General features: G+C 46.0%; 1 protein-coding gene and 1 long non-coding RNA gene across 3 annotated transcripts; one reads left to right on the top strand and one right to left on the bottom strand.

Moving 5' to 3' along the window:
- Positions 1 to 26,683: 26,683 nt before the first annotated feature.
- SPRY2 (sprouty RTK signaling antagonist 2) lies at positions 26,684 to 34,059 on the bottom strand. 2 transcript variants are annotated; one of them, XM_035115939.3, is made up of 2 exons: positions 33,074 to 34,059; positions 26,684 to 28,530 (listed from the first exon to the last, which is right to left on the bottom strand). In XM_035115939.3, the coding sequence occupies exon 2, from the start codon at positions 28,477 to 28,479 to the stop codon at positions 27,544 to 27,546; it is 936 nt and encodes a 311-aa protein (XP_034971830.3). In that variant the 5' UTR covers positions 28,480 to 28,530; positions 33,074 to 34,059; the 3' UTR covers positions 26,684 to 27,543. The 2 variants fall into 2 exon arrangements, with proteins under 2 accessions (XP_034971830.3, XP_088523651.1); XM_088667525.1 differs by lacking the exon at positions 33,074 to 34,059 and adding an exon at positions 30,453 to 31,238.
- An 11-nt stretch (positions 34,060 to 34,070) lies between these two features.
- Positions 34,071 to 64,165, top strand: LOC148685851 (uncharacterized). The gene is made up of 3 exons (XR_015949459.1): positions 34,071 to 34,208; positions 61,436 to 61,534; positions 63,947 to 64,165. It is a non-coding gene; the product is annotated as an uncharacterized LOC148685851 (long non-coding RNA).
- The last annotated feature ends 7,670 nt before the right edge of the window (positions 64,166 to 71,835 follow it).

The raw sequence follows: 71,835 nt of genomic DNA, 5'->3' as shown, positions 1-71,835 counted from the left end.
GACTACTCAGAGCCACTTATCAATCAGAACCACCTGGTCAAGAACCTGTAAAAGTTTGATGTTGCCAACATTATCTGATCCCTCAACATCCACCTGATCATCAAGGATGCTATGTCACTCACGAGGAAACCATAAACCTGTGTGTGTGTGTTTGTGTTGGCCTAGGATAGATAGACCTGAAATGCTTATTTTCTTTCCCACACTGTTCTACCCTTTTCCATTTTTGCTCTCCTAAACTTTATTCTTATTAAACTTTGTGCACCTAGATTCTCTTTGGCCCATGCTTTGCAGGAAGAAAAGAAGCTACTCTGCTCGCTGCAAATTGATGGGTGTGTGATGGATGCTCCCTCATCTTCATCACCAATATTCATTGCTGATAGCCTTGAGGATTGCTCTTGTCTCAAGGTCAGAAAAAAAGCAAGGGCTGGTGGAAGCATATCTCATATTTAGAGATGTGAACGATGGAGCCTGGTCCATTAGGGTGAATGGAGCAGTGCCCTTCCAATGTCAGCCAGGCCCCACCTTCTTCTAGGTACATTCTGTCTAAGTCATGGGTAGGCAACCTAAGGCCTGGGGGCTGGATGCGGCCCAATCGCCTTCTAAATCTGGCCCGCAGACGGTCCAGGAATCAGCATATTTTTACATGAGTAGAATGTGTCCTTTTATTTAAAATGCATCTCTGGGTTATTTGTAGGGCATCGGAATTCCTTCATTTCCCCCCCCCCTTCAAAATATAGTCCAGCCCTTACCTTCCAAGTTCCGGACTGCAGAATCCGGGACCGGCAGCCATTTGACACCGGAAGTTGCGTCGATGTATCTTCCGGTGTCGCTTTGCCCTTCTATGGGCACCCAAAATGGCTGCCGCTGGCTTCAAAAATCGCTTGTGTGCATGTCAGGAAGTGCTCCGACGCAACTTCCGGTGACGCTCCGCCCATCTATGGGCACCAAAATGGCCGTCGCCAACACCGGAAGTGACGTCTATGCACTTCCGGACATGCGTACATGCGGCTTTTGAAGCTGGCGGCGGCAATTTTTGGTGCCCATAGAAGGGCAAATCGGAAAGGAAAAAATGGCCGCCGACAGGAGAAAATAATGGAGAAAAACGGCAGACGAAGTGATACGGGGGACCACCGGGAAAAGGTAAGTAAAAAAGGGGTTTTCCCGGGGAAAACGGGAGACTTGGCAGCTATGGTCCAGCCCCCCACAAGGTCTGAGGGATGGTGGAGCGGCCCACAGCTGAAAAAAAGTTGCTGACCCCTCGTCTAAGGGATGGTCCTGGCTGTTAGCTTCCTCTTCTTCAGACTGGGTGTTGCCATTATAGAACTCTGTAGGGAGACAGAGGAGGGCAAAAATAGAATTTGTTGGCCCTGTCTGTCATTGGCTCTGACTCCACCTACTGTTGGTGCCTCTGCCTACTGCCCTACAAGTCCCAATGGGACCAATCCACTGCTGGATGTCCCCAGGCAGGGTGTGAGAGAGCTCTCCGGCTCTCCACTGCACAAACAACCAGAAAAGAAAAGCCAACACAAATAGTAGCATTTAATGCTGCAGAATAGCAACCTCAGACTTGTTTAAAGCAAAGTGAAACCCCAAACTTCTGAAAGGGCTGGCGAGTGAAATGCTATTTCCCTGGTGCCAAAAGTTCACCCATCAGCAGCCATTGTGCCTTCATTGAAGGGGGTTCCAGGAAGAGGGTACCATCACCGTTTCAAGGTACTTTATGGGCTGCCTTTCTGATGATAAGTGGTCTGCGGAAGCTCACCTAATTTTTCCCACTTCACCTCTGAAAGCAACCAGCCCAGAAGGATATCATGGCTGATAACATCAACAGCCACTGAGACATCTAGAAGCAGCTATGAGTCCCATCCTTCTCCCAGCATAGGTCATTCATCAGGGCAGCCAATCTGTTTCAGTGCCAAAACAAGGCAGAAACCAGATAAGAAGATAAGAAAAACCAGATGAACCATATTGCCCAAGAGAATCTGAAAAAAAAATCACATCTACCACCCACTGAAGATCCTTGTGGAAAGAAGGTATTTTCGCCCCAAGGGGAAATGGTACTTCAGGCAGGGTGAGAACTTACCAGCCACCAGCAATTGCCCCAAACACTCACGCATGGGCCATTGTGAGTCCAAAGCAGCTCATCAGGACTCAAATATTTGGGGTGAGGTCTGCCTGCCTTCAGAATGCAGGGCCGGCTCTAGGTAGACCCCTGGTGGCGTAGGGCACCACGGCGCTGGCCCGCCAGGAGGGCGCCGCGAGCTGCGCCCGCCCGCTGGGCAGCCCGCTGGTTCGACGCGCAGCTGCGCCCGCCCGCCCACCCACCGCGCTGGGAAACGGGGCGGGGGAGGGCGCCGGAGGGATCCGTCGCTCCACGGCGCCAGGGGCGCTTAAGACGGCCCTGTCAGAATGGTACCTCTGGCATCTAGGGTTGCCATTGAATGCCTCACCAAAAGAGAGGGAAAGCTTCGCCCAAGAAGACACAAATTAGCCCCACAGTTTAGAAACAATGACTATCATCATGACCAGTTTTCCTGCTCAGTCTGCAGTTCACGTGCTGCTACCTGTTGATGGGCAATTTCAAGGTCCACCATCTCCCCTCTTATTATTCTTTACACCAAACTCGGGCAGGAGGCCCACGGCCACTCTCCAATCCTCTCTGCACAGGAGATGCTCACAGGATCCATTGACGTAACCCCACTGTACTTTTGATATCGTGTGTGCAGTTATAATTTCCGTTTCCTCGAAATGAAACGAATTCAGCTTGGAAGATTCCACTTTCTGCTGCATGCTAAATGGCAACTGTTAAGAAACGAAGGGCTTTGGAGAGAGTAGGGCCTCGTCTGCTTCCACCCGGACCAGTTCTGCTCTGCTTCATCTCTCTGACTTCCTGCCTGCCTGCCTGCGTTCCCTGTTTAACACATACATTTTCATAGTTTTCCACCAGTCCCTCAAAGGAGTGGATCGGCACTATCCAGAGATGTGCTTTCTCTTTCTTTCCCTCTCACACCCCTTGTTTCTTTGGGCAAAGTCTTTTCAATGGAGAGCGGGGGAATGCAAAGAGGGGTGGGTGGTGTGTGTGTGTGTGTGTGTGTGTGTGTGTGTGTGTGTGTGTTAGGGGGAGAGAAGGCTACCTGAGGCTGCAAGCCATGAAAAGATGTCGTTGGAGTGTATCAAAGACAAAGCAGGGACCCGTTCCCCCCCCCCACCTCCTGCCTCCCCACCTCTGCACATCCCTCCCCTTCTCCAGCAAGGCAGGACAGCAGGCATTGCGGTTCAGGCCACAGAGCTGTTTGATTGCTTAAGCCTGGTGGTCACACAATAGGACCAGAAAGAATGGCTGTTTCCTTCCTTCCTGTTGAGTGTTCTGCCTGAGTGAAGAAATTGAATAGCCCTTCGCTTCACAGCAACACTGGGCTCTAGCGCAGGCAAAACCCAACAAAGAGCCATTCTAGGGCATTTCCAACTGTACCTAAGCCAAGCCACTGAGCTGTGGAATCATCCGGGCAGGGGGAGGAAAGCAGCCAAACGCACAGACATTGCTGGAGAGCGGGAGGGGAGGGAGAAAGACACACACACACAAGCACAGTAAACATCCAGGTTATTGTTTTTGATGTCTGATGCTTGGCTTCTCTGCTGCTCCCTTCACCCACCACCCACAATTCTTGACTATTATTTTTTTAAAATCATTTTGGTTAGTGCAATCTTAACCCAAAGGAAGTCTTGTTCAATGCACTACGGATTGCTCTCAAGTAAAGGAGGCTAGAGGTGCGGTAGATAAGTTTGCACACTGGTCCGCTTTGATCTTATATAATTGTTATTTACCTAAAAATGGGGGGCAAAGAAAATACAACCCAATATGGTTTGAGCTAGAACTCCTGAATACGTGTTGCTGAGGGCCCAGATCCCAGGATTTCTTGTACAGGTTCAATGGACTCTTGAAGGCCAAAAACACAAAACAGGAAAAGACTTGAATGCATGTGATCCATGCGACGATCACCTCCAGGCTTGACTATTGTAACTCGCTCTACGCAGGGTTGCCCTTAAGGCTGACCCAGAAACTCCAGCGGGTGCAGAATGCCGCGGCGAGGCTCCTTACGGGGTCCCGGCCGCGGGATCACATTCATCCAGTGCTTTACCAGCTGCACTGGCTCCCGGTGGAGTACAGGATCAGGTTTAAGGTGCTGGTTTTGACCTTTAAAGCCCTATGCGACTTGGGACCCTTGTACCTACGGGACCGCCTCTCCTGGTATGCCCCACGGAGGACCTTAAGGTCCACAAATAATAATATTCTGGAGATCCCGAGTCATAAGATGGCTAGATTGGCCTCTACTAGAGCCAGGGCCTTTTCAGTACTGGCCCCAACCTGGTGGAACGCTCTTTCCCAGGAGACCAGAGCCGTGCGGGATTTGTCATCTTTCCGCAGGGCCTGCAAGACAGAGCTGTTCCGCCTGGCTTTTGGGTTAGACTCAGCCTGACCCCTGTGTTTTCCTCCCTCATGGCTTGGATTTATGGCCTACTTGAAATGAGGCTGCATTTTAAATTTTAATACTGTATTTTAATCTGTATTTTAATTAATTGTTTTTATGTTTTATTGTAATTCTGTTGGTGTCAGCCGCCCTGAGCCCGGTTTTTGACTGGGGAGGGCAGGGTATAAATAAAAATTTATTATTATTATTATTATTATTATTATTATTATTATTATTATTATGTATAATGGGACAGCTACACCTGATATTTCCTTTCTCATACAAGTGATTTTTTTTAAAAAAAATGAAATAAACCTAGTATTACAAGGGGGGGGGGGGTCTGCTGTGCATTAAGTCACCAGGGTTGCACTGGGGGGTCTAAGGGCCAAAGCCAAGTTCAGCACTTTTTAAGCTCCTTTTATTTCAATCAGGGAGTTATACATGGCTTAGGCTGCAATCCAGCAAAAGATTAGCATGGAATAAGCCCCACGGAAACCTAGTAGGATTGATTTACTTTCAAATCAAGCAGCATAGGATTGTGCTGTAAATTTCTTTCACTGAAATGAATAGGAATTAAACATACTTCACATTGGCAGAGTCACACTTTTAGTATGCTAGTGGAGGATTGCATGTACTGTAGATGTTGTGTTTCAAAATCTTTAGTAGGGATGGGGACATATGGTCTTCTAAATGTTGCTGGGCTACAAATCTCATCAGTCCTAGCCAGAAGTGTGGGAATGTTAGGGATGTGGATTAGGATATATTATTAGATAGATCCTATCCAAGCTTGTGTTATCAAGCTTCCAATATCAGCAGAGTGACATTCCCCTTTTGTGCGCAGCAAAACGTGAGCGTTTAGGTTTGTTAAAACCTCTACAACATTATTATACTTCCTGGAAAATCCCCTTTATCCCTTGTAAAAGAAAAGACACAACACAGTGCTCTTTAAAAAGTAAAAAGAGTTTACTTACAGTACATCCTGAGTTAACAGCATAATCTCGGAAAGGCAGGCTTGCTTAGAAAAAGTAATATATACATGTGAAGTTCACTCATAAGGGGTGAGACTCCATTTTCTCTCTCTTGGCTGGAAGCCGAGAGAGACTCTAACGCTAAGATGTTGCTTCTCTGAAGTGTGTGGTCCAAGAGAGGGAAATGGCTACTGGCCAGTGAATTTATCTGCCACCTTTCCCATCTCATTTGCATGTGTGGAGGAACAGGAAACTGACCTGGTTAGGTGTTCCTCCATGTGGTCCTCCATGTGGACACTCTGGGAACTGTTGTGACTTGTCTGCCCCAGTATTCCATCCCACAAGAAGACTAGAGATTATCAGAGCTGTAGTTCAACAACTTCTGGAGCACCACGGGTTTCCCATCCCTGATGCTAGCAGTTGAGCTGATGTGTTTGTTTTTTAATTATAACTTATGCTTCAAACAAGAGAGTGTCTTGCTTCAGACTTATTTCCAAAACCTGGGCTTGGACGTTTCTTCCTCCCTATTCTGTCTTTTTCCTTCCTCCTCCCTTAGCAGGATGTTCCTGCTGCAGTTTGAGAAAAAATACAAAGAGAGAGCAAGAGTTTGGTGGTTTAAATGGGCTCAGGACATGATCTCATACTTATTTGCTTGGGAGTAAGTCCAACTGAAGCGTCTAGGGCTGCACTGACACACTTACTTTAGAGAGGTGCATCTGATAGCCATATTTTTACATTTTCAGTGGGTCTGCTCTGAGCATTGGCACCAACTCTATAGGGCCAAGGTGTCTTCGACCCCCTCAGTATCTGTGGGGTAGGGGCCAGGCCCCTTCAATGCTGAGGGGGCGGAGGAGGCAGGGCGAGGCATGGCTCCAGTGGCCAACTCCTCGAGTGTGAGAGAGGAGGAGCCGCCAGTCATTGAAGCCACACTGTGATGGGCTTCTCACTCGGCCTCCTCCCAACAATGTGACACTATGTTTGTGTCTGGCACATGACATCACAAACGCCTAACATGCAATAGGCCCCCCCTCAATCTTGGGCACAAGTCGGCACCTCTGACTCTGAGGAAGTCTACTAGTGCATACAACCCATAGTTATTCTTGAGTTTAATTATTTGCATGCCCTCCAACATTTCTCCGATGAAAATAGGGATGTCCTATTCCAGTGATGGCGAACCTATGACACGCGTGTCAGCACTGACATGCATAGCCATTTTCAGTGACACGCGGGTGCATGCCGAGACCTCACTTCCGGCCGGCAGCAGAATGCCGCAGGCGCTGCATCTCTGGGGGCCTTGTGGACTTCCGGCGAGGCAAGATGGCGGTTGGCACGGAGCCGCGGAGCTCCTGAGCCACCCAAACCACCACCGCCCGGACACTGGGGGCCACCAGTGCAGCAACCAGGGAGCTGCTGGACCCCACCCTCACCCCGTGAACCTGACGGACAGCCTCAAGGCACTCCGGAGGCCGGAGGAGGAAAAAGGAAGCCCCGGCACAGGCCCAACCCGAGCCCACCTCCCCAACGGCAGACCTGTTGGAGGAAGGCCTGAGCCCAGACTCCCACTGGGAAAGACCTCTGGGTTTTGCCTTATTTCCCCCCCCCCTTTTTAAATATTTTTTTTATTTTTTTAAAAAAACTTTAATAATTTTTTCCTCCCCTTTTTCCTTTTTTAAAAGGGGAAACAATTATACATTTTTGTTATTTAAACTATAACTATCACGAAATTATGGTTTTTTTCTTAAGTGACACACCACCCGAGTTATGCTCGGTTTTTTGGCGAATTTTGACACACCAGGCTCAAAAGGTCGCCCATCATTGTCCTATTCAATACTAGTACTACCCTATTAATACTACTGCTGCTGCTACTACTAAGTTTATTATTTATACACCAACCATCTGACTGGGTTGCCCCAGCCATTCTGAACAGCTTCCAACGTATATAAAAAACATAATAAAACATTATGCACAGAAAAACCTTCACTGTACAGGGCTGCCTTCAGATGTCTTCTAAAGGTATTATAGTTACTTGTCTCCTTGACTCAGGGGTCGCATAACTCCATGCCCTCCAACATTTCTCCAAGGAAAATAGGGATTTCTTAAGGAAAAGTGGGACATTCTGGGATCCGATCAGAAACTGGGATGGCTTCTCTAAATCCCGGACTGTCCCTGGAAAATAGGGACACTTGGAGGGTCTCGATCTGGGTCAGGAGTAGGAGAGATATCTGAGACAGGAAGTTTCATTTACTTATCAAAACAAAGCAAGGGATTTGCTTAAAATATCTCAGGACTGTCAGTTCATTGACACCAGCCTTACTGATATGGCTGTAACTCTCTCATAGAGTTCAGTAATCAAATCTTATCTAGCTCCTCAAACATTACATGAAAATTTCATAGATGTTCCTGTTTTTAGCAGTATGACCACCCAGTCAAAGATGCAGTCACATGGTGGCGACGGCTATAGATTATCTCTCCTCTCCTCTCCTCTCCTCTTCTCTTGGCAATCACTCGTAGCCAAGTAAGATTGTCTTCCATAAACACAGTTTTAACAGTGAGTGAGTCCAATAAGTGACTGTGGAGGCCAATTCTGGATCCACACGTCCTTCCACAGTTGGGATATTGGTTTCCAGGCTGATCACGGTGAGGGTTTGCTAAGCATGCCTTCCTCTTCTTAGCACGTTTCTCCCTTTCGTCCTGAGTTCAAGCATCTTCAAAGCCCATGACACCTTCAGTAAAGGCTGTTCTCCGATTGGAGCGATTGCAGGCCAGTGTTTCCCAGTTGTCGGTGTTTTTACTACATTTTTAAAGATTTGCCTTGAGAGAGTCTTTAAACCTCTTTTGTTGACCACCAGCATGGTGCTTTCCATTTTTAAGTTCGGAATAGAGTGGTTGCTTTGGAAGACGATAATCAGTAACGTATCATCTGCAGGGTAATTAAATTGACATGGATATAAATAAACATGGTTAGCATAAGAAGCATTTAGATGCCTAATGTTTGCAAACAAATTAATAACGCTGCCCCATTTAGTCTAATAAATTGTATTTATATATTTAGATTATTCTTTCATCCACCCTTTTGCTATAGGCTCAAAGGTGTGGGTGTAAGTATATCGACTTTAGCCACTTTGGTTTTATAACCTGAATGATTGCAGTGAATTCATTTTCAATAATACTTCATCTGTATTTTCTGTTTCAGCTTTGTATATAATTCTACTATGGGGGCTTCAGCCCAGAAAGGCGGCCTAGAAATATTGGACAGGCACACAAACAAATGACTACAATTCATGCTTTAAAAATAAAAATAAAAAGAGGCACCTAGAAAACTATGCAAGTATTATGAAAGCGCAGCATTTTCTAAACAGATCAGCATAATTTATTCTTCTTTTGCTAGTCATAGGGAGGCGAAATGCATTTTGAACCTCTACTCCATCATTCTGCCTCAGGTCCCAGGGTGGGTTACAACAACTTAATATTAAAAACATTTTCAAACAAACTATACACACAGAAATAGAATGGCTCCTGAAAAAATTGTGTCTCAGATGTTAAAGGTAGGGAGGTGTGCCATTTATTCCACAGCCTAGAATGCCCTCTCCTAAGCTTTTTTTTTTTTTTGCCAAAGTTGTTGAGTTTTGGGGTTGTTTTTTTAAAGGGGAGGGGAGATTGGCCAAAGTTGTTGAGCTTTGAAGTTTTAGAGCTATTTTTAAAGGAAATTTGCCAGAAAATCACTTTACTGATTTTCGGAAACTATGCCTGGACGCTATTTTCAAAGGACAAATCCTGGATATGTCTGGGAAATTCTGGACGTATGACAGCCCTTCCCAAGAGAGCCCAAGGGAAGAGTCTTTCAGCTATTCTGGGCCTAAGTCATCTAAGCCCTTTAGCACTACAGTGGCACCTCGGTTTACAAACACAATTGGTTCCGGAAGTCTGTACTTAACCTGAAGCGTACTTAACCTGAAGTGAGCTTTCCCATTGAAAGTAATGGAAAGTGGATTAATCCGTTCCAGATGGTCCGCGGAGTACTTAAACTGAAGCGTACTTAACTTGAAGCGAATTGTTCCATTGAAAGTAATGGAAAGTGGATTAATCCATTCCAGACGGCTCCGCGGAGTACTCAACCTGAAGCGTACTTAACCCGAAATATGAGTGTTATTGGTTCTGGAAGTCCGTACTTAAGCTGAAGCATACTTAACCTGAAGCGAACTTTCCCATTGAAAGTAATGGAAAGTGGATTAATCCGTTCCAGATGGTCCGTGGAGTACTTAAACTGAAGCGTACTTAACCTGAAGCAAGCTTTCCCATTGAAAGTAATGGAAAGTGGATTAATCTGTTCCAGACGGGTCCACGGAGTACTCAACCTGAAGCGTACTTAACCCGAAATATGAGTGTAATTGGTTCTGGAAGTCGTACTTAACCTGAAGCATACTTAACCTGAAGCGAACTTTCCCATTGAAAGTGATGGAAAGTGGATTAATCCGTTCCAGACAGGTCCGCGGAGTACTTAAACTGAAAATACTCAAACCGAGGCATACTTAAAGCGAGGTAATGTGAACACCTTAAATTGGGCCCAGAAACCAACTGGCAACCCCCATTTTGTAGGTTCTTCCCTTCTTCGTGCTTTCCCCTGCCCCCATCCGAAGCAAGACAGCTCTTCTCCTCCACCGCCACATAAATGCAAACGAACCGAAGCCCAAGCCTCTTTCCAGGAATACAAATTAGGGGCAGGTAGCCTAAGGAGGCTTAAAAAGCTAAAACGGCCAAGTTCACAATGAAGAGGATGAATGGATGAGAGACGGAAAGTGGGGTAAAGTGTTCAGCTTTTGTCATTTAAAATGACGTCTTCAACTCTTTGCCATTGCTGGTTTGTCCTGCTCCAAAAAATAATGACGAATTTCAATTAAAACATGAAGTAGGGAAAAGAGAGAGCGAGGGAGGGAGGGTAGGAGGGATAGATAATAATAATGTATTTTTGGGGTGGGTGAGAGACAGATGAGGGAAAGTTCAATAGAGCAGCACTGAAAATAAATATGAGGATAACAAGATGATTTTGTTAACTTTCTGCTCATAATAAGAATATCAGGCTGGGAAAAACAGAGGGTGGCTTTAGGGCTGTCATTGTAAAATATGACAATGGCTCCTCTGTAAATAGCAAAATGAATGATGTCATCAAAGCAGCTGGAGAAAAGTTTCTAGGATGATCACATCTCCTGCAGTTATATCCATCTAGCTGATTCATATCCCATTGCATTAGCCACCGATCTCCGTGACCAAATTATCAATGTGCTTCTACTGTATGTTATTAACTTGGTGGCCATTTTGAACACAAAAGCTGAGGGGGGGGGGCTGAATCATACAATGATTCAGACTTGGAAGGGCACCCTGAGGGTCATCTAATCCAATCCCCTCCTGTACAGGAACCAAGCTTCATAGACACGCCACGGCCCTCTGTACTTCTATGTGAACTGAAACAACCCTCGCCTATTCTCTGCTTCTCTCGTCATCGTGCCAGGGATAGGGTGCTGATGCTGGATTATTATATCATATTATTATTATTATTATTATTATTATTATTATTATTATTATTACACTTGTATCTCACCTTTCCTCCAAAGAGCTCAATGTAGTTCTCTCCCATCCCAATTGTATCCTTGCAACAGCCCTAGGTGCTAGATTTAGGCTGAGAGGCAGTGACTGGCGCAAGGTCACCCACTGAGCTACATGGCTAAGTGGGGATTTGAGACACTGGTTGCCCAAGCCAAGGAGATAAGTAACTATACCACCTTTAGAAGACATCTGAAGCATGGGCGTACCCAGGATCAAAACTAGGGGGGGGCAAGGGGAGGGGCCAAGGCACGGAAGGGGAGGGGCCACAAAGTGGGCGGGAACGGCGAACTCACGCTCCGCCGGGCTGTGCCCCTCCCTAGAAGCAGGGCTGGTGGCCGGAGGCGGAGCCCAGCCCAGCGGAGCGCGAGTTCAGCGTTCCCGCCCGCCCGCCGCGCCGCGCTCTCTGGTTCCCCGCCGCGCTTGGCCTTGCCAGAGGGCGCGACGGGGAGCTGGAGGGAGGGCGCAGCGCGGCGGGCGGGAACGGCGAACTCGCGCTCCGCCGGGCTGTGCCCCTCCCTAGAAGCAGGGCTGGTGGGCGGAGGCGGAGCCCAGCCCAGTGGAGCGCGAGTTCGGCGTTCCTGCCCACCGCGCCGCGCTCCCTGGTTCCCCGCCGCGCTTGGCCTTGCCTGAGGGCGCGGCGGGGAGCTGGAGGGAGGGTGCAGCGCGGCGCGGCGGGAATGGCGAACTCGCGCTCCGCCGGGCTGTGCTCCGCCTCTGCCCACCAGCCCTGCTTCTAGAGTAGGGCAGCTGCCCTAACTTGCCCCGTGGTGGGTACGCCCTTGATCTGAAGGCAGCCCTTTATAGGGAAGTTTTTTTAATGGGGTGTGTGTGTGTGTGTGTGTGTGTTGGAAGCTGCCCAGAGTGGCTGGGGCAACCCAATCAGCTGGGCAGCGTATAAATAATAACATTATGGAATAGGACATTCCTATTTTCATTGGAGAATGTTGGAGAGTATGCATAGCTGCCAAGTTCCGAATTGAAAAATCCAGGACCAGCAGCAGCGCGGCACCGGAAGTCGCTACTTCGCAACTTCTGGACATGTGTAGAAGCGACTTCCGGTGCTGGCGCCGCCCGATTTCCAGTGCCCATACATGGGCAGAGCGGCACCAGAAATATGGCCGCCGGCAGGAGCTGCTATCCAGGGGATTTACGGGATATAAATCCATTCAGGAGACCAGTGGGAAGAAACGGGGGTTTCCCGGGAAAAACGGGATACTTGGCAGCTATGAGAGTATGTTCTCTGCAATGCAAAATGTCACCTTCTAGGAAAAGAGAAGCTGTCTTATGGTCCATTGGTCTATTCTATTAGTTCAGTATTATCTACAGAGACTAGCAGTGATTCTCCAGGATTTCAGGAGCCTTTCACGGTTTTTTCCCTTCTTCTTCTTGTCTTTTCCACAGCAAATAGGTCTGCTCTCAGAATGTAGCTGTCTCTCATTTATCTAGAACAGCAGTTATCAAAAGCTGTAAGCCATGTGTTTGCCTTTGCAAAGAATGTAATCTCTAAATTTCCCCAATCCACACACTCCTTGCACATATGCTTTAACCAGCCACCTCCATAATCTGCACGTCACCTACTTTCGTCTTCTCTCTGCCTCCTAATGGAGAAATCCTGTACGTATAAACTAGCCTTAAGAATCACTGTTTCTCCAAGAGCAGTTGAAGATTCTCCCACACAGTTGGCAGAGCCAGCCAGCTGGTGGCTATCTGGCTAGTTCACCAACAGCCCTGCCATCTCCCTGTTATGACTATAAATTCTGGAGGAACTCCTTGGCAAATGCCTAGGACAGTGTTTTCCAAACTTGGATCTCCAGTTATTTCTGGACTACAGCTCCTATCATCCCTAGCTAGCATACCCTCCAACATTTCTCTGATGAAAATAGGAACACCCCATTCCATATTGATAAGTTTACTAGTTATGCCCCTCACCTCTTACTGAGTTGCCCCAGCCACTCTGGGCAGCTTCCAACATATATAAAAACATAATAAAGCATTAAACATTAATAAAAAAACTCTTCACTATACAGGATTGCCTTCAGACAGCTTGGAGGTTTGATAACTCCATACCCTCCAACATTTCTCTGATGAAAATAGGGGTGTCCTAAGGAAAAGTGAGACATTCTGGAATCAAATCAGAAACCGGGTCGGCTTCTCTAAATCAGGGACATCCCTGGAAAATAAGGATACTTGGAGGGTCTGAACTAGCAGGACCAGTGGTCAGGGATGATAGGAACTGTAGTCCAAAAACAGCTGGAGACCCAAGTTTGGGAAACACTGGCCTAGGATAATGTTTTCTCTCCATGTCTGGTGGTGATTTTCCTCAAGAGCTGACATAAAGAGTCTCCAACATTTGCCCGCATATAAGAAGTAGGCACTGCAATTGGTGTGTGTCAAACTCTGCTCCCCTTTAAATGATTGAGAGCCCTGTTTACAAAAAATCTCGAAGGCTCACGCCCTATCAAACAAGCCATGATGGAAGTCCCACGGAGACGTGCAACGTGAGCCTTATTTGGGAGCAGTGCATAATTGGAAAGGATCTGGAATTAATCAGGAAATGTTTGGAACGAGTTTATTGCAAGGGCGCTGCTTCCACATAGCTTTCCCCTTTCGACAGAAAGAATTGCAAATGATGTTTGGCAGATATCTACAATGTGTTTGGAACGGGAAGGCAAGTTGGCTTCCCCTTTTGGCGTGGGCGGATATTTTCTCCCAGGGCAAAATTTAAACATGTATGAGAGAGGTGGGATCTCCGAGCTCTTCCCAAAAGAGGGCATGTAGCTGCATGCTTTGCAATCCTAATGGATTCCCTATCAGCCACCTGCATACCAGAGTCATGCGCTGGCTACCCAAGCTCCCTCTCTCCTTTATTATTTCAATGCATTCAGAAATGCAGAAGTTCAGTCCTGATGAACATATAACCAAATGCAGTGTGATCCTACAAAACATGGGTGGGAAATCTTTTTTTCATCTCAAGGGTCATATTCTTTTCTGGGAACTTTCCAATCACTTGATTCCACTATTGGATGGAGTCAGGGGGGAGGGGGAAGTGGGTGGAGCAATTGATGCAAATATTATTATATTATCATTGATTTAATAATTGCCTTCTAAACTACTGTCTCAAGATGATATACACCAAAGTGTCCCTATTTTGGAGGGGCAGTCCTGGAATTATGAAAACCACCCCAGCTTCTGATTTGATCCCGGAATGTCCAGATTTTCCCCACCAGCATAAACAATGAAATTGTTGTTGTTGTTGAACAGGACATCCCTATTTTCATCAGAAAGAAAGATTTGATGGTATGTGATCATTGGCCATTTGGATGATTGACCATTGGACTTAAGGACCATTCCAAACACTGGCAGATGGACCATTGACCCACTGGCTGGGCCTGATGGAAGTCATAGTCCAACAAAAATCTAGAGCAGGGGTCCCCAGACTTACCGGCGTTTGGGCCGGTTCCCACCGCGCCGATCGCGCGGCGGGCCGGAGGGCGGGGGAGCGCGCGCCTGTGCAGGCCGGCAGGCGGGGGAGTGCACGCCCGTGCGCATGCGCACAGGCGCTTACTGGCGCGGCGGCGCGCTTCCAGGGTGGGAAAAGCGCCGAAAATCCGTTGTGCGCATGCGCGTGGGCCTCCCCCGACCCGGAAGTGCACCAGAAATGACTTCTTCCGGGTCGGGAGAGGCCCATACGCATGCGCACAAAGGATTTTTGGCGCTTTTTTCCCAACCCGGAAGAGTGCTGCCGCGCTGCGCACCGTAAGAGCGGGCGGCGGGGGTCGTCGCGGGTCGGATTGGCAGGCTAATTGGGCCACATCCGGCCCCTGGGCCGTAGTCTGGGGACCCCTGATCTAGAGGGTCACACAGATTCCTTATCCCTGCCATATGAAGTTACTCCCGCTGATTTCAAGGTTACTTTCTCCCTATTAATAAGCATTCAGGACTGAACCCTTGAAATTGCTCAATGCCCCATCATCACTCAAAGTAAGCTTTAAGATTTGTCCCAAATTTCCCTGCTCTTCAGAAGCTGCTCTTCAAAATATTCACTGTAGCTGAAGAGAAACACACACACACCCCTTTGGTTTCTCAGAACTACAGCAATTCACAGAGCTTTATCTTTCTCAGTATTATAAAAAAAATTCCTTCAGTAGCACCTTAAAGACCAACTAAGTTTTTATTTTGGTATGAGCTTTCGTGTGCATGCACACTTCTTCAGATACGATTTCTCAGTATTGTCAAGGATGTGGCGGCAAAGAGGACTTTCCTTTTTTGCTTCCTGTTTGCAGATTAAAGCTTCAGGCACAAAGGATCATGATTTAAAACAGCACAATATGAATCACAGCAGATTTTCCTTTCCTTTCAACTTCTAATGAAAAGGGGAGGGGAAATAATTTTTTTTGCACAGCACTGAAATAAAATATGAAACTGAAAAAAGGACATATGAAAAAAAAAATGTGATACCTTGGGTAAGTAAGTAACTTACATTCCTGGCTTCAGCCATTGTTACTAATGCAGACGTTGAATTCTGTTTCTGAAACACTTCTGCAACATCACAGTTGACAAATGGAACTTTTTGTTGTTGTTTTTTAATTGTAGAGCTGATGTTAGTATTGCATTCAGTAATATGAAGTGCCTTGGAAGTGTGTTCACACAAATACACATGTGGTGATGACAGCATGCTCTGTGACACTCTGTGAAACTTACAGAGAGAGGCTATAGAACCCAACCTCTTGGATAATAGCGTTGTCCCAAATGACTCTCCACTCCCTGTATCTCCCACTTCCTCATTCGTCATCATCTCCACTACGGGTGTCGCTAAGTACCCTCTGTCTTTGAGCTCTTTGCTCTCCTACTTTTAAGGCTCGCCGGGTTCTGGGAGATGGAGGGTCTGGAAGGCTTGCTAGTGACAACATGTCAGCCAGCTGCTGCTCCGGCTCTGCTTGCTCCTCCTCTCCCATTATTTCCCAACTTTCCCCCTCCCATTATTTCCCAACTCCCCCCCCCCTGCCACTGAGCTGTGACCTACCGCAAACCACTGTTGTAAATCTATACTATCTTCCTCTTCCCTGGAAGGGTCAGGATGGGGAGGAAGTCTCCCCCATTGCTCCTCCTCTGCCCTGTCCCTGGCACCTGCCCGCACATCCCCCCCAGTCGAATCCAAAGCACATCCCCCCAGTCCAATCCACCATACTCCCCAACCTTTTGGCTCCAGTGGCGCTGTGGTCTAAACTACTGAGCCTCTTGGGCTTGCCAATCAGAAGGTCGGCAGTTCAAATCCCTGCGATGGGGTGAGCTCCCGTTGCTCTGTCCCAGCTCCTGCCGACCTAGCAGTTTGAAAGCACCTCAAAGTGCAAGTAGATAAATAGGTACCGCTCTGGCGGGAAGGTAAACGGTGTTTCCATGCGCTGCTCTGGTTTCGGTGTTCTGTTGTGCCAGAAGTGGCTTAGTAATGCTGGCCACATGACCTGGAAAAACTGTCTGCAGACAAACGCCGGCTCCCTCGGCCTGTAAAGTGAGATGAGTGCTGCAACCCTACAGTCATCTGCAACTGGACTTAACTGTCAGGGGTCCTTTACCTTTACCTTTAAGAAGCATTGCCATTTGAATGATCATTTATAAAGCATCAACACCAACAACTGATATGTTTTAAGAATATTGGTTCCCCTCATATGGGCTTGTGTACTTCTCACCCCCAAGACATTTTGTCTCTTTCTTTAAATTGACTCACATTGCCCTGGCTGGGGGAGGTATCACTTACGATGTCTAAAAGCAAAGCTTTTGATTTGATTTGTCTTCTAGATCCTTTACGCCATGAGGTGATGAAAGAGTTAAGCAGAGGAAATTCCTGTCATCTTCAACAGACCATCAGGCAACGCAAAGAATTTGCCTAAAGCATTTCTGAAATCAGAAGGGAAGCACATTCATTTGAAATGTGATATTTTTTCCCTAGGCCTAGGGATTCCCTCAGTGCTTAAAGGTAACCCTGACTATAAAGGGACCCCTGAATGTTAGGTCCAGTCGCAAACGACTCTGGGGTTGCAGCATTCATCTCACTTCACTGGCCGAGGGAGCCGGCATACAGCTTCCGGGTCATGTGGCCAGCATGACTAAGCCACTTCTGGCGAACCAGAGCAGAGCTCGGAAACACTGTTTACCTTCCTGCTAGAGCGGTACCTATTTATCTACTTGCACTGTGTGCTTTTGAACTGCTAGGTTAGCAGGAGCAGGGACCGAGCAACGGGAGCTCACCCCGTCACGGCGATTCGAACCGCTGACCTTCTGATCAGCAAGCCCTAGGCTCTGTGGTTTAACCCAGTGTTTCCCAACCAGTGTGCCTCCAGATGTTTTGGGACCACAACTCCCATCATCCCTAGCTAGTAAGACCAGTGGTCAGGAATGATGGGAGTTGTAGTCCCAAAACATCTGGAGGCACACTGGTTGGGAAACACTGGTTTAACCCACAGCGCCACCTGCGTCCCTTCCCTTGGTGCTTACAGAATGAAAAATTGTGTGTGCAGAGCAGGGGGTAGGGGTTACACTGCTGTGCTGATTCCAAATTTTCATGACAGGAGTGACCGCACTATGCAAAGACATCAGGGTACAAGACAGATGTTGTATAAGCTACGCCACAGCAGCTGCAAGAATATTAATCGCGAAAAACTGGAAGTCAGCAACTGTCCCAGAATTAGAGGAATGGCAACAAAAGTTATATAATTATTATAAAATGGCATCAAAGTATGAACAAATTAAAGGGATTAAATCAGAAGAATCAAATAACAATTGGAAACTTTTTTTAAATTACATAAAAGGCAAAATCGAAAAACCAATTCTCATTTCAGATATTTAACAGCTCTACAATTAATTTAAAGATCTGGACAAATTATAGTTTTATTATATGCAATGAATGAAAATAACAGAAGTTATGGTATATATAATTGTAAATGTTGGTAATTTAGGAAAACGGTATGTAGAGATTATGTAGGAAACAATACAGGGAAAAACTCAACCACGGCTGAGAAGTCGTTGGGGAAGGGAGGGAGGGTCTTTGGGGAGGAGGGAGGGAAGGGTTTGAACATATAAATAAGACATTTGTAACACATAGTTATAGGTGTATTTTATTTCTATTGATTTATTGTTGAAGTGTTTTAAAGTGATGTACAATTTGAACAAATTAAATAAAGAATTATATTAAAAAAAAAGGTAACCCTGACTATAAAGGAACCCCTGAATGTTAGGTCCAGTCGCAAACGACTCTGGGGTTGCAGCATTCATCTCACTTCACTGGCCGAGGGAGCCGGCATACAGCTTCCGGGTCATGTGGCCAGCATGACTAAGCCACTTCTGGCGAACCAGAGCAGAGCTCGGAAACACTGTTTACCTTCCTGCTAGAGCGGTACCTATTTATCTACTTGCACTGTGTGCTTTTGAACTGCTAGGTTAGCAGGAGCAGGGACCGAGCAACGGGAGCTCACCCCGTCACGGCGATTCGAACCGCTGACCTTCTGATCAGCAAGCCCTAGGCTCTGTGGTTTAACCCAGTGTTTCCCAACCAGTGTGCCTCCAGATGTTTTGGGACCACAACTCCCATCATCCCTAGCTAGTAAGACCAGTGGTCAGGAATGATGGGAGTTGTAGTCCCAAAACATCTGGAGGCACACTGGTTGGGAAACACTGGTTTAACCCACAGCGCCACCTGCGTCTCTTCCCTTGGTGCTTACAGAATGAAAAATTGTGTGTGCAGAGCAGGGGGTAGGGGTTACACTGCTGTGCTGATTCCAAATTTTCATGACAGGAGTGACCGCACTATGCAAAGCTTAGTTAAAAATCATTGCCATACTAGCCAAGTCTCTCGCGGAGAAATCTGGGATTGGCAGCCGCGCGACACTGGAAGTTGCGTAGACACAACTTCCGGTGTCGCTTTGCCCATCTATGGGCACCAAAAATGGCTGTCGCTAGTGCCGGAAGTCACATCTACGCATGTCCAGAAGTGCATAGACGCAACTTCCGGCGCCGGCGCCGGCCATTTTCGGTGTCCAGCGATGGGTAAAGCAACACCGGAAGTTGCATCTACGCACTTCTGGACATGTGTAGATGGGCAAAGCAGCACCAGAAAAATGGCCGCCGACAAGAGCCAAAATAAGGGAGATTAACGGGAGAGGAGCTGAAACGGGAGACCGCCGGGAAACAGTAAGGAAAAACGGGGGTTTCCCGGGAAATACAGGGTACTTGGCAGCTATGATCGTTGCTACCAAAAGAAAATGTTTGGTAGAACTTTCTCCCAAGAAAACAATAACATATTTTAGAAACCTGGGAAGAAATGATGATGATGAACAGATTGCCCAAAGTATTGTAAATAAAAGCAACACAGTTAATAAAAGACACCAGTGCAATGAAGCATAATTCGCAGCAGTACGCTCCTCAAAAGTTGAAATCTGGCTTGCAATCTAAAACAAAAAACCAAACAACTCATGGCACAAAGAGAAAAGGAACAAGGAGGGAAGAGAAGGATAAAAATCCAAAATATCAATATAGAAGAAAGGGGAATAGAAAATTTAAGAATTGAATTATAATACATTTCTGGTAAAAAAAATGTTAAGCTAAGGGAAGAAATATAAGATAAAATAATGGGAAAGTGGAAATGATTAGATTTGGAAAGTGGATTATTCAAAATGATAAAATTGTTATGTGTAAAGTAGAATAGAAAAGTTAAGTGTATTAATAAGGTTTAAGATATTAACGTGAACATTGCCTAAATGGGTATATATAAAGAACCCAGAGTGGGGAGAGTCGGGGAAGTCCATAAGTACATTGTTATGATAAATGATATAAATAAGATGTTTTTCTTTTCTTTTTTGTCTTTTTCTTTTTCTTTTTGGATATTTTTATTTTAATATTTGTTGATGTTTTCCTGCATACGGTATATATGCTAATGGAAAATGAATAAAAATTATTTTTTTAAACAAAATTCAAAAGTCAGGTACCAGTTGTAATAAGCAATTTGTCAATGGCGTTCAATTTGTTTTGTTTTGCAAATAGAAGGGGGGGGGACATTGCCAGCTGACATTAACAATAAGAACCCTCACTTAAATGTATAGATTAATGGTCATATAGTCCATATGTCCCAATGTATCTAAATGAGATTGATGGAATAGTGGACGGCAGGTGTTTGCATTTCCAACTTTTGCTCACAAGATCCACGTTTGTGGTCCATCTGTTAGGCCCCACATCACAGGGATATAATTCAAGAGTGCGTGAACATTTGCAAATATCATGGATTCCCCCAAAATGTGCTCAGTTTTGCATATTGAGGAACTTCGCCCTGGGCCAGTTTAGGACCAGTTTCTGCATCTCTAGCTGAGCTTTGCATCCTCTTCTCTAGCTGATCTTTGAGAGACTCAAAACAACATGGGTGCTATGAGAGCCAAAAGAAACTAGGACATGAGGAAACTGTTTACATGGGCGATCCCACAGTGCGATACAACAATTCAGCTTTTCAGTTGAACGCAGCTGTAAGCTGTGCAGAAGAGGACACAGCCGTTGAAAATAGTGATGGGAAAAATGTTCCGTCTCATGATCTGTGGGGAGAGAAGACAAAAACTGACTCATTGTTTGCACTAGCTACAGAAAAAGGGAGTGCGTGCGCCAGGCTTCGTCTTCATACCCAGGGCGTAATCAACATACGAAAATAATGGCCACAAGATGCTGTGATGGGTACCAGGTTGTGTGGCGGTTTAAAAAGATTAGATAAAGTCACAGAGGATGGGCCTGTCAACATGTGTCATCCAAAAATAGCCACAAACAGAGCCTGTATATTTAAAGCAAAACTTTAAAAAATCCTTCCAGTAGCACCTTAGAGACCAACTAAGTTTGTCATAGGTATGAGCTTTCGTGTGCATGCACACTTCTTCAGATACACTGAAACAGAAGTCACCAGATCCTGTATATTTAAAGATAGTGTGCCTGTGAAACACAAGGAAAGACAATGCACTAGGGTTTGCGAGAACCTCTGATCTGTCCTGCAACCTCCAGATTGGGGTGATTCACCCTGAGGACCCCCACCCCACCCCAGATCATGTGGCCAGCATGACTAAGCCGCTTCTGGCAAACCAGAGCAGGGCACGGAAATACCGTTTACCTTCCCGCTGTAGTGGTACCTATTTATCTACTTGCATTTTGACGTGCTTTCGAACTGCTAGGTTGGCAGGAGCTGGGACCGAGCAACGGGAGCTCACCCTGTCGTGGGGATTCGAACCGCCAACCTTCTGATCGGCAAGCCCTAGGTTTAACCCACAGCGCCACCCGCGTCCCGTGAATGAAATAAATTGCTTTAAAATCTACACTTAATTTAAAATACAGATTCTGTGTATAAAAATAAGTTGTTAAAAATCTGCCCTTAATTTAATATAGCACTTGAGATCAGAGCGATGTCATTGATAATAGGGCTTCATATAAAATGCTATTTCTGGCAAGGCCTGTACAAACAAAGTACTCTTTGCAAGTGTTACTTTTCATGACAACAGAACTTCGACAACTAGGAAAATAGCTGGGAAATAATTAAACGACATACAGTATTTTACTTTTTCAACACTCTGAATTCAACATGCTGCATAATTTACGGCCAACCCCCCTGGTATATTCCTGGGACTGTTTCAACCGCAAGGTTCCAGGACTCTTGTGGCTTAAGGTATTATGTTCATATGTATGAAGAGAACAGATTCGGCTGACCCTCCTTTTGACCCAGATTTTAGTATGGAGTAATAAAGTGCCACTCTGAACGACAACATTTCCTTTGCCAACAGCCTTGCTCTGTTCAGGGAGCCCACACGATGCAGATCGAGAAGAAGATGGAACCTAACTTACAACTAAGCTGCAAAAGGCAATGTGGAGGCAACACAGAAATAAGGGTTGCAAAAATACGAAAGCTTGCACCCAAAGAGCTCTGAGCAGAAGGAGAGAATACCTCAATGCCGTTCCATGAATTCTTGTCCAAGTGCTGGCAGAATATTTCTTGCAGTGCACTGCCACAATGTATCTGAGGTCATGTTACACTATGGCAGGGAGTTCCCACCTAATGCAAGAGGGGGGAGTCCCGTCCCCCCCCCCATTTTTAGAAATAACAAGAAGATAAACAAACACTGCATACGTTATGCAGTGGACCGGGGATGGGGAACCTGTGGCAGTTCTGGGTTCAACAGCTGGGTTCAATCGAGGTTGTCGTCCAGCAACATATATACAGTGGTACCTCGACGTACGAAGGCGATCCGTTCCACAGCACTCTCCGTAAGTCAAAACCTTCGGATGTTGAAGTGTCCATTTTGCGCATGCGCGAAGCGCGATTTCGCGCTTTGTGCATGCGCAGACTGCGCACACCGAAAATACTTCCGGGTTTGCTGACTTCGGAAGTCGAAACCTTCGTAAGTCAAGGTATTCGGAAGTCGAGGTACCGCTGTAGAGCATCAAAGCAGTGGTGTTGCATGCTTTGCTGGCCCCCAGGGAGCATGCGCATGCATCAGCACACACCAGCTGGGACTGGGGGCAGGACATGGAGGGTCAACAAAATCTGCCAAGCCAGCCCAGCTGATGCCGCCAGGCAGCTGCGAGGCATGGAGGGTTCATGGGGCCAAGCCGCTCTGCCCGCCTGTGTAGGGGCAAACCTTTTCCCTTTGTTACAGAAGAGAACATTCACTGCCTCCCTCTTCCCTGCTCCTTATTTAATTTTGGATTCTCTGGCTTTGGGGGCAGGCCCATGCATGGGGCCAAAGCATACAGCAACTTTGTGGTCCCACCTTTTTGCCCTCTGAATAAAGCCTTTCTCTCCGCTGCAGTTTGCACAAATATTTAGGCAAGCAGTGATATCAAGAAGGCAGGAAGAATTCCGTGGACACATTTGCAGAAATAGAAAGCGAGCTGACCTGATTGGACTCTGTCATTGTGAGCTCAGGCTCATAACATATTTTTGAAAAACACAAGCTAGGCTCAGAACTTCAACTTATAGGTAAAGGTAAAGGATCCCTGGACAGATAAGACCAGTCAAAGGCGACTATGGGGTTGTGGCGCTCATCTCGCTTTCAGACCAAGGGAGCCGGCGTTTGTCCACAGACAGCTTTCGGTCATGTGGCCAGCATGGCTAAACCACTTCTGGCACAATGGAACACCATGACATAAGCCAGAGCACACAGAAATGCCATTTACATTCCCGCCACTGCGGTACCTATTTATCTACTTGCACTGGCGTGCTTTCGAACTGCTGTACCCTGCTGAACCCCACCCTGTAGAATTCTATCAGTTATATTTTATCCGCACAATCAGAATGCATTTCGTGAACAAAAATGCTTCTTCTGCACAGCCTGAGCAGGAGCGGTAGACGACGTTTTGGTTAATTGTTGTATGTCTTCACTTACCCACTGCCCTGCTCACAGTTGTGAAGAATATTCTGACGTTATGAATGGTCCATGTCACCGTTAAGAAAAAGAGGTAGGAATAGGCCAATCAATGTATGGACCGCTCCTGCACCAAAGGACTTTTCTTTAAGTTCTCAAAGTCGTTAACCTAGCACAAACCTGTCATCTGAACTAGCCAGAGGTTTAACTGAGAATCAATCACAGTCAGTCCCTCATTTGAAAAACAAGACTTTAAAAGCCATCTTGCCCCCCCCATCCCTAAGGCAACTAGACATTCTCTTTTTGGTGACTGCAACCTTGGTCTAAAAAGCCATTTGGCACCTAGCTCATATACCTGAGTTTCCAACACTGGTTGTGTACTAAGGGACCCAGGTGGCGCAGTGGGTTAAACCACAGAGTCTAAATTATTCTAATTAAAGAGTAGTTCCTTTGGGGGGCAAATATATTCACTGCACGAATTAGCATAAAAGGCACCTGTAGATCACCATGTACGAGGAACAGACACAAAGCTATTGCGTTACAGACGCCATAAACCTTGTGGGGAGCTGCAAGCACTTACACTTTCTGTGCAGTGAGAGATAGCCATGTGTGCAGGTCACATTCGACCCACACCTGACTTTCACACTTCTCTACAGAGTGCATTATATGCAAGGAACATATAAAATAGTCCTAACGTTCAGCGACATAGCACCAGTTGCTGGCACCCAGGGTGGGCGCAGACACTGGGGAGCATGTGCACTGGGGGAGGGGGTTGTTGGGAGGCATCAGCCCAGCCCTCACCGTTGATGCCGCCAGCGCAATCCCACCCCCACCAGAGCTAAGTGGGATTGCACTGAACAACTTGCCAGCTCCTGCAGGCAGGGCCTGGATGGCCAACTTGGCCCTTGGCGGGCAGAGGAGCACCAGGCTGGGCCTTGCTGGGGTCACCTGTGTAGGGTCACCACTCAAAAATTGTGCAACCAGCGCACGCCCCCCCCATGCTACATCCCTGCTAAGGCTAAAAGCAGAGACAACATATAGGAGCAACAATTTTCAAAGCAATCATTACCTTCGAGAAGTCAGTAACACAAGGGTATTGAATTGGAGCAAGTAAAAAAAATGTAAAAAAGATAGAAACATTCAATACACTTGTGTTTAACTTGTAGAAAACAAAACCCTCTTGGAACAAAAGCAAAGCCGATTCTTTGCACATCAGATGCTTGCAGAGTAGGATGGCCACTGTCAGAACCAGAATTCTACACTATTTTAGGGTTGCCATATTTCAAAAAGTGAATGTCCGGACACAAAAGTTGCTGAGCTTTTTTTGTGGGTGGCAGGTGGGGAGGCAAAGTTGTTCAGCTTTTTTTGGCAAAATCTCAAAAACAAAATGAAGTTTTTGAGCATGGGTGGGTTGCCATACATCTGGGCTTCCCCAGACATTTTTCCCGGGACATTTCCGCTATTTCCGACAGACGAATCCTATATATGTCCGGGGAAACCTGGACGTATGGCAGCCCTATTTGGAATCCATAGCTTTGTCCAGAGTGCTTGGATGAAGTTGAGTTCACTAGGGTAGCCGAGCAAGTGCTACTCAAAACAGACCCATTGAAAGAAACCTCATAAAGACATGCCCATCAATTCCAAGGGGTTCATTTGGAGTATGCCTCGTGTTGGAATCAATCGTGTGCTCTTAATTTAACTTTCCTTCAGGCTCGAGAGGATTCAGAGCCGCTCCAAAGCTCGTTCTCCTGCCTGCCGAGTCTTTTGTGATTTCTCAAGAATGACCTTTCTCCTGCAGTGCGTGCACACACTTGTGGCTGGCTCACGCCCTCTCTCTTAACTACGTAAGCGGCACTCGTACTTGAAGGACAACAACAGAAAAAGGTAAGTTAATAGACAGGTAAATCATTTTTCAGACTTCCGATGGGAAACTTGGCAGCTGAAGGAAACTGACCTTAGTGGAGGTTAACAGTCACCAGTGACAAATCAACCAAGCCATTTTCATTTCACAATGCCACTCAATTGCTTGGCGTAAGCTTCACTGCAATCGGATTTCTAATGCCCTATGGCACGTTTATTGTGCTCATAAACTCCTGGTGTTAACAGTTTTAATCGACTTTGGCTGCCTCTTCTTCACTCTGAGGGTTCAGGGGGGTGTTTTGTTCCACACTTTCCCCTAACCAGGCGTTTATTGAGCAACTTACACAGGCCAGAGTGATGCATTAATAAATTTATGCTGAAACAAAGGCCACACATTGAGCTATCCACTTCTGTCCCCTAGAGATCTAGTGCACCAAACCCCATGTCTAGTTTTGCAAATCCCCAAGTGGTTGTTAACTGGCAGGCGGTGAGGAAATGAACAATAAAGTTATGTTAGGAAACAAGTTAAGGGGAGGGTGAACAAGGCAGACAACTGCTTTTTGTGATACGAGCTGTCTACAGCCAATAGGCTGCCCTTGAGATGTTGCTGGGCTAAATTTCCCATCATGCCTGGGCATGCCAGCAAGGCCTGATGGGAATTGTAGTGCAACTTTTTAGAGGGCACGATATTGAGTCATTGGCAAACACTGGATTATCAAAGTTGGAAGGGGCCATGAGGATCGTCTAGTCCAGGCATCCCCAAACTTTGGCCCTCCAGATGTTTTAGACTACAAATCCCATCATCCCTGACCACTGGTCCTGTTAGCTAGGGATCATGGGAGTTGTAGGCCAAAACATCTGGAGGGCTGCAGTTTGGGGATGCCTGGTCTAGTCCAGCCCCCTGCAATGCAGAACATTTTGCCCCATGTGGGGCTCAAAGCCATGGCCCTGAGATTAAAAGTCTAGTGCTCTACCAACTGAGGAGTATGGCAACATCAAGTTTGAGCCAAGGTCTCCTGTAAAACAGGTCATCACTTTCTGCAGACTCTATCTCCTTTCTCTTTTCAGCATGCATTACTCCAGGCATAGGCAAACTCGGCCCTCCAGCTGTTTTGGGACTACAACTCCCATCATCCCTAGCTAACAGGACCAGGGGTCAGGGATGATGGGAATTGTAGTCTCAAAACATCAGGAGGGCTGAGTTTGCCTATGCCTGCATTACTTCCACTAGCTCTGCATTTCCGTCTACAATCTTCCATGTCTTATCAAACAACAGCCTTCATAAGAGATCTCAACCCATTTTATGGTTTCATTATTCATTTTTGCATTCAGAAATGCCTTCCTTTCATAAGAGACAGTTCAATTCCAAAGGACCAGAGGAGGGGGAGAAAAATGACAAGCAGCCCAGTTTAATTTCAAACGTTAATATATTTTCTATTTTATAGGGAACATATGTATCTTTCACCCCTTATTTGCAGCAACTGTGGCATCCTCATAAAAAGGGGTGAAATTTGTAAGATGCCTCTTAAAATAAATATTTCTTTTTTTATAAAATAATAAAACTTCAAATAAATATTCTTTACACTAAACAATATGTTGAAAAAATTAGAAAATAAAGACTGAATTTTACTGTAACTGTACAATATACATGAAATCCAAAAAAAAGTGGGTGGGTGAGGGAATCAGAGTCTTGCAAATGAAGGGCTTCCTTAAGGCAAAATACAATCTAAAACATACTGATTGATTCACATTCTTTTGAATGTACAACATATTAGTATAATATTTTGTGACCTGTGCCATGTCTTCTATGACACTTGTGTTTTCACAGTTGAAAATATCCTATATACAAAAATATAGCACATCTCTGGCAGAAAATAACCGGGAGCGGGTTGAAGTAGTTTCCTAATTTACAAATGCACTATTCATTTGGGGGACAGGGGGTGGGGGGTGGGGGAAGAACCCACACATATACAACAAGACAGATTGCCTAGGAGTGTCTCAGGTTGCGTTAGCTTATGCAATAGTCGGGTCCCGCGGAGCATCTCTCTTTCCATCTCCCCATTAGGTGGACTCAAACAAGCAGGTATCCATGAAGTTGGCCCATGCAAACACATAAGGGGAAAAGCAGGTCACTGCAAACCTTAGGGCACCCCTCCCCCCCCATCCTCCTAAGACACAGTGCCACAATTATAGCTCGTTTAGTTGGCTGCATATGATGTTAAAAAGGAATAATCCATATTTTTTTCACCGTACTCCTGAGGAGCAATGCTATGTCAGCTTCTCAAAGTTCCTGGGAGGCACACTGGGCACTTTGCAGCAAACAGTGTTGGAGTGCTTACAGCGGCAGCCGGGCCTGTTCACCTGGTCGTAACAGCCCTGGCACAACTTAAGGCAACCCTTGGCCGGCAGGTAACACCACAGGCAAGGCAGAACGAGAGATACGACGCCCATGGTGGACCACCGAGTGCAGCAATGGGACTGGCTACAAGAACAAGGGTTATCGGCGCAGTTGTCTTCGTCGTCGTTGGAGCAGTGGTAGAAAAGGCCTTTGACGCAGCAGACGCAAGTCCCATAGTCGACCACGTTCTGGGCCGAGCAAAGACACTGCTTGTCACAGATCCAACAGGAGGGAAGAGTTCGCGGGTAAGTACACTCCTTGCACTTACATTTCCCACAGTCCTCACACCTGTAGGCATGCAGCTGCAGATCTTCCTTGCTAGGGGGCTTGAGTTCACTGGGCTTCAGCTCGGACTTGGGCTGCACTCGGACTATCCCGTCCGCAACTGTCCCCAAAGACGACCCTAGAAGTCTCTGTTCCGATGAGTTACTACTCGTACTGGTCCGGGTACTGGCCCGCGAGCCGGTGCTGGCCATGCTAATGGAACGGGACAGTGGTAACCGGGAAGATACATGGACCTGGGGATGTTGGACCCTGCTAAGGTGATCAGTCAATCCGTTGGCCCTTTCGCTCTTGTGCTGGAGAGGCGGGCGTGGCGCTGGCTTCACCCCAGGCCGCGGAGCCACCGTAGGTGGTTCCGTGTATTCGTTTGTATTTCGGATGGCCTTGATCTGGTCCAAGGACAAGACGTGGACCTGTTGCGCCAGGACATCCCTTAGGTCAGGTTCTCCATACTGCCTCCCGCTGTCATGCTGACTCTGTAGCAAAGGCTGTGACCCACTGCCATTCTGAGCTCTCGTCTCCATCAGTACCCTGAAGAGTGATCACTCCAGGAAGCTTAGAACACATCTGAAATCCTGCGGGCAAAAGAAGAGAGGATTAGGGTTTCGTTGCTACGTTGCCTAGTGTGTTTGCAAAATCCCTCAATATAACAGACTTCGCGGCAGCTAGTCCCTGAAAGCAAAGGCACCAAGTCTTCTTGGTGGAAGAAGACTTGGGGGCAAACCAATTCAGTGGAAATAAGCAATCTCTTTTATGACTTCAAGGCAAAGGCAAGGAACCTGTGGCCCTGCAGTTACTGTTAGGTTTCCAACTCTTCTCAGCCCCAGTGACTATGGTTAGGGATAATGAGAGCTGTAGTTCAGCAATGCCTGGAAGGCCACAGGTATCTTCATCCCTGTTTTAAGTGATCAGAGGCTTTCTATTCCAGCATGGTCCTCCCTTGAAGAGAACAGACCTTCTTTGCAGAAGAGATGCTACCAACCTACCTCTAGAGAGCATTTTTAAATCCAGTTTTAAAATTGGATCTTACTTAATTTTAAAAAGAGAAAGGTAGTTGTTTTCTGCATTTTACAGGGTTCTGCTTTTTAATTAAGGATTGGCAAAGACCTCTTCTTCTGGAAACCCAAGGAAACCTGCATCTTAGTCACTTCTTGACGTTCATTGTAGGACACATTCACACACTACATAGTACAAACTTGAGCCCCCACCCCACCCTATTGTACACTTGACAGGAAGAGCCAAACCGTCAATCCTGGCAACTCTGACAAATGTACCTGCTCTTTGCATATGTTTGCAACCACATTGCAGTTTTCATATTTAGGTGTATACCTAAAAAAAGGAGAAGCCTGTGAGGAATCCTTGCATGTCCCTGCCTGAATCTCTCTCTGTAGATCTAGACACCTTAGGTGTCTGAACCTCTTGTCAAATCCTCTCAGATCACAGATTGCAACACACTTTTGCAGTCAAAAACCAGTGTGTGTTTATACAGAAGTCAGTGCACCCAAGTTCACTGTGGTCCACTCTTCAATAAATACATGGAGGACTGCAGGCTTAAGCCATAGGAAGGGGTGGGACTTCCCCTGCACTATATGTAGCAGACTTTAAACAAGCAAAACAGAACTTTCCAATGACAGAGTAGTAATTTTTCTATCCTGTGCAAGCTTAGCAAATACGTCCTCTTTCCACATTGAGCTTAAACATGATGCAAAAAAAGAGAGGAAAAAATGTGTTTTTCTGCAACGACACCGAGAAAAGCATAAAGTTGCAATGACGTGCCCGAGGCTGGTCTTCAGTGCAGGCCCAAATACCAAAAGCATATACAAAGTACCTCTCTGCAGAACTTTTAATATTTGTCTACAACTTTGCATTCCTAAGCCCCAGCACCTGAAGCTTACAATGCTGAGCACTGTAAGGGTTTTCATTGTGCATTCATAACACCCAGAGATAATCCATCCACTTCCTGGGCACTGCCAGGGGAAAAAAGTGGTTTGGCTTACAATACACAAATACCCTGCATGCAATCTGCAAGCCACATGGTTCCAGGAACAGCCTATGACAATATTGCTTCAACTTGAACAGCACTACCTGAACCACCATTACTTATAATGGAATCTTGACAGTATAGTATATATAGTATATATAGTATATATATATAGTATAGTATAGACAGAGAGCGACAGGGCTGCCAACTAGAAAACAGCTGGGCTAAATACCTCTCTCTCACAAATGAGCAGGATCCAGTTTGCAAAACAAATGCCTGAGGAGCAGTTGTTCAACAAAAGGAGAATTCTCTTGGTCACATTACAGTGACGCTACATGGAAATACATCCCACTGAATTCAGTGTGAAACTTGCTTTTAAGTTAAAGAGAAGTATAGGAACCCGCTGCTTACACAATTGAAATCCGCAGGGCTCGTTTCTGACTAAACATGCACCAGATCAGCGAAAGCCTATGCATATACTTGCAAGTAAGCACCATTAAACTCCGCGGGACTTACTTCTAAGGAGTACTTAAAATTCTGGCTTGGATTTGCCGGCACATAAAAACCACCCAACAATCTGCCGTAATTACAGGGTGAAAATCAAGGTATAGTCCTCTATATCGCAATGACCTCATAGCAACTGGTTTTTTTCCCCCTTAAAAAATTTAGGTGGCTGTGCAAGATACTACAAACTTTAGATGAAGACTGAACTCCAGTGCAGTCTTATCTCTCTGGACGGAAGTCCCGCTGAATTCCAAGTAAACAGTGCCGGCTGAAAATCTGTCCACAATCCACACAAATCCATGGGGTTGGGAAAGATCTGTCTCACGTTTTCCTCCTGCACTGCCTCCCTGCTTGCCCGCCTGCCAGGGGGCATCACCTCCTTCCTTCCTTCCTTCCTTCCTTCCTTATTACAGGCTTCTTCCTTGCATACATAAAACAATCTGCCTAGCAGGTGGGATCCCAGGAACCTGCTCATTTTCCTCTAGGCTGCCCAGATACTGTGTTCAAAGGAACCTCCCTGAAAGGCAGACAACCTGGAGATCAACAGGAGACATGCAGGGCGGGGGTGAGAGGTGGAGAGGAGGGTGAAGAGAGACGGAGACTTGTAATAAGATTGCCTTATCAGGAGAGCCTGGCAGGATCTTTCCTTCCTCCTCCCAGCAGGAGATGGGGAAGGGCTCTTTCCTGCTTCAGTTATGTAAAGTGACTTACATTATCTGCTCCGTCCAGAGCACCTTGGAGGCACCTGCTCACACAATCCCCTCCCCTCCTCCACCACCCAAAAGCCATCAAATCCCACCAGCTCCAGCTTCCAAGAAGTCAGGTCTGGCAGGAAGTCTGCCCCCAAGGGAGCGCTTGCTGGGCATTTTGTCCGATTTGCGTAAATTTCAAGCAAATCCCCACCTCATGAATGACAAAGCAGGACTCTCAATTCTTCCTCCCACCCCCAATCACAAACAGCCTCTGGAATTTTATTGCCCAGAGGGAAACGCATTCCCCTGTCGACAGATCCAGCTACACTATCAAGAAACAAAGTCCCCTCACCCCCAGCCACGAAACACCCCCTACTTTCTAACTAAGGCAACAATTGCTGAAGTCTTATTTTAAAATCCTCTGTGCCAGGATTTGTTGTGTTGTCCCACGGATTTTAAAAAGCCAGAGTCCATTCACTAGCAAAGGGAGAAATGCTAAGTAAATCAGGGGTGCGGGTGCGGGGCTTTTGAATAAACGACGAAGAATTTATATAGTGCACAAACACCCTTTTCTTCCATGCAAAAGCTGCTGTCGCTCATAGTTTAACACCCACAGGCTTTTCATTTTATTTTTTAAAATAATATTCAGGGTGCTTTATCTCAGGGGTGTTTAGAACACCCCATTCGTCTTCGCGCACCCCCCCCCCAATTTAAATGCCTCCCTCCCATATTTAGGACTGCGTCTATGTAGCAGGCATTGGGGTGAGGCAAAGTAAGCCTTAAGAAAGAAAAAAAGAAACATTACCAGCCAAATGTAGAAATGTAGCAATCTCCTGCATATCCCCCCCTCCCAAAAAAAGGCCCGGGGTGGTAGGGAGGGGGAAGAGAAAGAATGTAGAGAAGTTGTAAAAAAAATAAAAAAGCACTTCGGAAGACAATCCGGTTAAGTGGGAGATTCCACCCATCCCTCCCACTCGCAACAAAAAAAAACAGATTTACACTTAAACACGTTCGCTCACTTCCGAATTGCACATTCCAAGTGCACAAGTTTGAAAAGAGGGCGGCTAAGTACGAGGTGAGCTTGGATCTAAGAAGCTGCAGAGCAACTGGAGTTGGGGAGGAAGGAGTTGTGAAAAAGAGATAAAATACCCAAGTTTTTGTTTGTTTCGTGTGTCCCCCCCCCCCTTCTGTCCTGCAACCCAGCCTCTGACAGGCTCTCTCTGCAAGCAACGGCGCTGCTTCACTCTTCCGAACTCGGACGCACGTTTTCGAAGCTGGGCACCGTGGCGTCGTGCCGTGAACAAACCGAGGGGAAGGAGCCGCTGCCAGAGCTTCTCTGCAGAAATAGCTTCACTTCAACAACCTGAGGGGAAATTTCCGCCCTTTCAAAACAACGCTCGCCCCCAATGGCGCGAGGCGAGGGGTTTCCTCCCTTGCAAAGTCACCCGCGAGGCGCAGGGACGCGCCAGGAATCATTCAAAGCGCGAAGGGACTCCGCGATCTGCTCCCACCCGAGAAATCTCAACCCGCCAAACAACACAAGCAGACACACTTTTCCAAGGCAATCTCCCCGAACATCCAACCCACCCTCCCCCATTTTGCAGTCCCCTTTGCTGTGCACAAGAGAGAAGAAAATCGGTGAGGGGAGAGAAACACCCCTCGCAGGACATCTCCCAAAGGAATCGGCCTGAAACTTGCATTTGTTTCCTTGCAATCAAGTCACTTTAAAACGCACACAGACACACATATATAGAAACAGAAGCTTGCTTTGCAATGAACCCTCCTCCTCCTCTCTCCCCTCCTCACAAGCCCTTCTCCTCTCCACCCCGCTCCCTGGATTTTCTTCTTCCTGAGGTTGACGAGTAAAATGCAACCCCGAAGCCAAACGAAAATAAAAGGAGGGGGAAGAACAGAAGCGGCTCTTCTGTTCCAGAAACTCACTTCGAGTCCAGGTTGCGGGCGAGAATCATTGAAACGAGCAAAAAGAAAAGAAAAAGCCGACAATCCACAGCAAAGTTGCTTTTCCCCCCTGCCTCTTTCTGTCTTCTCCGCAGGGAGGGCTGATAATAAATAGCAAAGAAAACAAACCACAAATGTGTGCGAGTGTGTGTGTCTAAAAAGTCCCTTTTCCCAGACAGGGCGAGGGTTTCTCTCTTTCTCTCTTCCCCCTTTTCCTTTGCAATCACACACGTTGATTTCCTTGTCGCTGTTGCTTCTCTCTCTCTTTTTTCTCAATGAACAAGAGGCCGATTCGTCAATCCCAAGTCACTTTCGCTTAATACATCATACACAGGGGGAGGGCGAGGGGGAGCCCAGGCGAGCGACATAAAGCGAGTGGCTGCTTGCGAGAACGAGAAGAAAACAGAATAAAATCCCAAGGTTGCCGTGGACCAGGAGTTGTAGTTTTCGCTCTGTTCTTCCAGCTTGGGCGTCCCGGGGACGATCGGTTGCAATCTGTATTGATTTCGCTTTGTAATTTTTGTGTGGTGGGGGGAGCTAAGGGCTTGTTGCTTCTTTTAAGTGGTTGGCGAGCTCTCTCCCGTCTTCTTCTGGGCAAATGTGTGTTGTACGTGAGCGCGTGCGTTTTCTTCCCAAGGCAGCTTTGCTGGTTGCAAACTGGGAGGAGGAGGTGCAGGAGGAGGAGGAGGAGAGCAAGGTCTTCCCCCCCTCTTTCCCTCTTTTTTCCCTTTTTTCTTTTTGGGGGGAGGGAAAAGTCAGCGGGGCTCGAGAGCTGCAGTTGCTGCTGCCTGTGGCGCGTTTGCAGGAAGGCAGGTTGGAGATCCGTCCTTGCAGCGCTCCAGCGTTTTTCCGCCCTCTCTCCTCCCCCTTCCCCCTTCCCCCTCTCTCTCCCCCCTCTCTTTTTCTTCTTTCCGGAGAAGGCAGGGTGATCTCTCCGCAAAAGCAGCAGTAAATGGCGTCATGTGGATCTGAGGAGGAACAGAGCAGTTGTTGTCCCAGAGGATATATCGTATCCGGTCCTACCTCATTGGCTCGCCCGGGCTTACATTCACTTACCCTCCCAACCTCTCCGCCTGCCAGCGCTTGGGAGCTCGCCTTTAGCACAGCGCGCCAGGAGGTATTCAAAAGGGCAACACCAGCTTGGGGAGGGACGGAGAGAGAAGAGAAGCCCATTCGCCGATCCAACGGCTTTTCTTTCTTTCCTTTTTCTTTCTTTCTTTCCTTTTTCTTTCTCTCTCTCTCTCCTCCTCCTCCTCGATTCCTCCCGCCCCACCCTATTTTTTGTTACACGCGGATGGGGCTAGTCTAGGCAAACCCCCCCCCCCGAAAACTGCAGGGGATCGGGGTATTATTTCCACAATAATTTCCGCTCTCGGTGCAAGCTGCAAGGAGGGAGGGAGGGGACTGTGACCCGAAAGCGTTTTAAACGTCGCCGGTGACATTTTGGACAAAGAGAAATGATCGACGGGGATTCGAGCGCCCTCCACCCCCCCCCCGCACTCCTTCCCTCCCTCCCACGCACGCTTACTCGGAAGTAAGTCGCATTCCGCGCTGATCCAATGCCTGTTCCACGGGCTTTAGGGAGATGGCCTCTTCCAAGAAAGCTCGTGTCAGATTTGTGGGCGGTTTTCTTTCCCACCCCCGTGTCGGAATTTACAGCCGTTTACTCTAGAGTAGGATCTTCTTATTCTCCTCCGAAGGTTCAGACAGACCCTTGGCGGTTCCGAGATGTGTCTCTCCTGCTTAGCAGGTTTTCTGCGGGGTATGTTTCTGTTGATTGCCCCGGGGATTACTCGTGAGCAAATGTTACCGGGAAGTGCAATTCCAGAAGGTCTCTTCGAGGCTGAAATCCCAAAGTGCAAGAGAGTTGTTTTACTCGGGAGTGAGTCTGGGTAGTACCGTAGGAGCCCTGTAAATTTGTAAAGGGAGATTCTAGGAAGGCTGCGATCCTTTCCACGCTGTAACCTGGGCATCAATCTCGTTGAACTGGATGGGATTTACTTCTTAAGGTAACATGAACAGGATCGGGCCGCGCGACCCTGGAACCATTCACTTGGCTGTCCCTTAGGATCTTATCGATATTGCAAATGACAATATTTAGGATCGCAGCTCCAAGGCTCATACTGCGTTTACTCGCGAGTAGACACCCCCCTCCAAAACAAACACACATACACAACCCCCAATGCCTTCCTTTTCCTTAAATAAGTGAGTAGCTCGCAATCTTCGGCCAACTTACTCTCAAAGTAGACGTGACAAAAGTCAACAAGGCTGACCCAAAAGAACACGTGTTTGAGAATTGCATCATTAATGTTAGACGTCCTGTCCGGCTCCCACCCATCCCCTCCTTTGAGAAAGAAGGTAATCCAATCACCTAGCAGATTTTAGAGGGCGCTGTGTTTGTAGGAAGGGGAGGACACATTGTTCGGTGGATTAACACAATTGATACGCTGTGTACAAGTGTTAGCTCCCAGCCCGAGTCGCCCTCCCCCACGTTAGTGTACGTGAGGAGCGGAACACGGCGTGCCTGAAACAGGCCGGCTCCCACTGTTCTTTGCATCGCTTTCTCTACCAACTCTCTCTCCTCTCCACCCCCCCCCGCGCCCCTTCAGTTAAAAATGGGATTAGCGAAATGCTCCTTCCGGAGCATTCAGACTGTGGCGTGCAACCATTTGGGCTGAAATCCTTGCACGCTCATGGGACGCCTTAAGAAAGTTACATATGATCCAGGAAAGAAAAGAGAAAGTGTGCGCGGGTAAGAGGGTAGCGCTGAGGAAACGGGAGCTGGGCTTCAAAACCTTGTTGAGCCCGGTTGCCCTGAGTTTACACGTGGAAGAGAGCCCCTTTTGGGGCTTATGGTGAAGTAGAATAATAACGTGAGAAGGGGCCCTGTGGATCATCTAGTCCAACCCCCTGGAATGCAGGAATCTGCAGCTGTCCCATATGGAGATGGAACTTGCAGCCTTGGTATAATCAGTGTCAGTTGGATACCCAACTGAGCTATTGGGGCAGACCAAGTAAAAAAGCCCTTTTCAACTCAAAGGGACTTGCTGTTGTGTGAACAGTGTCCTGGATTGGGCCTCCCATTCAGGAACAATTCCTTGCATGGGTGGAATCGATAAAACTTACTTCAGAGTAAGTGTACTTAGAATGGGTTTATCTGCCCCAGTTTCAGGAATATCTTAGGGATGCAGCCTGCAAATGAAATACAAGCTGATGCATTCTTGATATGGGTGAGAGAATCTGGCGCGTGGTAGGACTAGAATGATGCTATTGGCGTCGGAGAAACTAGAATCCATTGCTTCATTGAATGTCAACAGGGATCCATTCGTTATTTTCAAAATTATCATCATCATTATTGTTTAATGATGCGAAGACGTCTACGATGACAGTCCTCTGGATAAATTTTACCGGAACTTTGACCACGGATGGCATTTATCTTGGGGTAGTTCAATCGATTGTACCACTGTCTTGGATAGGAGGAGGAAAGGAACAACCTGATAGCATTATTCAGAAAGCAGTTATGCTTGTTTCCTTAACGTTCAAGACAGTTCAGTGACTGCAAGGGCTACAACTGTTTTTTAAAAATACAACAGGAAGCCACAATGCTCACATATTTCATGGTTCATATTCTCATCCACTTGGGGAAGGTGACGAAATCACTTTAATTCCAAATGCGTTGTTTGTGGGCGACAGCAGTAAACTTGTATCTTCACACATTTGGAGTGGCAGCCCCATCCTTTGGCTTGTTTACGGTGAAGTAAGTCCCACTTTGGTCAACGGAATTCACACTCATTCACCAAGACCTAATTTGGCTACAATCCTACCCACATTTCCTAGGGATTAAGTCCCAAGTAAACATGCCCCGGATTGCGCTGTTAAGTGTTTGGAGACTTCTGGAGCAGAAGTGGTTGACTTCCTTCTCTCCAGATGCTGAACTACAACTCACATCCTCCATGACTATTGGCCATGCCGGCTGGGCCTGGAAGTAATTGCAATCCCAGTAACAACTGGAAGGCAGTGGTTAGGCACACCGGTCTATAGTGAGAAGTATGACCACATTCAGATGATCATCTCAGTATATTAAGTTCATATGTGTGTGTAGGCAGTGGTTAGGCAGACCGGTCTATAGTGAGAAGTATGACCACATTCAGATGATCATCTCAGTATATTAAGTTCATGTGTGTGTGTAGATATCTTCTGCCTGCACATGTGCAATTAAACCAGGAAGTGTGTAATTAACCATAGTTTCTCACTTTGTCTGCCCAAGAAACAGTGGTTAGCAGCTTTGGGCACAAAGCCAGGATCTTAAATGTCGGTTTGAGATCTTGACTTGTTCTGAAGTTGGTAACCATATTTTCCCAGCTTGAATCAGATGAGACAGGAAACTCTGGTGAACGAGAGACTTCCTGGTTTAATTGCAAAAATAAAAGATGCAAGCATATCTTGACTCAATAAGCCAAGATATGATAATCTGATGTGGCTCTTTCTCTGCACAGGCTCCCAGCCAGTCTCACTTTCTACGTGTAATTTAATACTAAGCTTTCAAAATCAACCAGACTTTCCCCATTGGAGCCTATTAGGCAAAGATAATGCGTGTCATTGGCTGTTAGAATATTACCGTGCAATCTGAACCCAAGCTGCTGTCTAGGGAGGCTTTGCAGGGCTACTCCCACTGCCACTGGAAGGTGGGAGGAAAGACAAATAGCACCAGCCAGGAGCTGGCACAGAAAATTGGACCCATTGCCATTACATTTGGTGACAATGGGGCCAGTTTGTGACCTACCAGATCCTGGGCTAACTCAGCTCCTCCTCACCCTCTCCCAATTTCTGGGTGTTTTGGCAGGCTGTGGGGATTCTGCTGGCTGTACTTTCACCTGCCCGTTTGGCAGGTGGAATGGACAGAGTGACGTTGGCATCACTCATCGGGCAGAAGACGACAGGACCAGGCAGAGGGACACCTATGCAAAATCCAACAACTCTTTCACAATGTGTTTTTTTAAAAAAAGAAGACTAAAAGTAAACACTCAAGAACACAACATCCATGTTGTGGAGTACGTACTATTTTGGATGTCGTCCTGTTTCTATTGGCTGGGAGTTATCCCCATTTAATGCGGTGGGACCTACTTCTGAGTAACACACATAGGAATGGACTGCATGCCTAATACAAATACACGTGATAAAACTCACATCATATGCAAATGCAGAGGAGGGCCAGTGACCATAGGTGCCAATCAGAGTGCATGGCCTTGACACTGAAATTTGTGGGTGCCTGGCCTCTTCATAGGGAATTTTGTGGGTGTTCGGGCACCCAGGGCCCCAGCACCTATTAGTAGCCCAGCTGCTAGAAATTTGGAGTTAGAGTCAAATACTTTGCAAATAATAGCTGGGCTAGCAGGATAATGAAAAAGTCTCTCTGGAGGTGTTTGTGTAGCCCAGTTCATTCATACTGTTGTTCTTATCCATACCCTGTAGGCTCTGATGCAGAGGACTGTGTAGCAAGCAGATTTTGCAAGTCTCCTATTTTCAGATCCAGCACCCAGTGAACTCAGACTCAAAAAGACTTTCAAAAGTCCAATGCTGGGTGTGTCAGTATGCGTATGTGAACCATTATTTGCAAGTGCAAAGCAAGTAATACGGTGTGTTTGTGTGCGGAGCAGCCTTTTAAAACATAGAATAGATCCAATTAATGAAAATCTATAAGATTAAAGGGGATATTTCACTTCTCTGAAGCATCTTATAACACATTACATTACTGTATTATGACTGAGTAATAGAGCTGCCTTATTAATGAGCTCAAGTTCATTAATTTCAATGGGTCTACTCAGAGTATGACTTGGATCCCTTGAATTACAATTTCTGTATTTTTCGTAGTTATTTAATTGGAACATTCTGTTCTAGAGTTATGGACATTCCTGACTTTTTTTTTTTTTAAAAAAAAACCCAGCAACTTCCATACAGGTTCCTTCAATCACTTGCTAGAAATCCTTTATTTTAATGACAGTTCATTTGTAAACATATCCTTTGTGGCGCTCCAGCCCCCTTTGGGGGATGGGGCAGGGGGTACCTGGCTCCAAACCAGTGCAGGTGACAGACATCACATCTTCCAATCATATGGCACTGTTAGCAGCCCAGGGAGCCGGGTGTACTGTCCCAACCCAATGGCAAATCTCTTTTCATTCAGCAATTTTATGAATGGCAAGGGTTTGACAGCTTTGTGCCCGCTAGAGGGAGCAGTGAATTGAGCCGCTTTGTGTGCTGTTAGCGAAGAAATGCTTCAGAGCTAGAGCACAGGAGAAAAGATAGGCTTCTCTCCCTGCATATAAAGATACAATTGGCTCGAAGAGCTGCCCATCGCCTTCTCTGTTCAGGAGTGCAATGGGAGGCCATTGATAACAGAACTCAAGCTTCTAGTCTGTTTGGGGGGGGGGGAGTTGAGGCAGAGGGAGCACGACTGCTCCTTGTTGCGTAATGCTACTTGGAAGCTGTTTTGCAGTTACTTGTGAATGCAGTTTGGGCATTTTGCCAGGCAATTCTAGGCAAACCAGGTAAGAGCACCTCTTCCACTCAGCCTACTGTATTTAAGTGGCTCGTGCGTTCCACCCAGCTGCCATGCATCTGCCGCAACTGTAGCATCATTTTCTGCCTTTTGTGCTCTAGCAGTTGCATATGTTGTTGGGAAGGGAGAGGGACCTAGCCCTATGGGTAAAAAGGAGGCCAAAGCGGGTCTCATCCCCAATGATCCCCAATGAAAGCCCAAGGGGCTTTCCGATGTAATAACCCCACAGCGTACTTTCAGAGAGGGTGTGCAAAGCCGGTTTTGAACCTGCTGCAAGCGAGGATCTCCTTTGACACAATCCTCCCCTGTCTGTAGCTTGGGGGTGGCGAGTGCAAGAGAGAGAGCTGCCATGGCATTGGGTTCATCCTGTCAAAGGCAGTGGGCCTGTTCAGGACCAAGTGGGTTGTGAGAGGCATCCTTCGCTATCTTTGCACTTGCTCAGAGCTTGTATGCCTTTAGATTAGTAGCTGGGGACATGGGTGTAGTCGGGGGGGGCTGCCCCCCCAAATCCTCAAAAGGTATTGAAAGCATTAAAAATACTCAGTTTACTGAGGTTCTCCCCCCCCCAGCAGAAGCCTGCCCCCTAACAAAAGCCTGCCCCCATAATGTCCTCATTTGGGGGGATTTTTACCTGTGATCTCCCCCCAAGAGCTCAACAATGGGGGGGGAGGCAATCTGCCCAAAAGAGCTCAACAACTTTTTGCCTCCCCCCCCCAAACAAAAATCCTGGCTATACACTTGGCTGGGGAGTAAATAGGGCCATAGTGACTAAGCCTAGATGTTGTATTGATACATTGCCTGAAATCGGTTTGAAGTGGAAACCACAAGAGCAATTTCAGAATTTCCAATCAGATTCTGTGTCGCAAAATCCCATTCACAGCCAGCATCGCAAACTTCAGTCTGGAGGCCTGATGCTCACCCCCTCCACAGCCCCCCTTCCTCCATAGCCCAGCCGCTGGCCTCAGTAGGGGAACTCTGGCCCTGCGATCACTGGCAGGCTGCCTTCTCCCTACTCACACTGATCCGAACAGTGGTTCATGGTAGCTGCCATGCGACCATCAAGAAACTATCATTGGGGCGAGCTGTGCCATGCCCCAGCTGATGTGCTCTGCCCAGGGCAGCGGCGTGTGCCCAACCTCACCAGGAAAAGGCAGAAGGTGTGCAAGGCGACGCTCATTTTGTGTGTGGGCGGCAACTGCCTTCTTCCTGCCTGCCTGCTTCCAACATCATAATATACTGCCATATCTCAAAGCTTAGCGGGTGATATATTACATACTGAGCAGAAGAATGGACTAGTTGGCCTGCTATAAGCCCCCCCCCCCAAGCTAAGATTGTATGTGCCAAGGATCTTTTAAAGATTGCCCCTTCATCATCGCAGGATCATCACAAGTAAGGGCTTTCCCTTAGCTTGCATAGGGAGTAAGAAAAGGTCCTGCGAAGCATATCATACCCATACCATATGTTTAAAGCTCATGGCTTCCTCCAAAGAACCCTGGGAACTCTAGTTTCCCACTCGCAAAGCTACATAATAATAGTCTAATGGCCCGTTTAGTCCAGTATCCTGTTCTTACAGTGGCCAACCAGATGCCAGTGGGAAACCAGGGAGCAGAACGCGAGCACATTCCCAGAAAATTCCCAGCACCCTTAACGATGCCTTATGAGGAATGGCTTAGGGAGCTGGGTTTGTTTAGCCTGGAGAAGAGAAGGTTAAAGGGTAATATGATAGCCATGTTCCAATATATAAAAGGATGTCATATAGAGGAGGGAGAAAGGTTGTTTTCTGCTGCTCCGGAGAAGCGGACACGGAGCAAGAACTTCCTGACAGTAAGAGCTGTTCGACAGTGGAATTTGCTGCCAAGGAGTGTGGTGGAGTCTCCTTCTTTGGAGGTCTTTAAGCGGCGGCTTGGTGGCCATATGTTAGGAATGCTTTGATGGTGTGTCCTGCTTGGCAGGGGGTTGGACTGGATGGCCCTTGTGGTCTCTTACAACTCTATGATTCTATGATTCTAGTCCCCAAGGTTCTTTAGGAGAAGACATAACATCCCAAGCATGACAGCAGCAAAGGGGGCAAAGAAATTGGAACATACTGTTTCTATGTCATAAATTTATTTTTATCAGACATAAAATCAGAGAGAGAGAGAGAGAGAGAGAGAGAGAGAGAGAGAGAGAGAGAGAGAGAGAGAGAGAGAGAGAGAGAGACTAATAGATGGAGAGGAGAGTTGCTGCTGCTGTTGACCAGCATCTTCTCTGTGGCATCGAATTCATCCCAGAGCCACACATCCTCCCTTCTTGGTATGTCTCCATTCAAGGGCCTATAGCAGGCATCCCCAAACTTTGGCCCTCCAGATGTTTTGGACTACAATTCCCATCTTCCCCGACCACTGGTCCTGTTAGCTAGGGATCATGGGAGTTGTAAGCCAAAACATCTGGAGGGCCGCAGTTTGGGGATGCCTGGCCTATAGAAATTTGACTACATAATTGTAAGAGGCCCCCATGGCTGTGAATCAAGGAATGTCTACAGGAGCAGATCAGAAATAAATTCTTAAACCTGTTTTATAAATAAGGAGGGGGCTGAAGAGGAAGAGCGAGAGAGGAAGAAATGCGGTGTATAATTTGTCTGTTTCATTTCTGGTTAAGAGCTGAGTCGTCCAAATAGATAGCTATCTTTCTGCTGCGTGCATTTCCTCAAAATACTTATTCCCTGCAAGCGGATGGCTGCATGGCTTGTCTGCTGCGTCCCCTGAGCATTTTGTACATTGTCTCACGGCTTAATGCAAAGATATTGATCCAGGACGTTGTTTGGTGAGTGGGAGGCGAGCATTAAAGCCTGGTATTTCCTTAGAAACATAAACCTTTAATTGACATCTTCTTTTCATGTTTGTGCGTTTGAAAGAGCGGTAATGAAGCCAAAGGAAGAAGGGAAGATAATAATGTGCCTAAGGAAGGGAAAGGGCTTAATTATCGCTGACAGCAACTTGCTCTTTGAGAGAGGCTTTGGGAGATCATCTCTGTCAAGAAAGCCACCCAGTTGTCTCAAGAGCAGCCAGGCAGTCTTTGATTCGTCTCTCACCATCTGGAACACTGTCAGGATCAGCTGGGCTCCAAAGCAGGTTCTGGTTCTGGTGTCACTTGAAGCAAACCACAGAGAGGAGGAAGGATGAGGGCTCCCAGGTGACTGCATGACTCATCCCATGCTCCAGGCATCCATTTGCTTCTTCCTGACCTAGCCTGGCTTTAAACACTTCCAGGTCAGGGATCATTCGGATTGGAACTGAAAATAGCCACACTTGGAATACTGCAAGCAGTTCTAATTGCCTCGCCTCAAGAAGAATATTGCAAGCTCTTGATGATGTGAGTGGGCATTGCTGCCTTGGAAGTAGGGCCAGTTCTGGGGTGATTTCTAATACTTGCTTAGTTATTTTGCATATTTATTGTATAAAATAATAATAATAATAATAATAATAATAATAATAATAATAATTTATTTATACCCCACCCATCTGGCTGGGTTTCCCCAGCCACTCTGGGCGGCTTCCAACAGAAAAATGAAATAAAATAATCTATTAAACATTAAAAGCCTCCCTAAACAGGGCTGCCTTCAGATTTCTTCTAAAAATCTGGTAGCTGTTTTTCTCTTTGACATCTGATGGGAGGGCGTTCCACAGGGCAGGTGACACCACCAAGAAGGCCTTCTGCCTGGTTCCCTGCAACTTGGCTTCTTGCAACGAGGGAACCATCAGAAGGCCCTCAATACTGGACCTCAGTGTCCGGGCAGAACGATGGGGGTGGAGACGCTCCTTCAGGTATGTTTGATGTCCAGAAGAGTTGGATTTTTGGGACATTTCCACCACATGCGGAGATATGTGCCTGTGGAGGTGCATCCTCTCCAGCATTTTTGTGAGGTTCCTGGGCATATTAGCACTAGTTTCCGTGGTGTTAGGTACCATCTGTAAGTGAGTTTCAGGATGAATTATTTTCTTTTTGCTGATACCACTCCCCTCTTTCCCCCTCTTTTCTTCCTAACCTAACACTGTATGTAACACCAATGTCTCACAACAAATGAAACTAATCTGTAGAAAATGCAACTTGAAAAAAGAGACACTGCACGTATTTTTGTAAACTAATCTTTAATAAAAAATTTAAAAAAGATATTGTAAAGTTGGAAAAAGTTCAGAAAGGGGCAATCAAACTTATCAAGGCATCCCTCTCTCTCTGCTGAGCAGTGCCCAGAGTCCATGGGGTCCAAGACACAGGGTCTGTTGTCCTTTGGAGAAATGAGACACGGCCGAGACTGTCTTAGTTTTAAGAAACATGATTTATTCACCTATTTACACCTTCAGTTTGCATGGAAGGAATCCAGATCTTACAGCATGGTCATTTCAAGAGGAGGGGCTTGTTCCCCCACAGCAGTGCAGCCCTGGAGTCCAAGGCATCTCTCCCAGCCAGCCTGCAGCCAGCCTGCCCAAGATGGCTCCCACTTTTTCTTCTTCCCAGAGCAACCTACTAAAAACTCTCTTCTCCTGTCATCTCACACCCAGTTACCCTTGCGTCCTTCCAAATCCCTGCCCACACCTTAGGGCAAAGGGGGAGGACAGTCCTCTTGCATTGCCAATGGCTCTCAATGGCCCTGTATTGTTTCTTAATGGCCCTAGCTTGGCCAGGTCATTTTACATCCCGGTAGGCTAGCCCAGGAATTCCTCTGCAGCTTGCATTTCTCCCTTCACACTCCAAATAATCAAAAACCTATCATTTATTAATTTCTAGGGTTTAGGGCAGGCATCCCCAAACTGCGGCCCTCCAGATGTTTTGGCCTACAACTCCCATGATCCCTAGCTAACAGGACCAATGGTCAGGGAAGATGGGAACTGTAGTCCAAAACATCTGGAGGGCCGAAGTTTGGGGATGCCTAGTTTAGGGTGTTTCCCTCCCTGTCTCCTCTATGAGGAAGGGTTACAACATCGGGAGCTGTCTAGTTTTGAAAAAAAGGGGAGCATGGGATTACACGAGAGACCTATATATATACATGTAGCAGAAGTGGATAGGGGTAAGTTGTTCTTCCTCTGAATCTGGGGCCACCTGGTGAAGCTAGATGTTAGAAGATTCAGGATAGGCTAAGGAAAGCACTGCTTCACATAATGCTTGTCAGTGCTTTTTTCTAGAAAAAAATAGGTGCCAGTACTCACCATGAAATTGTTACAGTAAGTGCCACACTTTTTAACAAAAACAAAAAAGAGTTGCCGGTGCTGCGCATCCTTGAGTACCCCTTGAAAAAAAAAGCCACTGGTGCATGGTTAAACTAGGGAACTCTCTCCCACAAGAGACATTGATGGCACTGCAATCATGGATATGGTCATCAATGGTTACCAGTCAGATTGACTTTGTTCTGCCTTCACTGTTGAAAGCAGAATGCCATTTTCTGGAAGTCCCAGAGATGGGAATAGTGCTGTTGCCCTCAGGTGTGCCAAGTGGTGGGGTCTGAGGGGTCTTCAGCCTCCCCCATTTTTTTAAAGGAGGGGGCTGGACTCCCCCCAAATCCGTGGCCTGCTCTGCCTCCCTGCTGATGTTGCACGGGCAAGAGAAGGCCGAGCGGGGAGCCCAGCTCTGCGCTCCCCATTCCCCACCCCACGCGAGCACACAAGGGGGGGAAGGGGGGAATCTTCTGATGTTCTCATCTCAACTGGTCTGGCTTCAGATAAAGCTCTTCATCTAATGGGCAGGAAATAAAGATGCACTGAGTGTCTTCAAAAGTTCCTGCAATCTAGCTTAAAAAGTACTTTTCTCTTCTAGCAGCAGACACGGAATTCTTTCCTCTTCCTTGCCCTGACTTCATATAGGGCAGTCCTTTTGCAGAAGCTTGATGGCACAGTTTGGGATATCCAAAGACACACTGAGACCATGAGGCCACCTTATGCTTGCTAAAGAAAAGCAGGTATGAGTCTGGTCAATGCCTGGATGTATGACGGCTTTGGAATTACATGTACCCTGCCATCAGTTCTAGGGAGGAAAGAGGGTCATAAATGTAAAGAAAATAATTCAACACAACTAAATATAACAAGTTAGATTATCCCTCCTGCTTGCCACCTCGCCCTGCTTCCACTTGCTTCCGCATCTTCTTTCAACACTTTTTAAAAAATGATTCCGATAGGGATGTGAACCTGATTCCATTGTTTGCTCTTGCTTCTCTCTTCTCCCATCTCCTCTGAATCAATTGCTTTGCCAGTTGGGCATCTTCCTGCCTTGAATAAATCACATCCTCCCCCCCCCCCCGTTATTCAAGGCCGGTCATTAGCACCCCGGTTTCCCCACCCTACCCCCCTTCCTGAAATTATGAATGAAAAGCCTTGTTGTTCTTTACAAATAACTCAGGGTTCCTCAGTCAGTCAAATTCAAATGGGAAGTGACTGATGGACAAAGGGGGCTGTATGATGGACAGGCCACTCAGCAAGTCATCAGTGTTCACAGGAAGTTTTTTTTTTAAAAAGACACACAATATAGGTACTGCGGCTTGGGCGTTCTCTGTGGTCAGGGCTGCTTGAGCAAGGAGAGACATAACATAAGAAAGGAAGGGAGCAGCAGCAAGTTGCCAATAAAAGGCCAAGCAGAACTTCTGAACCTTTCCATGGAGACACCTCCACCTTCTGCTCCAGCCATCCTCATCAGAGCAGGCGGTTTGGGGGCGGGGGGCGGGGGGAGAGAAGGCAGGCACTGCCATTTAGTCAATTTTGAATGCAGAATGGGTCACATACTTGGAACAGCACACCCACCCGCTGAGCTTTCCGGCATTGTCCTGGGCCCCCTTTTCACAACAGGGGAAAAGGTAATTGACAGCCGGATTGTTCCGGCCGGACCCCTGCTGCTTTAAAATACTCCCAGGCCCCAGTCAAACCGTTGTCAATAATAGCTGTCAGAGGTGATGAGTGTAGAAGGAGGCTGTTCAGGAAGCGGTTTTGAGCCCTTCAAGTGGACAGGCCCGAGTGACTTCTCTGGTACCGTAGCTGCCACAGGCAAGCCCCCCCCTTCCTTCAAAACTAGCCTGCGAGCAATAAATCAAACTTGTTTCCTGGACTATACAAAGAACAGCTGGTTATTCCCCCCCTTTTTTTTAAGTCTTAAAAAAAAATTAAGCACAGGAAACCAGGCATGTCATAGTTTGGCAAAACAGTTTGGGTGATTTAGCCGTTGAACATCTCTCTCCCTCTTGCTCTCTGTCTCAAATGTTTTAGTCCTGGTCAGCTTCCCCTTCTCGGACTTTTTATCTACTGCCTTCCTTCACGTCTCCGTTTGCTGCTGCTGCGTTGTCCATAATTCATCTCCTGTCTCCCACACAGTGCAGGAAGTGCGCTGAGTAGTTTGCAAAGAAAATTGACCACAGTTCCCCGTTTTGGAGGGATCACATATTCCCCAAAGAGGAGTTGAACTTGTCTGGTCCGTTGATTTAAGAGCCCATAAAAGAGGCATTTGTGGAGTTCTGCAGGCTTGCATTGTTCAGGCTATTATGCTGTAGATAGAACAGCAAGCATGGCCGATGTTAAAGAGATCTCCACCCAACAGAAACTGCCGGGTCTGCCTATGGGGAATAGGCTGCCACACGGTCCTGCCAACCTTCTGTTCACTTGCCAGGGGCTGTTGAAACCTACTTTATAGAATCATAGAATCATAGAGTTGGAAGAGACCACAAGGGCCATCCAGTCCAACCCCCTGCCAAGCAGGAAACACCATCAAAGCATTCTTGACATATGGCTGTCAAGCCTCTGCTTAAAGACCTCCAAAGAAGGAGACTCCACCACACTTCTTGGCAACAAATTCCACTGTCGAACAGCTCTTACTGTCAGGAAGTTCTTCCTAATGTTTAGGTGGAATCTTCTTTCTTGTAGTTTGAATCCATTGCTCCGTGTTTGCATTAGTTACAAATAGAAATAATGAAGGGTGAGGTTAATATCTAGATCAGTACTTGTAGTAAAAGCATTATGATTTGCCAGCAACAAAGGAATGGTAAAGGCTCTTCTTTTAAAAAATTAAAAAATGCACTTCAAAAAAATGATGCAAAGATACTTTGCTGTTGAACTGTTTGCTGTTTATAGTTCTATATGGCAGTTTCTTAATAAAGGGGAAAGAAACGCACTGTAAATTAGCATTACCTACCAAGTTAGCTTAATCCTCAAGTGTGGAAGTTGGCAGGCACTTAAGACTCAAACTGTGCTAGCAGTCAGAAGGTCAATGATTTGTCATGGTCTCAAAGTCAGGTAAATAATCTAAACCTTGAGCAGAATCAAGCTTGGGGCAGAGGCCCCTTTGAGAGAAGGCAGAATAGTGGAAAGAGTGTTGGCATATGACCAAGGAGATCTGAGTTCTTCAAATCCTGTTTCAGTCCTGTAGCTCACTGGATGGCCTTAGGGCAGGATCACCTAGAGGAGTACTGGTTCTCTACCCCATGATATAATATCAGAGATTTTATTTGCCGTCCAGTAAAGGACAGACCCAACTTCTTAAGATAGAAAAAGAAATAGTGTTCAGGAGTCACAAATGAAGTTATTCCGTTTTGCTCTCACAACAGCCCTGCTAGGCAGAGAGATAGTGACTGTACAAACTAGATTTGGAGATTTGGGAACCCAATCTCCTTGGTCAAACCCCAAGATTTAGGATGAATGATCAGTCATGTCATTGAGGTGACCTTGAACTATTTGTATATGCAGAAAAACTCTGGTGCATATATTAATTAACTCACATGCCTAGTACTGGCCAGGCATCCCCAAACTGCGGCCCTCCAGATGTTTTGGCCTACAACTCCCATGATCCCTAGCTAACAGGACCAGTGGTCAGGGATGATGGGAATTGTAGTCCAAAACATCTGGAGGGCCGAAGTTTGGGGATGCCTGGTTTAGACACCTGGGTTTGATTATAACTAGCAGTCCATGGAGCCTGCTGGATCTTAGCATAAAGGTAAAGTGAAATTGTACTCTACATTTGCAAACCTCTTCTCCTCAAACTTAACATGAGTCAACAGTGTGATGCAGCAGCAGAAAAAGCTAACACTATTCTGGGCTGCATTGACAGAAGTATAGTGTAAAGATCAAGGGAAGTAATAATACTACTCTGTTCTGCATTGGTCAAACCATGCCTGGAATACTGTGTCCAATTCTGGGCACCACAGCTTAAGAAGGATGTTGACAAGCTGGATGGCCATCTGTCATGGATGCGTTGTGGGGGGGGGTTGGACTAGATGACCCTTGGGGGTATCTTCCAACTCTACGATTCTGTAATTCTATATATTCAGTGCTAGGTGATGGCACAGATTGCAGGCATTGCACATAGTTCTCAGCCACAAAGATTTCAGGGATGAGAAATACTTATAGTACTAATCTTCCTCTGCACCCTTCACATTGCCAGAATCTCTAGCCTTCCTTTTCTCTTGCATTGGGAGGAATGATTGTTATTTGAGACGTAGGGACCAGAAAAAGTCAGTTAACACTGGATACTGTTAATCTGCTGTTTGTGCAAGTCGTTGGATCTTAGTGCGCTAGCAGTTGCATAAAACTAATTTTGCTATTTATATTTATGGAGACTGGAAGAAGTTCTCTTGCCCACAGTTCATGCAGGCATAAAGCTTACAGTCTGGAAGGGGGACAAAGGCCACCAAGGAGAAATAGCTCCTTTAGTTTGAGAACCCACAAAAAATAAGTGTGCTGTACTCCCCCTGCTGGCTTAATGGTAACAGCTAGCCAGAGAAACCTTGTACTGTACATCCCAAAATAGGATTGATACTGTACCCTAAAGAGGAAATGGCTGCCCCTTTAAATATTGAAACTTTTAATCAATTAAGTGGTTAAGTTAAACAATGTGACCTCCTTTCAACTGCCTTAAAGCCAAACCTGAGGAATCAGGCAAAACATTTTTAAATATATGAATACTTATAAAAACTGTAGATGGGAGGCAAAATCTCAGAAGAGGTATTCCCCGTTTATATATAATTTTTATTAAATATTTTCATTGTTTACAAATGTACATTGTCTATTTTTAACAGGACTCTTCTACTGCTGCCTGTGATATACTGTATACACAAACCTAAACACAAAGAAAGTCTCCCCCCCCCTTCAAAGGGATTGTTTCAGCCCAATGGAAATTTATTCAGATTTCAATGATAAAGACTCATCTGGATAATCCACAGGACAATTTCTTTAACTGGGTTGCAGGCTGCAGTCCTTAAAGAGTGATTTAATAAGAGCCAGCCACAAGGTTGTTAGCTTACTTGACTTTGAGGAATTTGTTAGAAGACGGATTGCCACCTTTTTTAACTGGCCATGCTCCCGAGCCCTTAAAAGTGACCTGACATGCTGAAATGAAGAAAGTGACAAATTTCTCCTCATTTTCTCTTCATGGCAGGGAAATAATTGACTCCTTGATTTATTATTATTATTGGGCTGCTTGCTATCATCAAAGCAGCAGGAATACACCCTTGTGCAAATTAATTGAAACAAACAATGTAGTTCATTGCACAAAACTCACATATACATACATTAGCAACGGATATGACCTCCGCTGTTTTTAAGCAGCATTTGAACACGGTTTGGCGTGGAGTCTACTAGTTTTGAACACTCACTGTTGATTTTCGGATCCCTGTGCCACACTTGAATCAGCAGCTGAACGAGCTTCTCCATAGTCATACAGTCTACAGCAGGCATCCCCAAACTGCGGCCCTCCAGATGTTTTGGCCTACAACTCCCATGATCCCTAGCTAACAGGACCAGTGGTCAGGGATGATGGGAATTGTAGTCCAGAACATCTGGAGGGCTGAAGTTTGGGGATGCCTGGTCTACAGCATGGAGGCGACCTTTGCATATAGCCCACAAATTCTCAGTGGGATTTACTTCCCAGGAATTCCCTGGCCAATCAAGTACCTATATTTGCTGCTCTGTCATGAATTTCTTCACCACTTTCGATGTGTGACAGGGGGCTAGGTCCTGCTGCAATATCCCAGTACCATAAGCATACCTCTTTTCCAGCTCTGGAATAACTCTTTCGTAGAACCTCAATTTATTGTGGCGAGTGCATAATTCCTTCTATTGGCTGCAGGCTTCCGACACCATAATGATCAACTCACTTTTCCTGTTTGTTTTTAGTACTGTACAGGATTACGAGTATGATAGAAAACATGCTTTGTTTCAATTAATTTGCACAAGGGTGTAGGACCTTGTTAAAAGAGAGAGAGAGAGAGTTGGCAATCTCAGTTGGAAGTGCAAGTGAAAAAGAACACAATAATGACACTGCTTTGATCCAGGTTCAATCGGGGAGATATTCCCCCATTTGAAACCCTGGAGAACTGCTTCTAGTCCATTTGGCCAATATCAGCTTCCCACTCCTGCTCTAATGTGAGGTTCAAGAGGGCCCCAGAATATCTGGTGGATGTTCCTAACATGAAAGCCACAACCCCATAGAGGTGCAATGGAGATTCAGCTGCCACAGTATGCAGATAGGAGTTGCTTGGGGTTATACCCTCTGGCAAACCAAGAGCAGAGATATGTAGCCATGAAAGAATGCCAATGGAAAATCAACCTTGGGCAAGCTTAGCAGTTTCAGCATTTTTAGCTTTGTTTACCAAATGCTAGTATAGCAAACATGATAAATTAGATCGCTCTCAAGGGCATCATAAAATTCACCAATGCACATTTTCTGATTTAATCGCTCTATATGCAAATCACCCTCCTTTGCACCGGAAACATTTCCAGGTCGAACTTATCTTGCAAACCCTGCATCTCTGCCCAACAGGCAGGATTGCAGCCTTGTTCTTCAGTGATTTGTGCATGATCTGTGTCAACAGATATCCTATACGGGTCTAGGGGCATGCAATGGCACGGTAACACAAATTCCAGCCACACTTTCCTCTGAAATGGATGCACAAAGCTAGGGACAAGCTAGGCAAAACGTGTAGTTATGAAACAGCGATGGAAATGACCAAGAAGACTCTTAAAAATATCGGAAGAGTCATGCTATGCTACCGTAAGGACATTGAAGCTGCTGTCCTGCTCTTTTAAAATGTCGGATTTCCTGTGGGTGATGGCGTCATGCTGACATAAAACTAAAGCAAATGGACAGAATGTGGGCTACTCCATGGGAAAACTCTAGTAGGAAAGTGCTGAAGTTGGCCTGAGAGACTTTGGGGTGGGGGGCAGTCATTGTAGCATCCTAAAGTCAGAGAGGGAAAGATAATCTATGTCACCTGTGCGCCCCTCCCCCCCCCGGTGTTGTTGGTCTCCCATCAGCTGCTGTCAGCGTGGCCAATGGTCAGAGAAGGATGAGGAGTGTTCCAGAAACATCTGGGAGGGCAAAGATCTCTGCTATTTGCAGCTGCCATTCTGCAGTGAATGTGTTCTCAGCACAGAGCCATAAAAGGTGATAAGGCTTTCTAAATAATGTCCTTCCTTCCTTCCTTCCTTCTATAAAAAACCCTCTTCTAAATGCTCTCCTTTGATGGACAGCTGAAATCTACATAACATCCTCGGCAGCCTGAAACTCCTGAAAGTAATTAGAGGGATAGTCTCCCATTACGTCTCTTTGATCATAGAGATTAGTGGAAATGCCTTGTGGGTACCTTTTGCTCATCTTCTTGCCAGTGCTGAATTGTTAGTAAAGACGCATAGTTGTTTTTTTTTTTTAAAAAAAAAAAGGAACAAAAGAAAAAAAGAAAATCCCTCCTGTCTATACTATTCAAGTTAAGCGTCTATGGGAACTTGCTGCTAGGCTACTTTTCACGATCCCTTTTGATTATGTTGACTGCGACAGTTGCAAATATCTGGGCTGCACATATTATCTTCCTTTTGTCTTTTGGTGTCCCCAGCCCTGGTGGGGTGTGTCTCTGGGGTGGGGTGTAGAAAATGAAGGGCACCCAATTAAACAGGCAGCAGATTTTTTTAAAAAAAAGGTTCTTTCCTTTTTCTTTTTAATATAAGCACTTTTTAAAAAAGCAACCTTTTTTTGGTAGAGAATTGTAGAGTTGAAAGGGACCCCAAGGGTCATCTAGTCCAACCCCCTGCAATGCAGGAATCTCAGCTAAAGCATCCATGGCAGATGGTCATCTAACCTCCCCTTAAAAATCTCCAAGGAAGGAGAGTCCACAACCTTCTGAGGGAGACCGTTCCACTGTTGACCAGCTTTTACTGTCAGAAAGTATTTCCTGATGTTTAGTGGAGTCTCCTTTCTTGAAACCATTGGTTCGAGTCCTACCCTCCAGAGCAGGAAAAAAACAAGCCTCTTAACTCTTCCATGTGACAGCTGCCCCCCATCAAGTAAATGAATACAAAATACTTAACTAACTGAGCTCCCCCCCCAAACATAAAGCTTGTCCTCCGGAACATAAATCCTGGCTACATACCGGTACATGGTGACAGCCCTTGAGATATTTGAAGATGGCTATCATATCTCCTCTCAGTCTCCTCTTTTCCAGGCTAAACTCATCCGGCTCCTTCAACCGTTCCTCAGAAGGCTTAGTTTCCAGACCCTTGATCATCTTGGTTGCCCTCGGCTGCACACATTCCAGCCTGTCAACACCCTTCTTAAACTGTGGTGCTCAGAATTGGGCACAGTATTATTCCAGGTGTGGTCTGACTAAGGCAAAATAGAGTGGTACTCTAACTTCCCTTGATTGGGGCACGAGACTTCTGTTGATGCAGCCTAGAATAGCATTAACTTTTTTCATTGCTGCATCACACTGTTGACTCATGATCATATTGTGGTCCACCAAGATCCCTAGATCCTTTTCACATGTACTGCTAAAAAGCCAGGTGTCCACCATCTTATATTCATGCATCTGGTTCTTCTTTCCTAAATGCAGAACCTGTCGTTTGTCCCTATTAAAATTCCTTTTGTTAGCAAGCGCCCAGTTCTCCAATCTGTTAAGGATAGTGAGTGGCAGTTTAGTGCCATGGTCCAGCCTGTCAGCTCAGAGCCAGAGCCTGCTGTTCTGCCAGATGATGGGATGCACCAGTCTCAAGACACTGAGCTGGAGCCCATTGAAACAGAATATTCTGAACTGGAGCCAGGATCTCCGTGAACTCTGCTTCCCCTGAGCTCAGGGAGCCAAGTGTCTTCCATGCTACCAAGCTGTTTCCAATGGTACATGCAGTGTGCCAAGTGAGAGGCTGAGAAGGAGAGACGGAGCCCTCATCACTAGGCCTTTAAGCATCTCCATTTCCATTCTTGGTGGACTGAAGGCCAAGGTTCATAAGCCTTCTGTTCATCTCCAGATGGTTTATTTTTTCCATGCAAGCTGCTTACTTGGACCTCTGTATCGTGGCAGGGCACTTAGAAGAAGCCTTGCTTTTTCTCTTACACACATGAAAGATGCTCTCTGTTGTGCGACACATGTGGAGTTATCCTTTTTTTTGCAGTTTATATTTTATTAAATTTTCAAAAATTCCACATATACACACCAAAACATAATATTTTTTCCTTTGATTTGATCAACTTCCCCTTCCATTTTCCATGGTGTTTTTAATTTCTCCCCCTCGCTTCACCCTGTCTTCCCTCTCTTAAATCATAACCACCATACCATAATCTCTAATTCATCCTATTGCTCATAGTTCAAATCCTGATTGGGAATTCATCATACTATAATATTTCTTTAAATATGCTGAAAAGGACTTCCATTTGTCCACAAAACAAAACAATCATCATTAGGTTCTCTTATTTTTGCAGATAGCTCTGCCAATTCCACATGGTCCATCACTATACTTACCCTGAAAATGATGTATAGATGGTATTTAACACCTAACAAACTCTCTAAAATGTATAAGAAGGTTCCTTCGGAAGTGTAAACAAGTAGATGGATTTCCTCCCACATGCAGTCGTTATCTAAACACAATGAGATTGGGTTGTATCCAATGCCTGCAGGAGTTTTGTTCCACTTACACAACAGTACACTGTCTTCCTCTCCTCTTGCTGTGTGCCCTGCAAATCATCTGCAGATGTTCCCCAAACCATCTGGAGCAGTTTTTGAGGGTGGTGATGGGAGGCTGCAGGAGAGAGGAGCAGGAATTTCTGTTGCATAATCTGATGTCTATTACAGGACGCGGGATTTCTGATGCCATAACCTCAGCTGAGCCCAGATGTATTTGGAGATCTGCCTATTCCACAATTCCCCTGAGTTGAGAAAGCATAAGGAGTATCTACTCTAGATTAATTAATCTGGAATAAAATGAGATATTCTATAATTGATTGTTCTGCACCAAAAATTGCTTTCTCTTCCAAGTTTTGGATAAATACCACCATCCAAAATGTTTTCTTCCTAAATTTCCCTTTTATTTGCAATAAAGCAATTCATTCCATTTTATATTCTTGCTTTTAAGTGCCATTCCACTAAGCTTCACTTTCCCTTTTATATATAATAATGAACTTTATTTATGGTTGCTATAATCCTAAATTCAGGTAGGTAACCGTGTTGGTCTGACGCAGTTGAAATAAATTAAAAAATTACCCAGAACAAGCTTAGTTGGTCTCTAAGGTGGTACTGGTCTCTAAGGTGGTACTGGACAATTTTTTAAGGTATCTGAAGAAGTGTGCATGCACATGAAAGCTAATACCCAGAACAAACTTAGTTGGTCTCTAAGGTGCTACTGAACAATTTTTTAATTTTTAATTTATAATCCTAAGTGTATTTGTTTAATGCTATTTACACTTGTTGTGGAATATAATGGATTTTGCTTTTTAAAAAATAAAATAAAATAAAATCATCATCATATTCTGTCGGCTTCCAAACGACTTTAGCTTCTGTCTTAATTTAAGTGTTGGAAGAGCATAACAGATTATTTAAGTAAGTGAAAGTTCTCCACTTCCCTTCCTCCCAGCTTTAAAAGCCTGTCTAACAGGCTTTGCCAGTTCTCAAACCTCAAAGGTTGGCAACCTCTCTTCTTAAGTGGAGACAGCCTAATCCAAATACTTGGCTCTTCTTGCAGAAAGCGTTCTACTGATCTGTGAATTTGAAACCCTCCTGTCTCTTCTATCAGATCATCTACTGGTTCGTTTCCAGTATCTCTCTACTCCTTTCTTCACCCTTGTTTAGCAGTGGCAAAATCTCTGAAGAGATTCCATGCTGAGTTTCCAGTTCAGTTGCTTCTCACTTGCTGAAGTAATCCTTGATTATACAACCTTCTTTCGGTGGTGTGGTATGTTCACATGCAGAATACAACTAAGGTTATAAGAATGCCATTCTAATGCTGATCATAGGATAGATCTGTAGTTCTCTAACTTTGTGGCTTTGAGGACCGGTTAAAAAATGCTGGGAGCCATGGGAGACTAAAATAATTTCCCCTGCTTTCTGCCACAGCATCATCGTCAGCTGGGCTTTCAGGAAAATCATACAAATGTGAGCATTTCCAAAGAAGTAGCCATGTTTGCCTCTTGCAGCAAACCAGCCAAGACTATTATGGAACTTTAAAGACCAAGAAATATATTATAAAAAGGTAAAGGACCCCTGGACGGTTAAGTCCAGTCAAAGGCAACTGTGGGGTTGCAGTGCTCATCTCACTTTCAGGCCAAGGGAGCCGGCATTTGTCCGCAGACAGCTTTCCGGGTCATGTGGCCAGCATGACTAAACTGCTTCTGGCGCAACAGGACACTGTGACGTAAGCCAGAGCACACAGAAACACCATTTACCTTCCTGCCGCAGCGGTACCTATTTAATTGCACTGGCATGCTTTTGAACTGCTAAGTTGGCAGGAGCTGGGACAGAGCAACGGGAACTCACTCTGTCACAGGAATTTGAACTGTTGACATTCTGATCGGCAAGCCCAAGAGGCTCAGTGGTTTAGACCACAGCACCACCCGCATCCCTAAATATATTATAGACCTTTGCTGATTCACTTCCCCAGATATTTTTCAGCATCCTATTCTTTAGAACATAGAGCATGAGAAAAGCCTGCTAAATCTGGCCAATGGCTCATATAGCATCCTGTTCACACAGTGGCCAATCAGATACCTGTGGAAACCCGACATTGATTTGGCCCTCTTGACTGTGCCTTTCAACATCCTTTTTACCAGTCTCCTCATTCTGGGCAAGTTTCCTCTTTGGAAATCAAATGTTGGATTTTTTTTTTTGCAACCACCCATTTCACCTAACCACATTTGCATCTCTCACTGGGTCCTCTGCCATACTCAAGATTAAGTCCAGTATTGCTACCCCTCTGGTTGATTCCAACACCAACTGTTCATTTAAGACATATTTAAATTTTACCTGTTTGCCACAGCTGGTAGCCAGTCTATGTGAGAGTCACTTACGGACTCCCTGTTAAGACCGTTTTTATGTAAAAGGGGAGAGAGACTGTGGTTGTGCCCTGCGGAAAGAAGTTAAGACTAAGAAAGACCTTTCTTTTCCTCGGGAGCCGACAGCCCAGACAACCCAGTGAGCTGATCAGGATTTATAAGTCAAATTTTATTTCTATCTTTATTTCTGGACTTTTTGGAAATTCCTTTTTGGTTTATATGCTTTTGAAATGCGAGTTCGAACTTTATTTTTAATAAGACTTGAAGAATGCAGCCAGCTTGTTAAAATGGAGTCGAGAAAATAAACTGCGACCATATTCCACCCCATGTGACAAGTTTTGACCTTGACAGGATTGAACTATGTCAACAAAAAGGTATTCGCCTGAGTTCCAGCGGACTGTTTTGACCTTAATGTGGGAAGTAAGAATAGAACTATGTCAAGAGGAGACACAACAGCAAGAGTTACAGCAACAATTCCAGATGGTGATGGCAGAATATGACTTCTTAGAGGATGAAGCTATTGAAACTGAAGAAGACGAGTGTGAGAATGACAATGATGGGGACTGTGATTTGGAAGGGAAAGATGAAGATGAGGACTGTGATAATATAACACAAAATGAAGCCCACCAGGAAAAAAAATGATGATTTTACTCTACAAAAAGTCGGATGGAGTGCCTCCCCTTCGAGGGGGGCACGATTGGATTTACTGGAACTCCAGAATGCCCACAGGGAAGAGGGAAAAAATAGGCAGAGAAGAGAAGAAGCTCAGGGGTCTTGTATGGAGGCCTGGATGGCAAAAGGCTGTAAACAGGGGGTGGGGTGAAGGGAAAGTGAAGTTGTGATTATAAGGATGGATTAACAGGATTATAACTGGACTGCTGACTACGGAACTTGCTGGATTGGGGGGGTGGAGCCGGTAATCGGGGATGTAAGGTTAGATTGGGAATAGTTATAGTTTTAAAAGTGAATTGATTTTGGAAAAAGGTGAAAATATGGAGGCTTATAGAGGGGGTAAAAATTAGGCACGGGAAGAAAAAATGGGAGTTTGATTTTTCAGTGATTGGACATCAGGTGAAAATGATAATAGCTAATTTAAAAGTAGTATAAGGTATAAAGGTGTATTTTATAAAATAAGAAACTGTTGAAGATGATAAAAAAGGGAGGAAAACCGGGGAAGGGGGGAGGGTGGGGAAGCCCACAAAATATGGTTTAAATTATGAATGGAAGAAAGATTTTTTTTGTTTTTTGTTTTGTATTGTCTTTTTTCTTTTTTGTCACTTTTTTCTTCTCTTTTTTCTCTTTTCTCTTTTTTTATTCTTTTTTTGGTATGACAATAGATGGTTGGATGGATGACCTCCTGCGTACTGCCCTGGTTTACTGGAGCTTCCTGGTGGCAGGGGGGGGCTTCGGGGGCAGGGGAGGGGGAGGAGGACAGAAACCCAATCATAAAATGGACCACTTCTGACTGTTCACCTGCGTGGGATACTTCGGTGGCAGGGGAGGACCCATGGAGGGGGGTGGGAAGAAGGTGGAAAAGGTGTTCATGTATGTACCGTCTTTTGTAATTTGTAAAATCAATAAAAATTATGCTTTAAAAAAAAAAAGACCGTTTTTATGGAAGACAATCTTACTTGGCTACGAGTGATTGCAAAAGAAGAAGAAAGATTATACTACAATGTCTCCTGTTTTTCATGCTTCCATGATCTCCATCTTTATCTCAAGATCTCCCTGGACTTTTTTATTTTTACATTGTTGTAACTTGGCCCGAGACCTTATGGTTGAAGGGTTGGTAAGAAATAATGATGATGATGATGAAGATGGTGTATTATTCTGAGTAATGGGTACAGATGTACATGACTGGCGGTGGTGGAAATTGTAAGCAGTGGGGTAAGAAGGAAATGGAATGGAGTAAAAACAGAGCCAATGATAATTACACATTAAAGGTAAAGGGACCCCTGACCATTAGGTCCAGTCGTGACCGTCTCTGGGGTTGTGGCGCTCATCTTGCGCTATTGGCCTAGGGGGCCAGTGTACAGCTTCCAGGTCATGTGGCCAGCATCACAAAGCCGCTTCTGGCAAACCAGAGCAGCACACGGAAACGCTGTTTACCTTCCCGCTGTAGCAGTACCAATTTATCTACTTGCACTTTAAGGTGCTTTCAAACTGCTAGGTTGGCAGGAGCAGGGACCGAGCAACAGGAACTCACTGCGTAGCGGGGATTCAAACTGCTGACCTTCTGATTGGCGAGCCCTAGGCTCTGTGGTTTAACCCACAGCGCCACCCTTGTCCCAATTATGCATTAAGTAAACAATAAAAGTAGCTGATAACACAAGCATCCAGGCCTTGATAAATCAATTAACATATGCAGTGTGATAAAAATCTGTTGTTTCCTTGCAATCCACAAGTTATAGCACTGAACTTCTTGATGCATTGTAATTCATTTTGCAGCCTTCCTTTGAAGTTCCTTTTCTCAAAGACGGCCTTCCCAGTGGCTTTTCTGTACTGCCATTCAAGTGTGAGAATTGTGTCCATTCCCCCCCCCCCTCACATGGAACCTAAAATGTCTACAAAAGTATCATTTCTTGAAACGAAAATAGAATGGAAAGGAACCCCATTGAAGGAAGCTTCAATTTACCCATCAAAACTCCTTGAAAAGATTTGCACAGAAACAAGAAGATGGGTTGCAAAACAAAAACGCCTCAAATAGATTGTGTGTGTATGAAACCTGACAGTCTTGGCTGATCTTATAGAAATGCAACCTTTTTACAATCCTTTAACCAATCAAATCCAAGTCAAACCTCGACCTCAGATAGAGAATTGCTGCACATGGAAGTTCTACTTTTGACAAACAGTATATTTTTACTGGAAGGGATGCTCATTTTCCCTTTGATCATACAGTCAGTAATAATACTGCTTAGGATCCCTCAAATGATCTTTTACTCTCTGCGTACTTTTTTATGCCCTTTAAGAACAAATGTGTTGTGTGTGTGTGTGATGTGTATGCAAACACAAAGGTGGGATGTGTGTGTTGAACTGAGTCTGACCCAGTTGAAAGATAGCCTGGTTTCGCCTCTGTCAAGTGGAAAGAAAGATCTTCAAACCCAGCTGATATTTTTTCTTTTTTAATAATATTTTTTATTAGTTTTCAGTTGCAGTCCAATAATAGTCTCATTATAACAAGACCAATTTATAATACAATTATGAATACCAATAGTTCAAATACCAAATTTTGTAATTTAGATAAAGTGACCCCCCGCATGCTAGATTTGGCTGTTTTATTATTATTTTTATTTCTGCGTTCTAAAATCTTATTAATTTTAATCATATTCCCTTATACAACAACAGCAATATTAGTACTGTAACTTCTATTTGTGTTGACACATCAAATGATTTATAAAACTGCAAGTGAGGAACACAAACAATATCCTTGTTCCTCCTGTGGGTGGCAATTATTCTGTCTGGGCAGGGCCGGTACTAAGTTTTTTGGCGCCCTAGGCGAGGTCACCTTCTGGTGCCCCCCCCCAAGTGTGAATGGCAGGAGGGATGAAAAGGGGCACAGAGCCCATGTTGTTGGCCTGGGCAGCGGATGCTGTCTCCATGCCGCTGCCGGCGCCGCTTCCTTCCTGCTCTCGGCCGCTTCCTCCCACTCTTGCAGCCAACCAGAAGCTGCAGGAAAGAAGCGGTGCCGGCAGCAGCACAGAGACAGCGGCCGCTGCTGCTGTGCGCGCCTTCTGGAGGCTGGCCTGGGAGGAAGCGGCCGGGAAGCTTCCTCCATTCCGTGCTTCGTTCTTTTGTAACTTTAACAACAGCTGCAAAAGTCACTCTGTCCCAGTATATATTACCTGTTGTCACCATTTTCCCTCTCAGCCTGGGAAGAAGAGCGGTCTGTCGAATTGCAGGTGATGTCAAACCCAGCTGATCTAGACCTTTAATAATAATCTAGAGGTGAAAGATTGTGTATCTCATGAGCACCTCTCTGACCTGAGTAATTTCCCTGCGCAGGATTTAATTTTTTTTTTGTGGAGGGTTGGCTGTGATTACTTCACTGAATGCCCAGCTCTTAAATTTTCTTCACCTTAACTAAATGCATCTACATGTCACAGCTCCTTTAAAACGAGGCGATAGAATAATAGTGTTGATTCATTGCTTGACTGCTCACTTTTATAGCTGGTCCTCTTTCTTGTATACTTCATGGCAGTGTGCTTCCTCCAGCTTTCTGATGGTTGAGTCCGAGACATGCTCCCCCCATCCACCCGCCAAATTAAGATTCCAGGCACAGTTTCACTCTTGCATCCAAAAAAGTTTACTCTTAGGACATATAAACCTAAGGACCAACCTAGATGTGTTAATTCCATATTTGCATTTAGCATGCAGATTTAAAAGCAATGCAAACAGCATCATCTGAAGGGGAAGGTGTGCTATATAACGGGATCAGAGCTGGCATGGAGAAGGAATTTAACCACTTCATCTCCTGATCCAGTGCTAAGCAGTTGGAAAACATACAGTATCTCCTCTGAAGCTACTCTTTCTGTTGGGAGGAAATTTTCCATTGGTGCCACTGGAAGATTTACCTGCAAAGCAAATGTCCATTTCAGGAGAAGAGTTTCCTTCAGTATTGCAGCAGGGGAGAGAAAGGGGTAGTCATAGCTGTCAACTTTCGGATTTGAAAATAAGGGATCAGCAGCCTCACCTGTCCCGGGGACAGTCTACGGCAGTGTTTCTCAACCTTTTTTTGGGCCAAGGCACACTTGTTCCATGAAAAAAATCACGAGGCACACCACCATTAAAAAAGTTAAAAATTTTTAACTCTGTGCCGCCCTATATTGACTATATAATTATGACTGTAAGAAACACTTGCCAATTGCTGTGTTGGTTGCAATCTCCTGTAATAAGGCTTCACAAGCTGCTGATTTCTCTGCCAGCACAATCCTTTGCTCAGCAAGTTTCAGGTTGAGCTCATCCAGCCAGCTTCTTTAAGTTTGTCTGAAACGACCCTCCCGTGGTGGTGGCTGTTGAGAGCTGCGATCGCCCCGCGTCGTGACCTGGCCGGCTTCCTTTCCGGCGGGTCAGCGTTGTATATTGGCGACCGCCAGGCACATGACAATGCAAATCGCCCTTCTCGCCGCCGCACGTCACGGCACACCAGCCAGCGTCTCGCGGCACACTAGTGTGCCGCGGAACAGCGGTTGAGAAACGCTGGTCTACGGTATATCTAACAATCCAGGATAGCAGCGGGAAATGGTGCTGGAATAAGGGAATTTCCAGCAAAAAAAAGGGAAGGCTGACAGCTATGGGGTAGGTTCTCTCTCCATCCCAGATGTTAGCCTGTCAGATGTCTCCACAGTTGATGCCATTTGCATTTTTTTTAAACCTGCACTTAAGATGCAAAGGTGCATTTAGACTCAGTTAGATCAGTCCACTAACTTTGGTCCCGCCTGAATCCCTGCTCTCCATTTCAGAAACATTGCTTTAGTCAGGGCTGCAGAGAGGAAACCCAGATCTGAAGAGAGACGGGGATCCTTTTGAATCCCTTCTCCTGCACCAACCTCAAATGCTTCGGGGGGGGGGGAGACATATCACATTCAAGTACATGGGATGTCAACATCATAGATACAGTTGTTCCTTCCTCATCACAATGTTACTAAGATGCCCCCCCCCCCGAATTAAAAATAGGCATATGCTTCATTCTTATACTACCCAAGGCTGTGTAAGCAAAGAGGGCTCAAGACATTGCGGTACTTGAGGTGGTACCAAAAGAAGCAAAATCATGAACCAATTTTTTTAAAACCATTTTGTATATCAACATCATTTGAGTCAGGCTGCTTCACCCTGTCTAACGGTAGGGCTGGCCCAGCGTCTCAGGCTGCATAGGGTTGCCATACATCCAGAAATTCCTAGATATGTCCTCTTTTGGGGATCCAACATGCCCATCCAGGGGGGATTTTACATTTTAAGGCAAATGTCCTGGATTTGGGGTTTAATAAGTTTCTCTGTGTGTGGACGGTTCTGGTTCAGCATCTGGCGCGGGCGACCCAGGTTGTGGCGTGGGCAACTCTGGCTCAGTGGCAGGGGAAGGGCTGTTGGGCGATTGCCCTAAAAAAGCTCACCAACTTTTGTGTCCAGATTTTTACCTCTTGAAATATGGCAGCCCTAGCACACCCACCCAATGACTGGACCCAGGTGGCGCTGTGGTTAAACCACTGAGCCTAGGGCTTGCTGATCAGAAGGTCGGCGGTTCGAATCCCTGTGATGGGGTGAGCTCCCGTTGCTTGGTCCCAGCTCCTGCCAACCTAGCAGTTCGAAAGCACGTCAAAGTGCAAGTAGATAAATAGGAACCGCTACAGCGGGAAGGTAAACGGCGTTTCCATGTGCTGCCCTGGTTTGCCAGAAGCAGCTTTGTCATGCTGGCCACATGACCTGGAAGCTATACGCCGGCTCCCTCGGCCAATAATGCGAGATGAGCGTGCAACCCCAGAGTCGGTCACGACTGGACCTAATGGTCAGGGGTCCCTTTACCTTTAGCACACCCACCCAAAGGATTCTGGGAACTGTAGCTTAAGAGTGCTGGGAATGGCAGCTCTATGAGGGGGTAAACTACAGTTCCCGGGGCTCTTGGGGAGACATCATGTGCTTTAAATGTGTGGTGTGTATGCTGCCTACTGGTAAGAGCTAAAATAGGTGTGATATGGGAGTCCTATGACTGGAGCTCTTGGCGTCTTTTTCTGCCACCCCAAAAAGCAATTGCAAGAGGAGCTGACTTTACCATTAGGCAGCTGCTAAACATTTTAATTCTGAGAACCACAGACTGTCAGACATATCAATAACGGCAACCGACACTGCTATGTTAGCAAAGAGAGAATTTAACGCTGCATGGACTCTACCTGGAGGACGGTACCAAAATCACTTAGCTTCATTAAATGAAATTCTTCAAAACATCCTGTCCTTAAAACCTATGTTTTGTTAATCACATCAGGGTATATGCTATTTTAGTAATTAACTGAACCCTAAAAGGAATCTGGCGTGCTGCTTGATGCTTTTCCATTTTACAGGTTTTTCTCTACTTCCATGAGGACTAGAAGCATTGTTTTGGACAAAAAGAGAGCAAAGATAATCCAGATTGCAGGGAGAAAACTCTACCAGACACAGAAGTGCCCTGGTGATGGGCCCAATCTGGATACCTAAGGGGAGATTCAGCTTGTGGTTTTCCTCTTCCACTTCTTAATATTTTGGTCTCGGGTGAATCCGCATACAAAGGCTTTCTTGCTCTTGTTGGAATGAGAGGCTTTTATTTCTCTGATTGCAGGCTAGCTTGCCAAGAAACAAATTCGCACTGGAGAACATCACTTTAATTTATTTATGGGACACAGATGTCATGGAAGTCTGTCCTCTTCTCAGGCTTTTTTGGAAAGCGTCGGGGCTGACCCAACGCAGCAGAGTTCATATGGCAGAGAGGCAAACTTGGCCAGGAAGCAAAGGCAATAGTCACTGCAAACCCCTGAACCAAAACATTCCATTGGTGCTTGAATTTCCCTATAATTTGTGTGGATTCCCTTTTTTTTTTCAATGGAGCTAGCAGTGGATAACTGGCTTAGTGCAGTCAGACAAAACAACTGTTCTATTCATTCAGTAATTAGATGATAGCAGTAATGCATGCTTTATGGTTTCCGTTCTTCATTCTTGCCTTGCTTTTGAAAGCCCTTGGAGACAAATGTTGGGATGTTTGGCAAAAGGGAGTCGAAAAATATCCTGCCTGTGTGTGTGTGTGTGTGTGTGTGTGTGTGTGTGTCTTTAAAAAAAATTAGGGTTGCTAATAAGTCCTGTTCTCAAAAGCTAAACATTAGCTCAGCTTAGCAGAAAAAGACCAGCCAAGGGAAAAAACAAATCTACGATCATTATGAGGATGAACTTTTGCTTTTCTATGTTTAAGTTTATGGAGGAAAGCTCTCATTCTGTTTTATCACCAACATATGCCCTAATTTAGAATAAAACTAAGAATATCTTTAATGTAAATAATTCTAAGTAGAGCTAAGCTGAACCAGTCTTGCTCTATAAATGGCACAGGGGACAGAGCGAGAGAGGGAGGGAGGGAGAATAGGAAGCCCAGGACTATCTAATACTCTTTAAACCAGGCATCCCCAAACTTCGGCCCTCCAGATGTTTTGGACTACAATTCCCATCATCCCTGACCACTGGTCCTGTTAGCTAGGGATCATGGAAGTTGCAGGCCAAAACATCTGGAGGGCCGCAGTTTGGGGATGCCTGCTTTAAACCCTACATTTAGCTTCCATCACATAGTAAGAGTTACTGTGGTTGATCATTTATTTATTTATAATTATTTCAGACTTGCTCTTCATCGAATAAATGATGGCAGGGCAGTGTACACTAGAATGCGATAAAACTTTTTCATAAATGTAAGCATCGGCAGGGAAGAATTTTTTTTTAAAAAAAAAATTAAGAGAAGGAAAACAAACAAATCAAATACTTGAAAACCTCATTGGCAAAATCCTGCACAAGTAGAGATGTCTGCTGTTGGTCCTAAAACTAAGTCCGCCCCAACCGTACCATAGAAGAGAGGGCCTATCTAAAATGGGATGGCACAATCAAGAATACAGTACCCTCTTGTGGGTTGTGATGAAGTAGATAGCATGCAACATTAGGACAACTTTGAGGGCCTCCACCAAACATCTCTGCTCACGGGAAGATTGCTATGGGAAGCAGCGGTTCTTTCAGTATTTCACTTCCAAGTTGTTTGGAGGTGTAGACACAAACAGTAGGGCTGCCATATTTCTAGAGTTTCCCAGACATAGGCAGGATTCATTGCAACCCATATCGGAAGGGTTGGTTTTGATTTTTTGGGGTGGGGGCAATAGTTCTTAACAACTTTTGTGTCTGGATCCTCACTTTTTGAAATACGGCAACCCTAACTAAGAGAAGCACTTTGAATTTGGCCTGGCAGGAAACAGACAGCCAGGGCTACTCCTCCCGGACTAGTGTCCGATGATCCCTCAGTAAATGGCTGCCCGCATTTTACACAAGCTGCAGAAACTGGACCACCTTCAAGGGCAGCCCCACATAGAGTGCATCACAGTAGTCTATCTAGGAGGCTACAATGACATGCGTCATTGTGCGGCAAGAGCAATTCTGTCCAGGAATGGCCATAGGTGGCAAGCCAGACAAATAACTATTTGTCATTTGTTCTAGCAATGTTTGGGGTGGGGGTGGGGGTGGGTAGTTTATCTTTGTTGATTTCTTTGTTTGGTGCAAAAAAATGTTACTAGGATCACCTCACATTTTTGAAATTATGGTCCAGAGTTCTTGGAAACATTTGGAACACACACACACACACACACACACACACACACACACACACAAATATATATGCTGTAAAGAATACACGGAAGACCTGGAAAATGGCTCCAAGGGTGTGACTGAGGGTGCCTGGGGCCATGGGTGCAAGCAACGTGCATGGCCCTGGCACCAAAAAAATTGGGTGCCTGGCCCCTTCATGGGGAATTTTGTGGGTGCTCGGACCCCCAGGGCCCCAGGAACTTGGCACGTATGATGGTGCCCACAAATAGACACACCCCTTCCTACTCAATAATGTGAAATAGAAGCTACAGCATGTCCTGGCATGATTACAATTACCACTTCCTCTGCCCTGCTGCACAGCTTTGGCTGCTCTTGCCTGAAATTGGGACCACAAGGCGAGTTCTAAAAAATGTTATGAAGGATGACAGGACAGTAGCTCGGTGGTAGAATATTTGCTTTGCTTGCAGATCTCTGGTTCCACCCCTGGCAACCCCAGGTAGGGCTGGGAACTTCCCCCTGTCGGAAACCCTGGAGAGCCTCTTTCAATTCATGTAGACAAAGCTGAGCTACATGGACCAACAGGTCTGAAATGACGCAAGGCAACTTCCTACGTTCCAAAGCTGCTGCCCTATGTTCCCTATGAATGGGGGACCTCTTGAAATCCCACCATGCACTGTTTGCAGCTCAACTCTTGTCTGATGCAGTGGCATAGCATGGATTGCAAGTGGCCGGGGCTGTGCAGAAGGGGCGGGAAGTACAGAAACAGATGGAATATGCATGTGCATTCAACTGCCTAATGGCATCTGTGTCACCCGGGTGATTGCAGCTGCAGAGGTAAGAAAAGAAGAGTCGTTCTGTTGTCTGGAGAGGTCCCTTCCTGGTTCACATGGAGAAGCCATTTTCAATGGAGCCCAGGGACGGAAGCACACAGCTGTATTGAGACAGCACCAGGTGTTGAAATTAACAATTTTGTGCCTGGGACAACTGCCCCTCTGGCCCCGTTCACACTATGCCACTGGTTAGGTGTCAGGCCCTTTTCTGGTGTGTCCCCTCCCCGTGGTACCTCTCCTCCTCCTCCTCCTCCTTGTTTTTAAGGTGCGCTCTTCTGCCTTTTTAGTTGCGAGGATGCTTTAGGAAAGTATTGACTTCCTCCGTCTCCAAATGGGTCTCCCTGGCTTATGTTTCCTAGCCACATTCCAGTATGACAGAGCCCAGAGTATGACAGAGTGTTAGAGCACAGGAAACTCTTGACTCTATACCTCCTACCAACTTTCACAATGATTAAATTACCCCCGAGGGATCTATTAATAGTTTCAGGCAACATCCCAGGGGAAGAAAGTGCTAAACAAATCATTGAAACAGATTATTGTTCTTTGAAAAGAGTTGAAGATTTGCAGACATCACTGTGTTGTCTCTGTTCACATGTTCTTAAGGTTTTTGAAGGGAAAAAAATGAACTATACATCAGAGGCTGCACTGGGAAATCACTTTATTTCATTTTCCTTATGCTTCCTTACCTGATAATTTCCATATTTTATGTGATCTTTCACATGAAGTGAAAGACACTTCTGGAAAAACAGTGGATTTTAGTGAAAGCTTAGCACTCATTTCTGTTCTAATTGCTTCCATGAAAAACAACAACTCCCAACGTAACTCAGTTAACCCAGAAATTTGCAAGAGTTTTTGCTCTGTAATTTTCCTGCCATTTTCATGGATCACACCACGTGTGAAATTTGGAGCGACCTTCCAGCATACAGTTCTTTTCTACATGTTTCATGGGTGAAGCATGGGAAGAAAAAGGGCACGCATGCACATAGAGGGTGGCAACATGTCCAGTGACATCCACTGTTGTGTCACATCATGCCCACTGGTGCAAAAAGAATTTAGCGTAACATGGTGGTAACTTGATCAAAAAGCCACCGTTCCATAACACAACACATAACACACTGTAAAAGGAGCATAAGAAATCAGGAGAGAAGTGTCAGCATTGTAACCATTGAAACTAATGCCACAATTCCTGTATCTCAGAGGTTTTAAACTTTTCAACGGCTCCAGAGGCATCTTAGCCATAGAGGCTAGTGGCGTGGGGAACCATGGCGCCAGGCGCTGGAGGGTGCTGCAGGGCGCCAGGGAAGAGGTCCGAGGGCCACGGCTTGGTAGGGGCAGCAGCCTGCCCACCACCAGGGGGAAGGCAGGAGGAGGCAATCGGCAAGCCGGGCGCACAGCGATCAGCCCTCCATACCTCCCTCCCTCCGCCCGTCCCTCTCCGGCTGGTGTGTGCGCCCCACCCGGGAGGCGGGCGCAATCCCCGACGGCCGCTTCTCCTCTCGGCGCCACAGTTGGTGGCCGGAGCGCTTCTCCAGCCCTTTCCTGCCACTGTACAGAACTGATGGAGGGTGCAGGGTGGCGGGGAAGGAGCTCGAGTCGGGGTGGAGGGAGGGACGGGGACCCGCTTGGCAGGTTTGCGGAGGGCGCCACAGACCCGGGGTGGGCTACATGAGCTCTGCGGGACCCTTCCCTCTCCGGGCCCGGAGGCTGAGATGCGCTTTGGGGTGGGAGAAGCCATGGAGATCCCTTTTTATCTCTGCGCCCTCCCTCTCTTTGGGGAATCACCACCGCCCCCTCCCACCACAGCCAGTTCCCTGGCAACCGAGCCGTGCGTCATTGGAGACACCGGGATGGAAAGAGGGGAGGGAGGGGAGGGATCCCCCAAAGGGAGAAAGAGGGGCTGTGAGAGGAAAAGACCCCCCCGCCCTATCCAGCTTGTCTGGAGGGAAAGGTGGGCATGGGGGGGCACCAGAGTGATCCTTGTACCATGGCGCCAAATAGGCTCAAAACGGCCCTGAACGGCTCCCTTGACAACTACATTCTTTCTGCGGCACCTCTGTGGGCTCAGGAGCCCAAATATCTCACCTCTTGCTTGCGGAGCTGGAAGTCTCTCATCCTTTTTCGAACAACTTTGTCCATTCCCAACAGCAAGGGCTGGAGGACCGGCTTGCTGGGCTCCCTCACCCGCTTGCTTGCTTGCTTACTCCAAGACTGCCTCAGCTCCTGGCAACTAGCACACCCTGGTCAGCCCCAGCCTGGGGAGCTTGTAGCCAGGGCTGCTGCAACAAACAGCTGCACAAAACTTTGGGAGGAAGAGACATGAGAGGGCATCAGAGGAGGGAGGGAAGGAAAGAGGGACACAGCACCCCTGACCATCATTCAAGGCACCCCAGGGTACCACAGCACACTAGCTGAAAACCACTGCCTGTATCTGAATGCACCCAGAGCCGAACACCATGGAAAATGAGTGGGGAATCTATGCTGCCATATTCCCTCCCCCTCACCTTTAAAAATATCATCTCCAGATGTTTCTGGATTCCAACTTCCTTCATCCTTGACCATTGGCTGGGCAACGATGATAGCTGGAGTGCTACAACTTCAGAATCTAAGGACTTGCAGGTTCCTTACCCCTGTCAGAGAATTACAATTCTTAGATCATACTACCTTCAGCTCTCTGAAGAGACCATGGCCGGTTCTTGGCACCAAAGGATAAGCCTTTTGGGGCCTGAGGGCCATATTCACCCTTGGCCAACCCACTGTGTTTATATATGTGCTTGCCAACTGTGTCCAAATGTGAACACCCTTGCACAAAGGCAGTGCCACACAGGACACACGCATGCCCCTCCTCCACTCAGTTATGCGGATCAACTAAGGAGAGGGGACAGTTCCCCTGCCCTGTTCATCAAACCATCCATCCATCTACCTATCATCATCATTCCATTTATGAATCATTTCCCATGTGGGGTGTGTGTTAAAACAATGGAATATACAGTCTAAAAAACAATTGCAAAGATTGAAAAAACAGCACATGCATGAAATCAGTTCAAATCCATGACCGATACCAACTGGGATAAAGGTTTTAGGCTTGTTGAAAGAGGAATGTCTTTAGCAAGCACTGGAAAAATAACAGAGATGGCACCTAAATGTTAGGTGTTGCCACACTGAAGGCCCAATTCTGGCATTGTGCTGAATGGGCCTCCTGATAGGATGGTATCTGTTGACCAGGTAGGGCGTGAGATGCATCCTCATCAGAGTGCTGGGTTGGGCAGAAAGGTTTAAATATTTTTCTTTTCTTTTCCTGAGACTGTCAAAATTGGTGGGGTCCTGGGGGCAAAGGGTGGGCAGACAACTCTGCTTGGGGTCTCTGATTCCGTCTGTGGGCCACGGAATATTCATCCTTGGTCTGCATAGTTGTAGACCAAATGCCCTCGTAAACCACATTATTTATTTTAATAATAGAAAATACCTGCCATGAAGAGAAACAGGTTGATAGGGCTCCAAATGCAGTAAATCCTTCTGGAAGGACATGGAGGCACCAAGGCATGGGGTACCACCCCATTTCTCAGTGGGATGCTTTCATTCTCTGGTATAATGCATAAATTACAAAGGCTCCATGACATGAGCAAATTTCCTTTTAAAAAGAAGAATAAATTATATAACTTTCCCTATCATTTGTCGTGTGGAGCTTGTTTGAAGATTGATGTAAGTCTCAATTGAAATATTAAACTTTTAATGAACTGGGAATCTTGGAAATTCTTCTGAGGCAGACGTTTATTTATGATATCGTAGTCAGCATTTCCACGATATCCTCCCATTTTCTGGGATTTATAACTTAGCTATAAAAGCTTGTTCTAGACTGAAATTTGGCACCTCCATTCTCCTCGGGCCCGAGGGAGATAAGTCCTGCAGCAAGTTTGAAAGCGAGCGTAACAATGTTGTAAAAGGAAGACAAAAATTGTTATAGATCAGGGGAAGCTAAATGGTAGTCTGGGGGCTGAATCTGGACCACGGGGGTGGGAGGAGAAAGCCTCATCCTGCTATGCACCTCAGAGGCCTTTTCCTGTCAAAGAAACAGAAAGGCAAATGACTTAGCAAAAGCCCTGTTGGTTGGACAACAAGAGCTATCCATTCATAACACACCCCAGGTGCTCATTCCTTACATGTTTACAGGAATGAGCAGCTGAGCTCTGCCAAAAACTCAGATACTGTTCACACAGGGAAGAGAGGTTCAAGAGTTCTTCACCTGGATCTCATGTATGAGCGAATCAATGTCCCTCATCTTTTATACAAGGGACAGGGAACCTTTCCCCCCTCCAGATGTAGCTGGAGTTCAACCACTATCATTCATGAGCACTGGCCTTGCTGGCTGGGGCTGATGGGATTTGGAGTCCAATGGCTTCTGGAGGGCTGCAGGTTGCTTGCCCCTGATTGAAAATACTGTCTCTCTAAACTGAAAGCCAACTTAAAAAACAACAGCTCTCAGACTGCAATATTCAGAGGTGAAGTTGCTCAGGGTTGGTTGGGAAGGCAGGTCAAAGACCCATTACTATTCTCGCTGCAGGGTCCTAACAGTGTCCCTGTCTCCAGCATTCTATATAGTTACCTGATCAGCCTGAAAGGAGAGCTTTTTAGGCCCTTTGTGTGGACTGTAGCAAATCAGAGTGAAAGGAGGTGAGTCAGCCATGGAAGACCAGCTCCTAGAATCATTCTGGAGCAGGGCTGGGTGATACATCAATATATTGTCCAAAACCGGTTTGAAGTCCATATTGAGATACCAGTTTCATAATTGTTGACCAGGCAAT

The sequence above is a fragment of the Zootoca vivipara genome, chromosome 4, assembly GCF_965207765.1.
Source record: "Zootoca vivipara chromosome 4, rZooViv2.hap1.1, whole genome shotgun sequence".
Classification (NCBI taxonomy): domain Eukaryota; kingdom Metazoa; phylum Chordata; class Lepidosauria; order Squamata; family Lacertidae; genus Zootoca; species Zootoca vivipara.
This window is presented reverse-complemented; position numbering and strand designations above follow the sequence as displayed.

Excerpts from the sequence above, each read along its gene's own strand:
- SPRY2 (XM_035115939.3), bottom strand. The coding sequence starts at position 28,479 with ATGGAGACGAGAGCTCAGAATGGCAGTGGGTCACAGCCTTTGCTACAG.